We start from the raw sequence: 72,089 nt of genomic DNA on the forward strand, positions 1-72,089 counted from the left end.
CGAAAACACTTAAAACGCATATCATATATCATTAGAGAGGTAATTTGACAAGGAGAATAACTAAACGCATTTACTCAATCAAAACCAAACAAACTCATATCAAAATCAACATTAATGATCCGCAAACAATCAAGACAAGTATCTTATACCGTTGGGAAGGTAATTTGACGAGGAAAACTAATAAACACATCTCATCAATCAATCTACCTATTACAACAACCAAAACCGTATCTAATGCTTAACATTAACCGCATACAAGTTCATAAATGCAATTCAATGATTCGGGCAACCAATTTACGTGAATGATATGCCGTTTCGAAGGTAATCAAGCATACAATCCAACTAAACACTTACCAATAATAATCCATGGCATTCAATGCATCAAAAGTTCATGTAAAGCTCATCAAACCCTAATCCAAGTTCACAAAATCATTAATCATGTTCTTGGAGTTTCCTTAATCAACCTATACATCAAAACGAAGCTAATGATACTAGTAACACTTTTAAAACATGCACTTTAACAATCTAACAACATTTGATCATCCAAAATCAAGGATTTAGCAAGTAATTTTCATATTGAACTAGTTACACCAAAAACAACGAATCGAGCATATAAATTACATACACGACATCACAATGAGCCATAGACACTAATTAACAACTTTATAACTCAAAAATCTCAAGAACACATAAAATTAGTGATTTTAGAAAGTTACCCAAATGAGATGAAGTTGGTATCAAATTGAAGAGGATGAAGAGAGGATCACGAAAATGTAATTTGTTTTGATGTTTGCTTCTCCAATCGGATTTAGATGATGATTTTATGTTTGAGGGTTTTGAGTTCAAAAAATGGGAAGTAGAGAGAAAGAGGAGGATGAAGGTGGGAGGTGGAGATGAAATGAATGGATGTGGTAAGTGGGTTGACTAGTTGACCTAGTCAACTAGTTTGCCCATTTGGCAATCTCGGTCCCTCGAGTTTCAAAGCGGGTGCGGGAATTAACCCAACGAATATTTTAAAAACGTTCGAGTAACGGATGACTTTATAATTAAATAACGAGGATATTATGAACGATAGTTAACGAAGGATACAAATTTAAATGACGAAAGATATTATATATATATATATATATAAAAAAAAAAGACGGTGTTAAAATAAATTTAACGGAAAAACGCGGGATGTTACAACATTTATTATAGCGGGTGAGGTTTTCAACCTAACGGATCCGTCCATGTAAATTGTGCTTACACCGATGGTATTAAAAGTATTCAAGCTAGAGGCTTTGTGAACAAACTCAGTACGCATATATAGTACTCGTGTCAATACAAAAGCAATTGATAAAGTAAGTATAATAGCGTGTATTCTCATCCCTAAAAACATGTAAAAAGCGGGACTGTAGACTCACCTTTGAATAAGCTTGGATGACAGACAAAACTTGTACGGTTTACAGCTGAATAAGACAACCTAAGTATACATATATAGGTTGGTCAATATATGTATCTTAAATAAGGGTGGTTTCATAGTATAAGTTGTCTTATTGCTTGACTCGACGCGTTTCAAAGTAAAAGTCAACATATAGTCAAGTAATTCATGCAAGTCAAACAAAGTCAACCGAAGTCAAACCGAAAGTCAAACTTGGTCAATGTGGTCAACTAAAGTCAACATCAGTAGGTTCATGTCAAATGTTGGTCAACATGTCAAATCTAAGTCAAACAATACGTTTCAGGTCATGAATGATCATTTTCACAATTTCCGTTTATCGTTGTGCACAAAGTTCATGAACACGTAGCATACTTAGCACAATATCTCATAGTACAAAATTCACGTAAACATGGCAAACTCCAGATCATAAATATACTTAAAATCGATTTCAAAAAGTCCGGCCAGGGACTCATACGATAATTAAAAGTCAGGAATCAGAAGGGGTACATTTGGGGCTTGCCCAATCAGTTTCTGACCGCGCACTGATTTCGTTTTGGCTATAACCGGAGTTAAGGACATGAAATTGATACAAGACCAGTATCCATAGTTCAAGGACAAGTCAAAGTAACACATATCAAAAATCTATCAAATTTTGTTTAGCCAATTTGTACAGTTTATTCATGCAAGTTGAATGTTCAGTTTTTTAGCTCAAATCAGAATCCACATAAAGTACGGCTCTATTGTGCCCAATGCATAAGGTTTCAGAGATTGACATAAACTAACAATAAGTCACATATCATGTTAAAATTCATATTCCAGAAGCTTACATGCTCATTCAATAAACACAATCCACAGAGTATAAAACAGAGAGCAATTTACAGATTAGATTCTAGTTTAGTTAGTCACATTCGCACGCGATTATCCGAAGATCTAGATACAATTAGCCTATGATATCTACATGAAAGGGGTATAGGCTTTTGTTATTACTAGCTCAATGTGAATTGCGGTTATTGGTATATGCATAATGTTTTGCATGATTGTCGAATTGCTAGCTTGTATACGGTATTGTGTAAGTGATTGCAAGTAAGTAGGTTATATATGAACATGTATAATTATTGCATTCACTAAGCATTAGCTTACCCCTCTCGTTGTTTATCTCTTTAGTTGCAGGTGCAATAAGGGCAAAGGGGTTATCGGGCACTAGGTGGCCTTTGATGATGTTTTGTTGAAGTTTGAAAGTTGGCCTAACGTTTTGGGTAGTTTAGTCCCAAACCATGCTCAAAGGGTCGTTTGGATTATAAACTATTGTTGTAGTGGGTCAAACTTGTATTGAACTTAATTAATGGTCTTCGTGCCTCTTGTAAACATTTAAATTGTTGAACGTTTAAATGGAAATTGTGGATTGGTTTACATATTTTATTGGCGCGTAAATGTGTATCATTACAAAAAAAAAATTATCGTATGGAATACGGGTTGGGTTGTTTCAATATATATATATATATATATATATATATATATATATATATATATATATATATATATATATATATATATGGGCAGGATCAATGGGGAAGTAACCAATCGGGGGGAAGCAGGGGGAAGCAAAAAATTTTATTTTTTTCATTTTTTTTGGAATTTTTTTTTTCCAGCATCAAGATCACACGAAAATATGAACATTTAGAAGAGACACTTCGTGATGAATGTTATTATTTAGGCGAGAAAACGATCGACAAAAATAACATTAAAGATAATATTGTTCGTGAAGAATATGAACGTTTTTTTTCTTCATGTTTTGTGAAGTAAAATTTAGCCCGATTTAGAGTTTAGAGTTTAGGGTTTAGGATTTGGTGTTTTGGGTTTATTCCATAAACCCAAAACACCAAACCCTAAACCATAAACCCTAAACCCTAAACTCTAAACCGTTCGTGTTAAAAACTCAATCTAAATCATAAATCTAAACCCTAAATCTAAACCCTAAACCCTAAATTTCTAAACCCTATATCTAAACCCTATAAACCCTAATATCTAAACCCCAATAGCTAAAACCTCAACATACGCTCGAAAAATACTATAATTGTTATATATTACTTCTTCGAGCGTTTTCCCGCCAAAATAAAAGCATTTATCACAAAGTGTCTCTACTAAATGTTCATATTTTCATCTCATCTATAATGTTCGTGAATAAAGTTTTTTCAAAAAACGAAAAAAAAAAAAGTTTTGCTTCCCCCCGTTTGGTTACTTCCCTCTTGATCCTACCACTATATATATATATATATATATATATATATATATATATATATATATATATATATATATATATATATATTCTGCTTGGCTTTCAAAAAAAAAAAAGTTTTTACAGTAGTATTTAATATTTTCTTTATTAATTAATTAAATTTAAGATATATTAGAAAATTTCAGAAGATTGATTAGATAGCCGCCTGCATTGTTTAACGGGTCTCCAAAAGTATTATCGAAGATTAAAAAAAAAAAAAAAAAACTACACCCGCAAAACCCTACTAGGTATATCTTATGCAAAATATCGATCCCCAAGTCTCATCACACCAGAGATACACTTAATTCGTCTCAATCGGAATCAATCCTGATAATTGATACATCGTTAATCTCATCGATCAAGACTTTATAAAATCCGGTATGTCGACTAATTTTTATTTTTCTTCTTACATATGGCGCATTAATTAATTCCTTAAATTTATATTTATATCATCACGGGGTTCTGTATATATATTTGTACTGTACTGTAGTACCTAGGTTTCGTGTTGAATTTGAGCTAATATGCCGAGAGGCGTAACCTCTGCCGTTCATACAAAGTAGTCAGCCAATACTATGCAGTTATTATTTTATTCTATCTTTTGATTTATCTGTTATATATTTTATCAAAATTCTAAGTTTAGATGACATTGTAATTTTGATTAAGAGTGTTTAGTTGTTTGATAAATTTTTTTATAGATTTAAGTTAGTTTTTGGGTTGGGTCTGAAGCCGAATGGATTAATTAATAATATTTTAATTTGTGTTTAATTTTTATTTCTTGTTCCTTAAGTTTAAGCATAATTTATTTTAGGAATTTGAATCGTTTATGGTTATCTCAGTGTATATATATATATTGGCACCTAGCTATTTGGGATTTAACTTTCGACACGTTTGTTCTGTTCTGTTATTTGTCCACATCAATTATTAGCTACTGATTTATTTCTGCATATTTTTTTGTTTCTTTTTGCAGGTTTCTGTTACAATGATTAATCGAAATCCAATTCCGTTATATAATACAGCAGAACGATTGAACTATCGGCCATCAAAAGCACATCAGTACGGTGATGGTGGAGCTTTTCCGGAGATTCATTATGCTCAATATCCTCTTGATATGGGTAGTAGGAACAAAGATTCGTCATCTGTCCCGGTTATGCATTCCCCTTCTCGACCTGGTACCGTAAAAGACCAACAAGATTTTAAGATTCCCACATGTATCTCTAACTGGAAGAATCCAAAAGGGTATACTATCGCACTTGATAAACGTTTGGCAGCCGATGGTAGAGGACTTCAAGAGGTTCAAATTAATAACGATAACTTTGCAAAGCTTTCTGAAGCGTTATATGTAGCTGAACAGAGAGCACGAGAAGCTGTTGCCATGAGGTCGAAAGTTCAAAAGGAAATGACGTTGAAAGACAAAGAACCCCGATGTGATAAGGAGCAGGACGCGCCAAGAGAATCAAAAGAGGAGAGAGAAGATTCGTGAAGAGAGAGACGTAGAGAAAGAAAGAATGAGAGAGAAGATTGGCGGCTAAATATGCATATTGTTAGAGAGAATGTTAATAGTAGAGGTCTAAAAGCTGTTTAAAAATAAACTCTTCTTAAAATCATCTTTTCACGAAGGGGTTATCATCTAGTCAAAATGAGTATTTTGATATTTTATAGCTTAGCAATCTTATCTTGTATTAATTCCTTTTAATTCTTTCTTAATCTATTTGTGTTTAGGTTATTGTTGATTTGAGGTACCAAAACAAGTGTAGTTGATCTATTGATATAAAGAAGGTTCAACATGTGTGATGTTTTATATTATACGTTTGAGAGTGAACTGCACGTAGGTCAAGATGGGTTGAAACTTCGCATAACCCATCTTGACCTTACGTCTGTTGATTGTTGCAGGTATACTCAATAAGGAGAAATCAAAATCTCTAGATATAATTTGGAATCCCCAAGATCAACTTGGTTATGCTCGTGAAGTATCGATTCAGTATACGATCAAAATTTATTTCGGTACTAATCTCATAGTAGCATGCGTTATCACCTGTATTTCTTTATTAATGTCTGTATATAAATTTATTTTTTTACTGTGTAGGTACAAAATTTGGTAGTTGCAATGAAGTACTGAACTTTCGAGTTTACAAAAACAGGTGGGACTGCAGCTTTGAAACGGTGATCTTTTCAAATTATGAATATTTGTTCATTGTTCTTTATCTGTTGACATGAAAATTTTTATTGCGTCATTTTGTAAATTTGTCAAACGATGGCCGGATTATTCTAGTGTTATACAAGAGTAACCTATTTAGGAACAGTTCTCTGCATCTTTTTTTATTGTTTTTAACATCCTTTTGTGCCAGTCATTTGGTTGTGAAGGTACGCTTTTTGTTTTATTAATCTAAATAGAATAGATCAAATGTTCTAGTTTTAGTAATTAACTTCTTCAGTAAACGTTAGGTATGTAAAAATTTATGAATATGTTTGGAAAGGGTGTTCCTTCCATCCATTTTCTCCGTTTTACTCCAAATCCCGTCATTTACATAAGATCTAAGAGATAACTCCAATCTACTTCGCATCTGCCAGATGTGGATTCGGGATCAGGCGACCCCATATTATACCATCTTCTCTTTCGGTTCTTCGGTCATCCAGATGTGTATATTCCCATTTTGCTTGGATCTGATATCATAAATCATATCGTTTCTACTTTTGTACTTAACACATGAATTTTCTATTGCTATATTTTCACAAATAATTAATTTTGTCAAGTTTGCAGTTCTGCGCTATTATGTATATGTGGGGATCTAATCTGAGTGTGTTGCATTTTTTTAAATGTCAAAATTAGTCGCCTACTTAAAGGCGCCCCTAGTAGAGAACCATGTTTTTGGATTGTGTATGTCATTCCGTTACTAGTACTTGATCTCCATGAGTGCATCCGTGATTCAATGATCTAGTTAGACAATACATAGTAGGTTAAAGAATGCATGAATATGACAAGAATGGAGGTTATTATGGGGTCCCGCCGAAATATGTTTCGAGTACTTTAGGCAATCACTTCGAGAAATTGATGAACAAACTCACAATCTGAATCACTAAATCTATCAACAAATGAAATTTAATTGTTGAGATAAAATCAAAATGATGAATGTATGAATCACACAAGCGTGAGAGAAAAAGTACTCTGTGTTATTTCTTATCAATGAAACTGAATAATGAAAAAAATACAATATAAAGAAGGAAATTACTGTGAATTTACGAGTAAACATCACACATTTTGCTACTTCAATACCAATAAGTGGATGGCGCAAATGACAGCCACCAATTATTCAGCCACTTACTAATTAATTTACCATTTGAACTATTCATCATGTTGTCAATATTAACTATTTAGCCAAGGGTTAATAATCGTTCGAATACCCAACGAGGAGAGACGACGACGACATGTATGGATGGATGAAACAACGAGGGGCACGAAGAGGGAACTACTACAGAGATCGTCCGATGGGAATTAATCTACCTACAATCACATCGTTCATGTTTTACAATTTTCCGGAAACATGGGGAATCTCAGAACTATGGAAGGTATTTAACAAGTGGGGATACGTTAAAGATGTGTACATCGCCAGGAAACGTTTGCTAAATGGGCATCGATTCGGATTCGTGAGATATGAAGATGTAAAGAACGTGGATGCAATGCTATCGCAACTTAATAGAGTACAACTATTAGGATGGGGACTTGGGGCATTCAAGGCAAGAGAAAGGAATGTGAAAACTGCTCACATTCAAACGAGTTTCAACAAATATGGTCGCAGAAACGATACAAAAACAATGAAGGATGAAGTTGTATGGAAGATGAATATCTCAAAAAACAACAAAGGAAACCCAACTGTATGGAAGGAGGTACCAAAGGTCAACAACGAAAACAACCATACCACAAAAATCAACCCTGATCCTACCCCTACAGAAGCATTCAAAACAAACCCTAACCACAATCACACAAACCCTAACCACAATCACACAAACCCTAACCAAAATCACACAAACCCTAATCAAAACCACACTCACGAAAATCACTCACACAAAACCTGTACCAACAAAGACAGAAACGAGGACCATAACAATACCACACTTTACCGATCTTTTACAATTGAAGATAATGGGGATAACAGCAGCGTTCTAACTCATTCACTGGTTGGAGAGGTAGTTAATTATAATATTCTGCAACAATTTAAAAGAATATGCGATGTGGAAGGACTCGATAATGCACACATCAAATACATTGGTGGGCTTAATGTCATTATGATGTTTGATAATGAGGCGACATGTGATAATATTTTAGGAAACGAACATCACAGTATCAGAAGATGGATCAACAATTTGAGAAAATGGGATAACTCATATGTGTACCATGGTAGACTAACGTGGATTGAGATATATGGCGTCCCTGTACCAATATGGAACGAGAATACATTTACTAGAATTAGTACACTATGGGGTAGTGTATTGGAATTAGAAAACTGCCATTTTGAGGGTGACCAAAACCTAACCCATGGGCGGGTACTTCTTAATGTTGATCAACCTGAGCCTATCAACGACTCAGTTTTAATCCATCATGGAAACTTGGATTTCTTTGTTCATGCTTTTGAAGATACACGTAATATCATCAAGTTGGAATTGGAGGAGCATAAATCAGATGAGATGGAAAACAAGTCGGTCAATTCAAGAGGCTCGGATAACATGGAAGAGGATGATCCATTCTCTTCCGATGACGAATCCCAACCCGGAAAAAATCCGGCCAATTCTCCGGTCATCTCGCCGGCAAACAAGACGGAATCATTAAGAGTGGAAACCGAGGAGTCCTTCACACAAGTTCCAAAAACCAATACGAGTCCCAAAAACCCTAGTAACGAGGCCAGTAATGGAAATAACGACTCAAATTCCTTTGTTCAAGATACGCATGAAAAAAGTAATGATCACGTGGCACCCAAAAGATCTAGGATGTCGAATTGCCTGGATAATAACACCAACAACTCAGTTTCTACCGGGCCTACATGTTCTGGGCCTACAACTCATAAAATAAACGACCCAGCAAGAGAAAAATTTTTAAAGGGTATTGAGCTTGGATTAAAATTATTTGGGCCCAAAACTCACGAACCTGAAACCAACTTATGGAACAAAGAAACTAATGGGAGCCCAGAACAAATAGCCCATCTCGTCCAAGGGTTTAAATCCTCAATCAACACCAGTAGCCAGAATAGAAAACAAATCTCGTGCAAATCACCAACGAAGGAGAACAGTGATTCAAGAGGGTGTTCCAGATGGCACAAGGTATGTAAATGGCAGGCTTCTTCTCGAATAAATTATGCCAAAAGAATCGCTAGAGAAAGAAAAACGATGTATAAAGTGAGCGGTTCTAAACGTCATCACTCACCTTCAATTTGTGAGTTGATCCAGACCAAATCAAAGAAAGTACGCTCCAAAGAAAATTCCAAGCAAGAAGAATCTGAAGCTAGCGTTAATCTATGCGATTTTGCTAGGCTCCTTGGGTTCAAAATTAATCAGGAGGCCTAACTTAATTCACCTAGATGTCGTGTTTCGTGATATTACTATTGTGTATAATGAAGATTCTTTCGGTAAATATTCGCGGATTCAATCAGGATGGTAAACAAGCGTGGTTCAAAAGAATAATTCGTGAATCCAATCCAATTGTAGTGACAGTACAGGAGACTAAACGCAAGACCTTCAGTGATCGATGGGTTGAAAATATTTGGGGCTCTCAACATGTCAAATATGCTGTTAAGGAATGTGTTGGTAGATCTGGGGGACTATTAACGATTTGGGATGCAAGTATCTTCCATGTTGATCAAGCTGTAGCTGGTGACTTCTACGTAGCCGTCAAAGGTACACTTGTCAATTATGATTCTGAAGTAGTTATTGTTAACGTGTATGGACCCCATAGTGATGCGAAAAAAAAGAAGTTTTGGGAGAGTTTAAACGAACTTTTGTTATTCGATATGGATAATTGGGTTATTTGTGGGGATTTTAACGAAGTTAGGAGCGCGAATGAACGAGAAAACACCAACTTTATTTCTAGACGAGCCTCCAAGTTCAACAAATTTATTAACGATAATGGGCTAATTGAAATCCCTTTAACGGGTCGCAAGTTCACAAGAATCAGCGACGATGGTCTTCGATTCAGTAAGTTAGATCGATTTCTAGTATCGAATAATTTTGCGTTACTATGGAATGATCTTTCTGTTACTGCACTTGATAGACAGTTATCTGATCACACACCTATTTTGCTTAAACACGGGTCAGTGGACTTCGGGCCCAAACCCACGAAAATTTTTGATTGCTGGTTCGAATTAGATGGCGTGACAGATATTATCAAAGAAGCATGGTCTGTTCCGGTTGGCCCTTGTAGGCCCGACACTCTATTCAGGTTAAAACTCAAAAACGTTAAGTGTAAACTCAAAGACTGGGCCTTCAATACATACGGTAATATTGACAAAGAAATTAAAGAGCTTAATGAATTGTGCAATTATTGGGATAATGAAGCAGAAAACAGGAGCCTTACGGATATTGAAAGAGTTGAATGGCTTAATAATAGAAACAAGTGGGTCGAGAAAGATCGGGTAAAACGAAACATGCTAAAACAAAAATCACGAGTCAAATGGGCGATGGATGGTGATGAAAATACAAAATACTTTCATGCGGTAATTAAAAGGAAAAATAACAAAAACAATATTCGGGGTCTACACATAAATGGATTATGGCAGGAGAATCCGGGTGACGTAAAGGAAGAAGTGTTTAGACACTTTAAATCATTTTATGAAGATTCGAATTCGAGTAATTTTGATTTTGGTGGTTTTGAGACTTCAAAGATTCCACAAGATGAGGCTACATCATTGGAAATTCCCTTTAGTGAAGAAGAAGTGTGGTTAGCCGTTAAAGAATGTGATGGTTCGAAAGCGCCCGGGCCCGATGGTTTTAATTTTGTTTTTTATCACAAATTTTGGGAATTGATTAAAGGTGATTTAATGAAGGCAATTCATTGGTTTTGGAGTAGTGGTGAAATCACTCTAGGGTGTAATGCTTCGTTTATCACCTTAATACCAAAGAAAAATGATCCGGTTAACTTGCGTGACTATAGGCCAATAAGCCTCATCGGAAGTTACTACAAAATCATCTCAAAGTTACTTGCCAATAGAATTCGAAACGTGATTGACAAGTTGATTGGGAACGAACAAAGTGCATTCATACGTGGAAGATCTATCCTTGATAGTATCTTAATCGCAAACGAGTCAGTGGGGGATGTCAAAAGTAGGAAATCTAAATGCTTTATCTTCAAAGCCGACTTTGAAAAAGCATTCGATAGTGTACGATGGAATTTCTTATTGGATATTATGAGAAAAATGGGTTTTGGTCCAAAGTGGCTCAAATGGATGGAATCATGTTTCAAATCCGCATCCATATCGGTTCTAGTTAATGGGTCACCCACTAGAGAGTTTCGTTTACAACGAGGAATTCGCCAAGGCGACCCACTTTCACCGTATCTTTTCATTATCGCAAGCGAAGGGCTTAACATTCTAACAAAAATCGCGGTAAGAAACAAGATTATTCGGGGAGTCGAAATCGGGCGGGATAAAGTTAATGTTTCACATCTTCAATTTGCGGATGACACGATATTTTTTGGTGATTGGGCTAAAAGAAATATTTTGAATGTCCACAAAACCTTAGAATGTTATGAGAAAGTATCGGGCCTTAAAATTAACATGCAAAAGAGCCACATTTACGGAATTGGTGTAACCCGGGGAGAAATTGAACACATTGCTAATAGATTGGGTTGTATTACGGGCTCCTTCCCTTTCACCTATTTAGGGATGCCGATTGGTGAAAAAATTCACAAAAAAGAAACATGGAAACCCGTCATTGAGAAATTCTCTAAACGCTTGTCGGATTGGAAAGCAAGATCGATGTCGTTTGGTGGTAGATTAACACTTGTTAAGGCGGTCCTTAGTAGTCTCCCTCTATACTTCTTCTCGTTGTTTCGTGCCCCATCTTGCGTCATCAATCACCTCGAAGGTATGCGTCGTAAATTCTTTTGGGGCGGGTCGGGGGATGAAACAAAACTTTCTTGGGTCAAATGGGAAACCATACTTTTACCTTATAATGAGGGCGGGTTAAATATCGGGTCGTTAAAAGCAAAAAATTATTCGTTACTTTCCAAGTGGTGGTGGCGTTTTCGTACCGAAAACAAGTCACTTTGGGTTAAAATAATCAAAAGCATTTATGGGCGGGACGGGGGGTTGGGTTCTAACGATGAGAATGTTTATTTGAAGCAGAATTCCATACGGAGGAATATCATTCGATTGCGGATCGAGCTGATCAAAGTAAATATCAACATAAATGACTTATTCGAAAGGCAGATCGGTAGAGGCGATGATGTCGCCTTTTGGCTCGAACAGTGGGCTGATCACAGCCCCTTTAACGTCAGATTCCAGCGACTTTTTCGACTAGAAAGACAGCCTAACACAAATGTTCGGGACAGAATTCAGGTCGACAACAATATATGGCGGTTTAATTGGGAATGGACACGAGAACTTACGGGTAGACTACACGGGGAGTTAGACAATATGATTGAAATCATCAAAACAAGTTCAATCTCGGGTAATGGTGAAAGCTCATGGAAATTTTTGGGTCATAAAAGTGGATTATTTGTTACAAAAGCAATGGCGAAATTGATTGATGACAAGATTATTCCAAGAGAATCCAATTCTATAGCTACGTTAAAAAACAACCTCGTTCCTCTAAAAATCGGGATCTTCATTTGGAGAGTGCTAAGAAGGAGAATCGCGGTTAAAGTGGAGCTTGATAGGAGGGGTATCGACTTGGACACGTTGTTATGTCCAATATGTGACAACGTGGTTGAATCGGTAGATCATGCCATTTATTCTTGCAAATCCGCCCAAGACATTTGGATTGGCATTTTTAAATGGTGGGATCTTTCCCTTCCTTCGGGCTACACTTTAGAAGACTTAATCAAATGTTCAAACTCGTTCGGGATGGAACCATTCAAAAAGAAGGTTTGGCAAGCGGTTATATGGTCTACATGCTACATGATTTGGAAAAATAGAAACCTCAAGGTGTTCAAGAATGATGCGGACTCATCTCCAAAAATAGTTAGTGACATTCAAGTGAAGTCTTTTGAATGGATCAAAAATCGTTCAAGAAAATCACTCATCACGTGGCAACAATGGCTCATATCCCCGGCATCCACAAACATACTATGCGTGAACATGGACCCGGGTTGAATCTCATCGTGTATTTTGTTTTTTTCATCGTGTTGTTTAGCTCTCGTGTATTATACTTGTAATTATCGTGCGTGTTGGTAGCTAATTCGGCTTCCTCACATCTCTGTACATTCTATTTAGTAATATAATTTGCCTTTCAAAAAAAAAAAAAAAACTATTTAGCCAATTACTAATTAATTTTCTAAAACTAGAGGAAATTGCGTTAACCAAAACTGATGAATTTGCGACTACAAAAATAAAATGACATCTTGCTTACACTCGCCTTCCGTTTGAACAGGTTCCCCACAAGTGACTTCAAACTTGAAGGCTTATGACAAGAAGACTCCCTATTGCCCCATCTCCTTATTTATTCTTAGTTGCGGGTGAAGGCTTAATCTGCTATGTAAATCCGCTTCAAGTAGCAATCTATTTAAGGGGTAGAGATCGGAAAAGATAAGGTTCATTTAACCCACCTCTAATACGCGGACGACACCTAATATTAGGCGAGTGAAAGAATAGGAACTTTGATAATATGTTAAAAGACAAAATTAAGTTATTAATCCCTAATGTTTGCTCAAACTTTCATGGATGGACATAAATATTTTATTGACTTGGATGACCCTAACGTTTGAGATTGTTGCGCGGTTGGTATCAAACTCTAATGCACGTTAGTCAAGCTCCGTTAAGTGAACTCATGTCCGCGTGGTAAATTTGTCCGTTATATTTTATTCTTACCTCATACCTTCTCCCTCCCATACCTTAACCCACTGTTGCAAAACACCCCGTCTCGAGCCGTTGCGTCGTCCGTTGCGACGGTTTAGTGACTTGCCCGTCCCGTCTCGAAGAAAACCGTCTAATATGACAGTCAACGGTCAAAATTCGGAAAAGCCAGAAAGTCGGTAAAATTGGTCAAATTTGTCGTATTTTAGTTTGAATTTTCTGTATTATATTAACGGTGATAACGATTATGGTACAAATTAGTTAATTAAAGTTTTTGACTTTAAATTAGTCAACTTTGGTCAACGTACGTCTCGACCCTCGTCTCGAACGTCTCGACATTTTTAGGACCCGACCGTCTCGACCCCGTCTCACGTCTTTTGCAACCTTGCCTTAACCACAAACCTCTGAAGATATTTTAATCTAGATAAAAAAAATTAATAAAAGAAGCCATCAAAATCAAATCAGAATTAAAATTAAAATCACAACTAAAATCAAAATGAATTTCAAACTAAACCTTTCACGATTTTAAAACACAACAACAAACTAAAACATGTGATTACGGAGCAATAAAAACACAAGATGACTGCTCACAGCCGCCACAAAATCAATAAAACCTAGCAACAAATTTTTTTTAAAATTCATAATCGAAAAAAATGTACTTGTTGATCTTCCTGTAGGTTATTGTTTTTTTTTTTTTTTTTTTTTTTCACAAAATAAAATAATAAATAAATAAATTAGTAAAGATACTCGGTATATAGATACCCGCCCGTATTGCTTAATGGGTCTCCAAAAGTAATATCGAAGGTAAAACTAGACCGACGAAACCCTAGATATTTTCGTATACAGAAACACGATCCCCAAATCTCATCTCACCACGGATATACGTAATTCGTCTCAACTGGATATCAATATCAAGCCTGTTCATTGATTTATCGTTATCGATCAAGAGTTACTAAATCTCCGGTAATTCGACTATCCTAATTTGAATTTTTATTTTTCTTAATAAATATTACATATGGTTTATTAATTGTTTATAAATTATATTTATCATCACAGGGTTCTGTGTATATATTTTTTCTGTAGTGCCTAGGTTTTGATTTGAGTTTGAGCTAGCATGCCGAAAGACGTAACCCCTGCCGCTCATATAAAATATTATAGAATTAGAGATTAGCCAATAATTTGCAGTTATTATCTTATTCTAACTTTGATTTAGTTGTTATAGATATATTCAACTTTAGATGAAATTGTAATTGTAATTTCGATTAAGAGTGTTAGTTATTTGATAATTTTCCTTATGAATTTAGCAGCTTATTTTGGCTGTGTATATGTATTATCACGAATTAGGCTTAAAGTAATCGAACATTTTAGGCTGGATCTTTTGACATGTAAATGTGTTCGTTTTTGTTCAAAAATTGCCGTAAAAATTGTTTCTTTGGTTGCTTTTTATGTTTAGACAAACGAGACTTGTTAGCTGTAAGGACTGATTTGTTTCTGCATTTTTTTTGTTTTTATTTTGCAGGTTTTTGTAACCATGGCTGCTTTGAAGGAGATTCTACCACCTGCAAAATCATCTGCTGCTACTTTCTATGATCACTCGAGTGATCCATGGTTCAAACAAAGATACAGTACTCCGACAGAGGATGAACGAGCTGATATTATCAAAACTAATCCCATTCCGTTGTATAATACAGCAGAACGATTCAAATATCGGCCATCAAAAGCACAAGACTATGGTGATGGTGGAGCATTTCCCGAGATTCATTATGCTCAATATCCTCTTGATATGGGTAGGAAGAAAGATTCTTCTTCTGGCCCAAAGACGTTACCTGTCACAGTTGATAACCGTGGAAACTTAACGTTTGATGCTATTGTGAAGCAAAACGAAAATGCTAAGAAGATAGTTCATTCTCAGCACAGAGATCTCGTCCCAAAGATTCTTAAAGATGATGAAGAAAATGAAGATGATGAAGATGATGAGAAGCAGAAAGAGATTGAAGAAACAACTCTGCAGACAAAAGCAGCACTTGAGAAGATTGTGAACGTTAGATTAAGTGCAGCACAACCAAAAAATGTGCAGACTCAGTCTCAAGATTCAAAGTTCATCAAGTACAAGCCTTCTCAACAGTCAGCTGCATTTAATTCGGGTGCGAAGGAGAGGATTATTCGAATGGTTGAGATGCCTGTGGACCCTTTAGAGCCGCCAAAGTTTAAACATAAGCGAGTACCGAAAGCTAACGGTTCGCCACCTGTCCCGGTTATGCACTCACCTCCTCGGCCTGTTACTGTAAAAGACCAACAAGATTGGAAGATTCCTCCATGTATCTCTAACTGGAAGAATCCAAAAGGGTACACTATCCCACTTGATAAACGTTTGGCAGCCGATGGTAGAGGACTTCAAGAAGTTCAAATTAACGATAACTTTGCAAAGCTTTCTGAAGCGTTATATGTAGCAGAACAGAGAGCTCGAGAAGCTGTTGCAATGAGGTCCAAAGTTCAAAAAGAAATGATGTTAAAAGACAAAGAAAGAAAAGAGCAAGAGTTGCGTGCACTGGCTCAAAAAGCAAGATCCGAAAGAACCGGTACTGGTACCGGAACTAATGTTGGTGCTGGCTCTTTTGTACCTTCTGACAAGAATATGATGGAACTCGATGAGCCCGTTGAACATGAACCTAGACGTGTTAGGGAGCGGGACGCACCAAGAGAATCAAAAGAGGAGAGAGAAGAGCGTATCCAGAGAGAGAAGATCCGTGAAGAGAGACGTAGAGAGAGAGAACGAGAGAGAAGATTGGAGGCTAAAGATGCTGCCATGGGGAAGAAGAGTAAAATCACTAGAGACCGAGATCGTGACATCAGCGAAAAAGTTGCACTCGGTATGGCATCGGGCGGATCACGTGGGGGTGAAGTTATGTACGATCAACGTTTATTCAATCAAGAAAAGGGGATGGATTCTGGTTTTGCAACTGATGATCAATACAATGTGTATGATAAAGGCTTGTTCACTGCACAACCGACTTTATCTACTTTGTATAGGCCGAAGAAGGATGCGGATGATGAGATGTATGGTGGGGCCGATGAGCAGCTTGAGAAGATCAGGAAGACTGAGCGGTTTAAACCCGATAAGGGTTTCTCTGGTGCTGGTGAAAAGAGTGGACCAAGAGGTGGACCAGTTGAGTTTGAGAAGGAAGTGGAAGAAGCTGATCCGTTTGGTTTGGACCAGTTTTTGACTGAGGTCAAGGGTGGGAAGAAACCGTTGGATAAAGTTGGAAGTGGAGGAACCATGAGAGCTAGTGGTGGGGCGTCTACACGAGATGGGTATGAAGGGTCTGGTAGGTCCCGTATCGGGTTCCAAAAGGGGCGCTAAATTAAATACAAGTGTTCATTGGAGACTTGCTTTCATTAGATGCATCACTTTCATGATTTCATCTAAGTATTTGGATGGCTGTTTACAATTATGGATATTAGTTTATGTTGTTTGGGCAGAATTTGGTTAAGTAATGATTCGAACTTGTCACCTTTTGTTATTTTCTAAAACCAGTTAAACATATAAAGCTCAGTGCTTAATACTTTATGAGGAGAGCTTTGAGTTTCAAATACTTGGTTACCGCTTGTAAGAAACTTTTTGTAATACTATCTTGTATCTGTAGCGTTCTATATACTTAATTTATTTCGGTTATCTTTTAAAAATATACTTAATTTATTTCGGTTATCTTTTAAAAGTCTACATCTTGATGTAAATTTAAGTTTTGAAACAGCTACATGAGTGACTAATTTCTTTTTGCTTGATTCCAACTTAAAATTTAACAGCCTAAATATTCATAGTTACTGTATGAACTGCATACGAATATATCAAGAAAAAGTGCAGAAACGCCTTGTAGTGGTTTTAATGCAGCGTATTTAATAACTTGACTTGATCAACCAACGCAAGCTACCTTGAATGCATAAAAATGTGAATACTTTTTGCACGAGTGCGAAAACACTTGAAGATGACAGATCCACGATGCAAGTGTAAGTTGATTTTGGAGGGATAATGCTAGTATATGGTTTCCAAATGAAGCCTCAATTGTCTCGTGTCCTAACCAGATTGCTCTTAACGTAAACAGTATTGTCTCTTTAAGTACTTGTTTAGCTTTATTCTTCCTTGCTCTACAACCTTGTATTTCTTTCTTCCTTGATACACAGTAATAAGTATCTTCTTTACAATGAAATGTTCTCACATTTTGGTCTAATTTTGCAGCAAAATGAGAAAATCCACTCACTGCGTAGCGTATGCAAAGGATTTTACAAAGCATTAAAAGTACGTGAACGGTTATTTACATTACACATTTGAAAAGTATTAATCAATCATACAGACCACAATCTTCGCTAATTCTTCAAACGAACTCCAATATGCAGCAAAAAAGAACAAGAAACAAGTGGTCAGAAATCCATCATCGTTTATATCAATCTTGAAGTTCTTTTGGTTTATAAAAAGGATTAACATCATTGTAAGCCAATGTATGATTCCACAGAAATTTTACAAACTGATAATAAGAATCATCTCAAGCAAACCAATTTCAGATAATTATGTGATATTCATGAAACTTCCAGCATCCAAACTTGTTCTTGAAATCGGAAACAAAATGCTTCAGAGGTCTAAGCAAACACTTCCGAATCGATTTGCTCAATATTCGGGAAGATTTTTCTCAGAGTAGTCAGATAGTCTGAAGCTTTCACCTGCGTGATGTAAAGGAAACGTCAACGTTTTATACCATATACCAAATAATAATAATAATAATAATAATAATAATACAGGCTTTTTATACCAATAAAGGAGACTTTGCTAGCTACTAGCATATCTGTATTCCCCCCATATGGGTCACATTTTTAGGACATTTCATGCCTGAACATTAGCATTTAAAATAGCGTTTGACCAATAAAATACTCCACTTGTTAGCCACTACACCATTTTAGTATACGTTTCATAATATTAAGCAATAAAATTGTTACATATAAATGTATATAGTAGCATGGCTGCAAGGGTTGTCCTCTACCAAAAAGAGTACTAGTACTCTTTACTATAAAGAGCACAATTATAATAGTTTGATAGTTATAGTTATTTTAGATCTCTCGACACTCGTGCTTAAGCCATAACATTGAGCTTTAAAGTACATAAATAACGCTTACACATGGATTGTGCTCAAGATAGATAGTGGTGAGCTTCTCTCTAGAACCAGAAACTGCCTCCTCAATGCCATCTAATGACGCTAGCTGGTTGTTATTAAACCATAAATCTTCTAAGCTGCAATGAGAGAACAAAAAACCGATGAATACAACTTAAATTTAATAAAATTATTAGATATGATAAGAATAAAGCCATATATTCATGTATACATACCATGTAAGTTTCTCAATGTCCTCAATTGCAGTAAGCTTATTTGAAGAAACATCCAAGACCCGTAGGTTTGCCAAAGTTGATAAGCCTTCCATTTTCGCAATACCATTATGGCTTAAGTATAGTTCTTCTAAAGCAGTACATTCCTGGATATGGTACATAACCATAAACATAGTTACATTGGTCATAAAAAAGTCTATTAAAAATAAAAATAAAAATAATAATAATAATAATAAAAAAAGATACCTCTAATCCTTTCATAGAAGTTAGTCGATTGCTTTGCAAACTGAGCTTCTTAATGCATTTTAACCCACATAAGTTGATGGATTTTATACGATTGCGACCTAACCATAGCTCTTGTAATTTTGTCATGTTATGTATATTCTCCATCACCTACAAGAACAAAGTGCAGAAAATTTGATTTTTTTACATTTAAATCAAAAAAATATCTAAATTGTATGTGTGAATATAAAATATAAACATAAACAAAAACATCATTGTCTAGAAATGTAAACATAACCATTGCACTTGTTAAATGAACTAAAACCCTAATATTGAATCACAGTATAAAATTAGCCAACTTCAACTGATCTTCACAAACTCTGACCGTGTGATCCCGAGTAATCCTGAATTTTTACTGTTCACCATGTTTGACCATTTTTAATAGAGACTTAGACTTAGTTTCCACGCCACCACCCGACTCCCGATTACACCTCGAGTAATCGGTTGACTAAGCCATTTTTACAACCCTGCAATTACCCTTAACTAGCATGCAACTATTTCTCTTTATTGAGTACATGAATTCATGTAATGTGTCTTTAGTGCTTTCATAAGAAACAATCAACGTAAGAAGCATGGACTCACTCGTAATCGGTTAGAACCAAGTTCGAGAATTTCAAGTTCATTGAGGTGCTCAATCTCCTCAATTTTTGTAACTTCATTTTTTGAGACATAAAGTTCCTTTAGTGTGCTTGATGCCTTGGACAGTCCACTCATTGACAAAATTTCATTGAAAGACACATCAAATACCAAAAGGGTTTTAAATATGCTAACATCTGGAATATTCTTCAGCCGGTTATCCCTGAGAACTAATTCCTGAACAAACATCAAAGGTAAAAAAAAATAAAGACACAAAAATTTGAATCAACCAAAATGAAACATAAACCTAAAAACATGAGATATATTATATGTTATGGTGGTTGATTCGAACTTTTATCCAAAGATATATATTGTCTAAACACAATCTAAATAACTCTGCAATTCCTTGTAGTTCTTATCTTCCTGTTAATGCAAGGCTAATATAAAAAAAAAAAAAAAAAAAAAAAAAAAAAAAAACAGTACTGTAACTAAAGGTGTTCGGTAAATTTTTTTGCCTTCATATAGAAATTTCTAATAAAACTATCATCTCATAGTAAGTGTAATGGATTGCTTGACTTATGTATCTTGAGTTTTTCATATCATAAACATTTAAATAATACAAATCTTGATCAAGTATGACAGGCAGACAGGACCAGATTTGGCGCTTAATCTTTACTAATATTGGATGAGTGGATGACACATGTACCATTTCATCATCTTATCAATTTCCCGATAACATACCTATTTCACATGATACAGGTCGAACTAATTAGCAATTACTTCATTTTTTTAGGCGAAAAAACAAGGAGGATACCATAAATGGGAATCGTTCATAAATAGATGAAAAAGTCAAGAAGATACAAACCCGGCCCAACCACAAACAACAACCTACTCAAAACCAAACATGAAGCTCGAAACCACAAATGGGCATGCCAGTGCATAACCTATTCTAATAAGTGCCAATTCAAGGTTGCAAAAGACGTGAGACGGGGTCGAGACGGTCGGGTCCTAAAAAGGTCGAGACGTTCGAGACGGGGTCGAGACGGGGGGTCGAGACGGACGTTGACCAATGTTGATTTTTAAATATATAAGTACAAAAATGCATATATGTATACATATTTTAAAGCTAAAAACTTTAATTAATTAATTTGTACCCATAATTGCTATCATCGTTAATTTAATACAAAAAATTCAAACTAAAATATGATATATTTTACCGATTTTCTGACTTTTCTGAATTTTGACCGACTTTGACCCCAGTTTTTTCAACTTTGACCCGAATTTTGACCGTTGACTGTCATATTAGACGGTTTTCTTCGAGACGGGACGGACTAGTCACCAAACCGTCGAGACGGCTCGAGACGGGGTGTTTTGCAACAGTGAGTGCCATAGACTAAAACAATCGAGACGTAAAGTTGGTTTGGTATAAATGTAAATCTCCTGATATAGTGAAGTAATGTATTAAGTAGTGAATTATATATAAGCATTCACAAAATCTTCACATAATTGAATATGCAAATTTAGTTGAGTTATGTCAATCCACTTTTTACAAACTCTATAAGAGCTTGTTATTTTGTTAACATTATTTGTGCGCGCGCACATTTTTGACATCAGAACACATTATACTACCTTATGTCCTAGTCCCAAACTAAAATGTAGTCACAAAAAAATTACATAGCTTATTGGAGGTTAACCTAAAATCATCATAATTCTCATAAGCTAACGAACTGTCATTACAATGAACCTGAACAAAACTAATCAAAATAAATAAATAAAAAATAGAAAACTAAACATACATAGACATATATACAGCAACTGAAAAGTATACCTCGAGGCCGGAAATGGAGTTCCACTGAGAAATCGGCTCAACACCGGCATCATCGAAGAGATTTTGACGAAGAGATAATTTTTTGAGATTTGATAGATTAGATATACGTGAATCTAACTTATTTAATCGATTTGCGGTCAAATCGATTTCGATTAGGCTCTGTGGGAAGTCGATTGAGTCTAGATCATGAAGATGATAGCTGCTGGCATCGAGGACAGTTAGCGGTGTTGATTCTTCGGGATTGTTTATTGGATTGTTTCCTGTAATTTGTTCCATTGAAACTGCATTTAAGAAACCCTAGAAAATGATGTGCGAAACGGAAGATGATTTTAGTAACTCGTGTTTTCGACTTGCTTCTCTTTTAAAAAGTTGAAAAAAAAAAAAAAAAAAAAAGGAAAATTAGAAAGAAAAATGACAACTTTAAAAGTATCAACCTAAAAGTATAACATAAGATGTACAGTATTATACACGAAATATTGGTTGTGTATGTGTAAATATTGATTATGTACATATCACTATCCATTTGTTAGCAAGGAGTATGGAACTATGGACTATGAAGTATTACAATATTAGTTTTTGTTTTATTTCCTTCATACAAATACAACAAGTATACAACTATACAAGTATCCGAAAAGTATAACATAAGATGTACAGTATTATACACGAAACCCACTTCTGGATCCTTAGTTTGGCGTTGGATCGTTAAGGCCCATCTCATTTAAGCCTTTTTAATCAAGACTTTTTAATTAATGTTTCGTATTCTTTTACGTCTCAAAAGAGTATAAATTTTCGTATTGATAAAGAGGATGGAGTGACCATTTGACCGGATGAAAGGAATAGTAAAGTATCGTCAAATGCTTGATAATTCGGTTTTTCCAGTTTGTTATACTTGGTCATGTTTTGTTGCTTATTATTTCATATCCGAATGTATTGTTTGGAACTCGATTAGATTCTTGTGCTTTTAGGTTTTGTTGTTGTTGTTTTGTCTTTTGATTCTGGTTTAAGCTCGATTTGATATTTGATATAGTTTTATTTGTAGGTTGCTCATGTTAGCTTTCTCTTTTCGAGCCTTTACGCGTTTCGTTTGTTGTGATTTCGGTATTCAGATAAATTATTGGTCGTTCATAAATTCAAATTGCACATTAAGAGAAATCTAAAAGCATTGGGAGTTAGAGTCCGTCTTTGAGCTCGTTTCGCTTGGGGTGGCGTTACCCACTCAGGGTGTCCGTCGCTACACCTCGTCACAGCTGGGTTGCCGAGAGGATTTGGGTATTAGGTCGTTAATCATATGGGTTTGATATTTGCAAAATGAAAATATCAAAGGGATATCGTGAAGTACGGGTATCTAAGGAACTTTATCATTAGTCTCTCACATATTCGCCAATATTAAGATGATGGTGAAATGGATGGTTAGATGGAGGACTGGAGGAGTAATTGTTCCTAATTTGTTGAACTAATGGTTTTAATTTGGTTTGAAAATAAAGTTTACACGATAATGGTTTCATTTTGATGTAATATATATATATATATATATATATATATATATATATATATATATATATATATATATATATATATATATATATATATATATATATATATATATATTAGTGAAATGACCCGTGAAATCACGTGTTTGTTTAAACGAAACAATTTAATGACATGTTTTCGGTATTAACTGAATATAAATGCTAAAGTCATTTATTTTAATGACCCGTTCGACTAAGAAACGTGTCGTTATTTTTACAAATATATAGAGACATGTATTTTCGCATACATATGTAACGTAATTAATATCGTAAATAGAATCCATATTTGAATATTAATAATATAATAATTATAATTATTATAATAAAAATAAATTATACTCCGTAATAATAAAGTTTGCTCAAAGTTGAGTATTTATAGTTTTAATAATAATTATTAGTAAGAATAAATGCTTTTTGAAATTTGTTTAGAAAATTAAAAAACAACTATTATATAAAGGTTATACAATATGCTTTAAAATTTGTAATTGTGTTGGTGTTATGTTAAAGATTAGTATTTTCTTTTATAAATGATTTCATATTATTTTTTTAATTAAACTTAATATAAAATAAGGACATCATTAATGATGTCTTAAAAATTTTCTTTTTTATTTTGAATTATATTTATGCTTAGAAATTGTTTATTTATGACATCATTTTTTTAGAGATTTAATATATATATATATATATATATATATATATATATATATATATATATATATATATATATATATATATAACGACCCTCATTTTTCCATTCTATACTTTTTCTTATTAAATTGCCCAACAATATAGTTAAACTTAATAATTAAACTTTATTCGATAATTGTTAAGTGTTAAGAATTATAAAATATACTAATTAACTTTGTACATTAATTGACAAGTTAATAAAAATAATGAGTTATTAATCTTTGTGAACAAACAAATAACTTTAAAACTTGTGTATTAAAAATAATTAAACTTAGATAATTAAGAAATTATTTAAGCTAAATTAAAGTACAAGGACTTAAGTGAAAAAGTTAACCCTAATCCCCTAAGTGAAAAAGTTAAACCCTAGCCGATTTTTAGAGGGCAAAATTACCCTCTTACTCTCCTAATTTTCGGCTCCCATGACCAACCTTAACCCCTTTTCTAAGCCAACTTGTTCCCTAAGTAATTCCTAATTAAACCCTAATTCTAGAATAATCCTAACACTCCTATAAATAGAGGCCTAACCTAAACCTAATTCTTGTACCAAATCACAACAACAATTCTCTCCCAAAAATCTCTCTCCCTCCCTCTTGTTTTCGGCCAAAACCGAAACCCCAACACTATCATCACCATCGAAATCTTCAAGGATTTCCAAGTGATCTTCCAGTGTTCTTCGCGTTCTTCGTGTTCTTCAAGAATCTTCAAGGTGTTCTTCAAGTTTTTCAAGGCTTTGATCTTCAATCTTCATCGTGTTCATCACTTCTTTGTTAGTCATCTTAAATCTTCAAAGGTATACCATAAACCCTAAACTATTTACATAAACTTTGATTCGTTTAATTCATATTCATGTTATAACACATTCATAAACATACACACACCTAGATCTACACATGAAAGAAAAAAAATATATATTTGTATGTATATGTATGTCGACCAAAAAAAGAAAAAGAAAAAAAGAGAAAAGGAAAGTTTGATCTTAAAACCTTAGGTTACTACATGAAAGATTTGTTTATGGTTAATTTAGGAAACAAAATAAATAAATAAATAAATAATATATATATATATATATATATATATATATATATATATATATATATATATAAAAAATATTTTTATTATATATATATATACACGAAAATATACATATATATATACTAAACCCTAATTACTTAAACCCTAAACCTAATTAATTATTAAACCCTAAATAATTAAACCTAAACCCTGGACATTTATGAAACCCTAGGAAATTAATTACTAAACCCTAGTTATTAATTACTACTTTAATTAACTAACTCTAACTAATGAAACCCTAATACTACTTATACTATTAATTAACATGTATACACTATTACTATTACTAGCACCTATAACCTACTACTTATATTATAACACATAAAAACATTTTGGGATATGTATTAGAGATGTATAGATCTTCGAACTTTCTTGACGAATGGTTTCTACGAAACTCTAGGCGGAAGGGTTTGGATTTCCGATTTAAAGGATCCTATAGCTCAAGCCCCTAGACCTAAAATGGCCATTCGAAGGGAAATGGGTGATTGGAAGCTTATCTAATACGGCAAGTATCCTAAAATGGAAAACACTCTATAACTAGAAATTTTCTAGTTATAGAAACTTACTAAGATAAGAAACCTACTAAAAGTGAAAACTTTCTAAAAATAGAAACTTACTAGGAAAGAAAAAACTTAGCAAAACGAACTATACTTACAACACTATCATACTTAAACATCTACTTAAACTTGGGCAAAACACTTACTACTCTTAAATGTCAATAGGTTGACTTTCTGTTCGTTCCAACTTTCTATTTCTAGGAATAATCGCCATCTCTCTCTGCTTACTAAGGTGAATTCATATCCCCACTTTACTTTGTGCACAACTTATTTACTTTATGGGGTGAGACACATGTTGCTTTTAATATTTACAATTTAGACACAAGTGCCAAACTGTTAAACTATGTTATACCCGGCTATGTCCGACTAAGTCCCTACAGTGATATTTTTAATTGCTCGTTGATTGCATGCTTAATTATTGGGGGTAGGCTTATCGGGAGTAACGTCCCCGATACATTTGACTAAGTCTTTGTATTACTTAATAATGAAATTAAACCGACAAGGACAGAAACAACTTGTTATTGGGGCGAACTTGAACGTTTAGTCTAAATATCACGCACTGGCATAACTTTTTGATCTGCGAGATCAACTTTATAAACTAAATCTTGTGGTCTAAAACAACGGTCAAACTTATTTGTTAAACCTATGATTTCACTCAACCTTTTTGGTTGACACTTTAGCATGTTTTGTCTCAGGTGCTGTTTGATTCAAGCTTTCTTTCTTACTGCTTATGTGATGCTACTTGGACATAGGATCAAGAGATATCGCATTATTTACTTTTGCATTTGAACATTTACATTATTGTTACTTCCATCATTGTAACGACATTTCATTTTCTGCTGCGTACTCTCAATAAAGATAATTTTATCATTTAGTATTGTTCTCGTTTATTATAATATGTTGGTTTGTTTGGTATTAAGTCACATTTCGCCCAGGCCCTAACTGGGGGTGTGATAGATTGGTATCAGAGCAAACCAAGCTGTTATAGAGAACCAGGATTGCATCTTTATGTGTGCCTTACTTGTTAGCTAGGGTGCCTTAGCAATCTAGGAAACTATAACCTTTCCTGCCTTAAACTTTAAAACACTTAGGATTGCCCTATAATCTTAACAATTATGCTTTCATAAACTTGACTTAAAGATTCTAATCGAAGTCTCTTTTCTAATGTTAGGATGTCAAGCTCAAGCGTTAACAAGCCTAACAAAGTAACTCACAACCCTACCACCGAAGTAGGTGTTGGACACTCTGCAACTTCGAGACCTGTTCGAAGTCCTTCCTACAGTCCTGCCTCACCATCACCAAACTATAGCCCAAATACTATTCGAGATTCACAAAGGTCTCCTCAATACTACCCAACTCCAAGAATCGAAGATAAAGGAAGACGTCATGAAGAAGTCGGTCCATCAAGGAAGAGAGCCCGAACTCCTTCTTATAATGATGCTGCTAAGTATGAGATCTCGAGCCTACGAAAGGATACCGAGAGAAACTTGGAAGGTTTGCTTCGCCACGTGGCGAGAGTGGAGGTCCGTATGGATGAGAAAGATCGTGAAATTAAGAAGTTGGTGGAGGAAAATGTTGAACTAAGAAAAGAATTGAGGCTGCTTAAATATGAGGAAGAACGTAACACCCGTTGGGGGAAGCAATCCCTTGCTTGTCTCAAGGAGGATGTTGACTTTCGAATGAGAATGGAGAGAAGTTGAGTCGATAAACAGCTTGCTTTAAGAGAATACGACACCAATACCGTCAACAGTCGTGTTACCAACCTTTACGACAGCCTCGAGTACCTCTACGAAAAGCAAAAAAAAAGAACGAGCGATATGAGAAGTTTATGAAAGAGTCCCTCGATTGTAGTGACCCGAACTTTTCCATGTTTATATATATTAAATGAAATTTTTATTTACATGATTAAGTGTTTTTAACATGTTAAGCAATCAAACTTGTTAAAATTTGATTAATTGAAATAGGTTTCATATATACAATTGACCACCCAAGTTGACCGGCGTTTCACGAACGTTAAAACTTGTAAAAACTATATGATGATATATATATGGATATATATATATATATATATATATATATATATATATATATATATATAGTTAACATGATATTATGATAAGTAAGTATCTCATTAGGTATTTTAACAATGAGTTATATACATAAAAATGAGTCTATTGAATTAAGAAACTCGAAAATGATATATATAACGATTATCGTTATAAAAACGTCTTACTAAGTACATATGAATCATATTAAGATATTGATACACTTGGTTAAATATATTAAATGATAGGTAAATATATCATTAAGTGTATTAACAATGAACTACATATGTAAAAACAAGACTACTAACTTAAGAATTTTGAAACGAGACATATATGTAACGATTATCGTTGTAACGACATTTAACTGTATATATATCATACTAAGATATATTAATATATCATAATATCATGATAATGTAATAATTTAACATCTCTTTAGATATAATAAACAATGGGTTAACAACATTTAACAAGATCGTTAACCTAAAGGTTTCAAAACAACATTTAATGTAACGACTAACGATGACTTAACGACTCAGTTAAAATGTATTTACATGTAGTGTTTTAATATGTATACATACACTTTTTAAATACTTCAAGATACTTATCAAAATACTTCTACTTAACAAAAATGCTTACAATTACATCCTCGTTCAGTTTCATCAACAATTCTACTCGTATGCACCCGTATTCGTACTCGTACAATACACAGATTTTAGATGTATGTACTATTGGTATATACACTCCAATGATCAGCTCTTAGCAGCCCATGTGAGTCACTTAACACATGTGGGAACCATCATTTGGCAACTAGCATGAAATATCTCATAAAATTACAAAAATATGAGTAATCATTCATGACTTATTTACATGTAAACAAAATTACACATCCTTTATATCTAATCCATATACCAACGACCAAAAATACCTATAAAAACTTTCATTCTTCAAATTTATTCATCTAATTGATCTCTCTCAATTTCTATCTTCAAGTTCTAAGTGTTCTTCATAAATTCTATAAGTTCTAGTTTTATAAAATCAAGAATAATTCCAAGTTTGCTAGCTTACTTCCAATCTTGTAAAGTGATCATCCAACCTTAAGAAATATTTCTTATTTATAGTAATATATCTTTCTAATACAAGGTAATACTCATATTCAAACTTTGATTCAATTTCTATAACTATAACAATCTTATTTCGAGTGGAAATCTTACTTGAACTTGTTTTCGTGTCATGATTCTGCTTCAAGAACTTTCAAGCCATCCAAGGATCCTTTGAAGCTAGATCTATTTTTTCTCATTTCCAGTAGGTTTACCTACTAAAATTAAGGTATTAATGATGTTCATAACATCATTCGATTCGTACATATAAAACTATCTTATTCGAAGATTTAAACTTGTAATCACTAGAACATAGTTTAGTTAATTCTAAACTTGTTCGCAAATAAAGTTAATCCTTCTAACTTGATTTTTAAAATCAACTAAACACATGTTCTATATCTGTATGATATGCTAACTTAATGATTTAAAACCTGGAAACACGAAAAACACCGTAAAACGTGACATACGCCGTCGTAGTAACACCGCGGGCTGTTTTGGGTTTGATAATTAAAAACTATGATAAACTTTGATTTAAAAGTTGTTCTTCTGGGAAAATAATTTTTCTTATGAACATGAAACTATATCCAAAAATCATGGTTAAACTCAAAGTGAAAGTATGTTTTTCAAAATGGTCATCTAGACGTCGTTCTTTCGACTGAAATGACTACCTTTACAAAAACTACTTCTAACCTGTATTTCCGACTATAAACTTATAATTTTTATGTTTATATTCATAAACTTAAGTTCAATATGAAACCATAGCAACTTGAAACACTCAAAACGGATTTAAAACGAAGAAGTTATGGGTAAAACAAGATTGGATCAATTTTCTTGTTGTAGCTACGTGAAAATTGATAACAAATCTATATTAATCATATCCTAGCTAACTCATATTGTATTATACATGTATTCTAATATATTATGTAAACTTGGGATACCATAGAGACGTATGCAAATGTTTTGACATATCATATCGACCCATCTATATATATTATTTGGAACAACCATAGACACTCTATATGCAGTAATGTTGGAGTTAGCTATACAGGGTTGAGGTTGATTCAAAAAATATATATACTTTGAGTTGTGATCTAGCCTGAGACGTGTATACACTGGGTCGTGGATTGTGTCAAGATAATATATATCAATTTATTTCTGTACATCTAACTATGGACAACCAGTTGTAGGTTACTAACGAGGACAGCTGACTTAATAATCTTAAAACATCAAAATGTATTAAAAGTGTTGTAAATATATTTTGAACATACTTTGATATATATGTACATATTTGTTATAGGTTCGTGAATCGACCAGTGGCCAAGTCTTACTTCCCGACGAAGTAAAAATCTGTGAAAGTGAGTTATAGTCCCACTTTTAAAATCTAATATTTTTAGGATGAGAATACATGTAGCTTTATAAATGTTTTAAAAAATAGACACAAGTACATGAAACTACTTTCTATGGTTGAACGATCGAAGCCGAATATGCCCTTTTTACTTGGTAACCTAAGAATTAGTAAACCAGTCTACTAATTGACGCGAATCCTAAAGATAGATCTATTGGGCTCAACAAACCCCATCCGTTGTAGCGGATGCTTTAGTACTTCGATGTTGTTTTATATCATGTTTGAAGGATTTTCCGGAATGATATGGGATATTCTTATATGCATCTTGTTAATGTCGGTTACCAGGTGTTCAATCCATATGAATGATTTTTATCTCTATGTATGGGATGTATATTGAAATATGAAATCTTGTGGTCTATTATCATGATTTGATAAATATATAGGTTAAACCTAACTCACCAACATTTTTGTTGACGTTTAAAGCATGTTTATTCTTAGGTGATTATTAAGAGCTTCCGCTGTTGCATGCTAATACATGGACAAGATTTGGAGTCAGCATGCTTGTATAATATTGTTTAAAACTGCATTCAAAATTTACTTTGTTGTAACATATTAATATTGTAAACCAATATGTATTGGTAGTGTGTAAGTGTGATATTTTTAGATTATCATTTCTGATAATCTAGGTGGTGTCCTTTTAATCTTGTCGATAAAATAAAGGTTTTGGTTTGTTTTAAAAACGAATGGAGTATTTGAAAAACGTCTCATATAGAGGTTAAAACCTCGCAACGAAATCAATTAATATGGAACGTTTATAATCAATATGAATGGGACATTTCATCGATTCTCAAACTGAAAGGCTAGAGAAATTTGTGAAGGATAACATGGAGAAAGTGATGAAGCAGTTTGAGGATGAGAAGAAGAGATATGAAGACTACTTCAATCTTGACATTTCCTAGTTTATTTTCCTATTTTTCCATCTATGTAAAGGCTATGCCTTAAACTATTCCTATTTCCGAATCGTGTATTAAAAGGCTTATTTAACGTCTCGTTCCTTAATAATATAAAGTGTTTTATTAATATCATGTGATATCAATACTTTATCTTACTTGTAATTGCTCAACCCTATAACTTGTTAACTTATCCGACTTATGTTCACTTATGTAGCGACATCATAGTTCGTTCAGCTGCACCTACTGTTAACAATATCGTATTGACTACCGAGCAATTCCAACAATTGCTTACTGCCGCCCAAGGCAATGCTCAAGCTAATAATGCTAATCCTCAACCGAAACCTTGTTCATACAAGGACTTCGCAAACTGTCACCCTCCCGCATTCAAGGGAAATGAAGAAGCTGTCGAACTAGTTCGTTGGTTCGAGAAGATGGAGTCTATTTTCCGTATTTGCAACTGTGGTGATAACTATCGAGTAAAGTATGCCACTAGCTCATTGGGTGGTAATGCTTTAACTTGGTGGTCTGCTCATGCCAAGTCCGTAGGAATTGAAAATGCTAATGCAATTCCATGGGACGAACTCAAAAGCATGATGGTCAAAAAATTCTGCCCAAGGAGTCAAGTTCAGAAACTTGAAGCTGAGTTCTGGGAACTCAAGGTGAAGGGTACTGATATTGAGAACTACACCAACCGATTTCTTGAACTCTCTACTCTGTGTCCTGAGATGTTTCCTACCGAAGCTAGAAGGATTGAACGATATATTGAAGGTCTTCCCGAAGATGTTCAGGGGAATGTTATTGCTGCCGAGAAGGTTACTCTGGATGCTGTGATTCTCATGTCACAAAATCTAATGTTGGCCAAGAGAAGAAGAGCGTCGGCCATTAAGCATGTTGACACTAAGGGTAATGAAGGAAAAAAGAAGTTTGAGCCGTCTTAAGGTTCGACTCAGAATGACAGTAAGAAGCTTGCGGATAATACGAGGACGAATTATAAGGGTACCTATCCTTTTTGTATTCGTTGTGAGAGACATCACCCGGGGAGGTGCACTGCTACATGTGTGTTGTGTAAGAATGTTGACACGTAGCTAAGACGTGTAAGACTCCTCCAAAGGATAAGGTGATTGTTCCTGCTAAAGCTCCTCCAACTTGCTATACTTATGGAGAAAAGGGACACATTAGTCCAAATTGTCCTAAGAAAAAGGATAATCCTGCTACTGGAGCTAATGCTACTGCTGTGAAGGGTCGTGTATTTGTTATTACTGCTGCTGAAGTCCGAGATAAGGATGAGGTCATCACGGGTACGTATCTTGTCAATAATTGTTATGCAACTATTTTATTCGATATTGGTGCCAACCGAAGTTATGTGTCTAGTGATTTTTGTACCCTATTTACTAAAAAGCCTCAACCCTTAGAAACCAAAAGATTAGTAGAAGTAGCTAATGGAAAGATCATGTAAGTCGATAAAATCTATAAAAACTGCAACCTAATCTTAGCCAATAAAGAATTTAAGATATACCTTTTGCCGGTCGAGCTCGGAAGTTTTGACGTCGTAGTTGGAATGGACTGGTTACATCCATTACATGCTGTCATCCTGTGTTATGATAAAACTGTTCATATTCCATTGAGAAATGGAGAGACTCTCATCATCCAAGGTGAAAAGAGTGGTTCCAATCTCAACATTATCTCCTGTATTAAAACTCGCAAGTACCTTATGAAAGGTTATCCAGCTATTCTAGTCCACGTTAAGATGATTGAATCGAAAGAGAAGCGTATTGAAGATGTACCAGTGGTTAAAGACTTTCCCAATGTGTTTCCCGAAGATCTTCCTGGTCTTCCACCTCCTCGACAAGTTGAATTTCAAATTGAATTAACTCCCGGTGCTGCTCCTATTGCTAAAGCTCCATATCATTTAGGACCCTCTGAGATGAAGGCATTATCCAACCAACTCCAAGAACTATTGGATAAAGATTTCATTCGTCCAAACTCGTCCCCATGGGGAGCTTCTATTCTGTTTGTTAAGAAGAAGGATGGTACGTTAAGGATGTGTATTGATTATCGCGAACTTAACAATCTTACTATCAAGAATCGTTATCCGTTGCCACGTATTGATGATCTATTCGATCAACTTCAAGGGTCAAGCGTTTATTCAAAGATTGATTTAAGACCCGGTTATCACCAACTCCAAGTCAAGGAATCCGATATTCCTAAGACTGCTTTTCGCACTCGCTATGGGCACTATGAATTTTGTGTCATGCCTTTTGGTTTGACCAACGCATCTGCAGTATTCATGGATCTTATGAACCGTGTTTGCAAACCCTATCTCGACAAATTCGTCATTGTTTTCATTGATGACATTTTGATCTATTCCAAGAGTGAGGAAGAACATGAGCAACATCTGCGCATGATTCTTGAACTCTTATGAAAGGAACAACTCTACGCTAAATTTTCTAAGTGCGAGTTTTGGCTCAAAACCGTACAATTCCTTGGACATGTTGTTGATAGTGAAGGAATACATGTCGACCCAGCTAAGATTAATGCTATTCAAAACTGGGAGATACCAAAGACTGCGAAGCATATTCGTCAATTTTTGGGACTTGCCGGTTATTATCGAAGATTCATAAAAGATTTTTCTCTCCTTGCTAAACCTCTTACCAAGCTAACTCACAAAGGGAAGAAATTTGAGTGGTCCGAAGAACAGGAATCTGCTTTCAAGATTTTGAAGGATAAATTGACCACAGCTCCGATTCTCTCTTTACCTGAAGGTTCAGACAACTTTGTTGTTTACTGTGATGCCTCGAAGCAAGGCTTTGGTTGTGTGTTAATGCAACAAGAAAAGGTTATTGCCTACACATCTAGGCAGTTAAAGAAACACAAAGAGAACTATACCACACATGACCTTGAGTTAGGTGTCGTGGTATTTGCATTAAAGATATGGAGACATTATTGGCATGGTACCCATTTTACGGTGTACACTGACCATAAAAGTCTTCGACACATCTTTGATCAAAAACAGCTGAACATGAGGCAAAGCCGATGGGTCGAGACATTGAACGATTATCACTGTGAGCTGAAATATCACCCTGGCAAGGCGAATGTAGTTGCCGATGCCCTTAGTCAAAAAAACGATGTTAAACGTGTTCATGCTCTAAACCTGAAGATTAAATCAAATCTTATCTCGCGAATCTGTGAAGCTCAATTGGAAGCTATTAAACCGACACTTATCGAAGGTGAAGGACCTATTGGTTTTGAGAACCAACTCCAAGTGAAAGCTAATGGTATACGATACTTTGGTAACAGAATTTGGGTTCCTCGGTTCGGTAATCTCCGTGAACTAGTCTTGGATGAAGCATATAAGACTAGATACTCTATTCATTCTGGTTCCAGTAAGATGTATCACGATGTGAACCAATTCTACTGGTGGCCTAACATGAAAGCCGACATTGCTACTTATGTTAGTAAGTGTCTCACTTGTTTAAAAGTCAAGGCCGAACATCAAAAGCCTTCTGGTCTGTTGACACAACCCGATATTCCGCAGTAGAAGTGGGAGTGCATCACTATGGACTTCGTTACTAAGTTGCCTAAGACTTCAAACGGTAACGATACCATTTGGGTCATAGTTGATTGTCTTACTAAATCTGCACATTTCATACCGATCAAGGAAACCGACAAGATGGAGAAATTATCACAGCTTTATATTAAAGAAATTGTCTCACGTCATGGTGTTCCTATCTCGATTATTTCTGATCGCGACAGTCGATTCGTTTCCAGATTTTGGAAAACTTTACAATCTACTCTTGGAACTCAACTCGACATGAGTACAGCCTATCATCCGCAAACTGATGGTCAAAGTGAACGAACTATTCAAACCATGGAAGATATGCTACGTGCTTGTGCAATCGATTTCGGCAAAGGTTGGGATAGATATCTACCTTTAGTTGAATTTTCTTACAACAACAGTTATCACTCCAGCATTAAAGATGCACCTTTTGAAGCTTTGTATGGCCAGAAGTGTAGATCTCCTTTGTGTTGGGACGAACTCGAGGACAGACATTTAACTGGTCCTGAAATCATTCACGAAACTACCGAAAAGATCGCTCAGATTAAGCAACGATTAGAAACTGCCCGTAGCCGACATAAGAGCTATGCCGATAAGAAACTGTGATGACCCGAAAAATTTCGACTAATTTAAACCAATTCTCTTTATGATTTAATATTATGTAAATATACATATATGTATGTATATATATATATATATATATATATATATATATATATATATATATATATATATATATATATATATATATATATATATATATATATATATATTATAAGATGTACAAGTAAAAACGACTTTCCTACAGTAAAACATTAATTGCTACAGTAAAAATGACTTTGCTACAGTAAAACACTATTTGCTACAGTGAAACCGTATTTTGCTACAGTGCTACAGTGAAAACGACTTTGCTACAGCGATTTGCTACAGTAAAACACTATTTGCTACAGTAAACACTATTTGCTACAGTAAAACACTATTTGCTACAGTAAAATACTATTTGATGTCGACGAACTAACAAACAAAAACAGAAAAGGCGGCCATGCGATCGCATGGCAAAAACACTGAAAACTCATGCGATCGCATGAGCTACAGTAAATCGAAAAGTAATATAAATACGCAGTTTGTTCGACGAAGTTTTTCACATTTCTCTTAATATTTATATTTATATTATAATTATAATTTTAAATTTAAGTTTAATAATAATAAGGTATATACGAGGGTGTTTTTAATTCGGGTTTCAAACCGCTTTAAGCTAAGGAAATATTAGGTATTATTCGGGGTATTGTTCTTGAATCCAAGGCCAACCATACAGTCAACTACCATCATTACGTCTACGCAATTTGCCTACAATATTGAATCGCAATATTGAACTGTGAGTTATAGTCTCCCTTTTTAAATGCTTTAAATATTTTTGGGCTGAGAATACATGCAATTTATTTTAAACGCAATAAGACACAAGTACATACAAAATTCTACACTGAGTTAAACCGAAAATCCCTTAGCTTTGGTAACTAGTAGCTGCCAGTACATAGGATATGGACTGGTGGGCGCGAATAATTGTATATGGATCCATAGGGCTTGACATCCCCGTCCGAGCTAGAGCGCTAGCCTTTTAACGGACGTATGTTATTTGAGTTTAAGACACGTTGGTTTGCGCGTATTAAAACGAATGGGGTAATTATCACTATAGCGTTAAGTTTAGTTACCAGGGTGCTCTGTTACGTAGAATCTATTGATAAACTTTTGATGAAATCTTGTGGTCTATCTTTATATATGTTTATGACTCGAGCAATTAAACCTATAACTCACCAACATTCGTGTTGACTTTTTAGCATGTTTTATTCTCAGGTCCTTAGAATGCTTCCGCTGTGATGTGCTTGTTGCCTGCATGGAGTCTCTCATGCTTTGTACAAAGTTTATTGCATTCAAAATAAAACTGCGTTGTGTAATAAATAATTGGACTGTGATGTCAACCTGTAAATTAAAGACTTATGTATTTTGGGGTTTTGCTTATACCTAAGCACTCGCCCACATGTTTATAACTTTCTATGTTTAGAAAGTCACTTATTTTAATGAATGCAATATTTTATCAAAACGTATCATATAGAGGTCAAAACCTCACTGTGGAATCAATGATTAACGTGCCGCGTCAATAGCGATTTTGACGGGTCGTTACAGAAACGAAAAGACATCGAATACCAAGTTGGAGATAAAGTCATGTTGAAAGTATCCCCTTGGAAAGGTGTTGTCCGCTTCGGTAAAAGAAGTAAACTCAGTCCACGATATGTTGGACCTTTCACAGTCACTCAAAGAGTCGGTCCCGTGGAATACCGATTAGAACTACCAACTGAACTTAGCCAAGTACATGATGTGTTTCATATCTCAAATCTTAAACGGTGTCTTGCTGATGACACACTGGTTATTCCTCTGGATGATGTCCGCTTTGATGAGCAAATGCACTTCGTTAAAGAACCTATAGAAATCATAGAAGGAGAGGTCAAACAAACGCGTAAAAGCAACATACCTATCGTTAAAGTCCGTTGGAATTCGCGTAGAGGCCCCGAATATACCTGGGAACGCAAAGACCACATGATACGGAAATATCCCCATCTCTTCTCAACTGCTGATGCAAACGAGGAAACTACCTAAAAACTTCGGGACGAAGTTTTCAATAACGGAGAGGTACTATAACGACCCTCATTTTTCTATTCTATACTTTTCCTTATTAAATTGCCCAACAATATAATTAAACCTAATAATTAAACTTTATTCGATAATTGTTAAGTGTTAAGAATTATAAAATATACTAATTAACTTTGTACATTAATTGACAAGTTAATAAAAATAATGAGTTATTAATCTTTGTGAACAAATAAATAACTTTAAAACTTGTGTATTAAAAATAATTAAACTTGGATAATTAAGGAATTATTTAAGCTAAATTAAAGTACAAGGACTTAAGTGAAAAAGTTAACCCTAATCCCCCTAAACCCTAGCCGATTTTTAGAGGGCAAAATTGAAGGTTTTTCGTATGCCCGAGAGACATATTGAATTAACGTGGCTAATATGTTTTGATCCAAGTCGGGTCATACCCAATAACAAGCTTACCAACACATTATTCGTATTTGATCTTAACGATTGGATCATTGATCAAATACGCGACGCTTGAATTTTAAAGAAAATCGTTTTCTGAAAGATTACTTGATGTGTATATATAAATTATGGAATAATTTATATAACAAGAGTTTAAATTATTTATGGGTTAAATAATTGATTTTGTTATGTTACATTTTATAAAGTTTGGTTTTATAAAATAAATGTACATAACATATATATACATATGGAAGTATTATGTAGAGTTTTATAAAATGTATTTTTTTTAAAACTTATTTAATAATACTTGAAAGAGAAGTGGCATAGGGAATGAGATACACATGCTTTAGACTTGGAATCTTTCACCCATACTTTCTCAATTCCATATGTAAGCATCTTGACTCTTGTAGACACACACACATGCAATTATACTTGAAAAAAACTGCACAAAACACTCCCATTCAGCTGCTGTGAGCCGTGGGGTTTGGAGAGGGAGAAAAGGTTCTTCATTTGGTTTTTGCAAGCTCATTCAAGTGTCAAACAAAATCCTAACTAATAGCAAGGGTGTTGGTGCATAGTTTGGGGTATAACTACTTGAGGTTTCATTGTTTTGGAGCTCCATTCATCATCATCTTCATCATCATCTATCAACAAGCTAGGAGAAGGTATAAACACTTTTCTTACTTGTAGTTTGTAAGTATGTTTCACAACTTGATCCTAATTGGGATTTAACTTTAATTGGTTAAAGGTATACAAGTTCTAAAATGGTAATTAACATGCTTCCGCTTTGATTTGAATCTAAATATAGTTTAAGTGTTTTGAACTTGTTAAATCCCAACAATGGTATCTAGAGCCGAGGTTGTTGAAATATGCTTCGAGATGGTTATTAAACTCACTATATATTTTGCATTTTATGTACATGCATGATTGTAAAATGCAAAAATTATATGTTTAGGGTGGGTGGTTTGTTTTGGCCGAATTGTTTGGGACCCAAAATGGGTTTTTGGGTCTTCCATTTTGGTCATATTTGGTTGCATGTTGTTGTTCACAATCTTAGTCTTGACCTTGTGTTTGGTTGCATGCTTGTTTGGTTGATTATTCATTCATTTGGTATGTAATAATAATTATTCTTTTGGCATGTAATTTATTTATTCATTTGGTTATGTAATTTATTTTATATTTGGTATGTAAAATAGATTAGGTTGTATTTCATTTTCTAGATAAAAATGTATTAGGATACATATTTTGTAAAATGAAGATACAAGATGATGAAGACTTGAAGAACACAAGGAACATATGGATGCAAGGTTAAGTGGGAGATTTGAAATCTCCTACTTTGTATTATTACCCCTTAACCCGGTGACATTTGTTTTCGGCTAAACAAATGTCCACCAAAATGGCTAGATTGTGAACATACTTGTTTTGCATGTGTGGTTGTTTGTTTGTTTATTGTATTGTATGTTTGGTTGATACAATTAATCACAAGATAACAACAAGCAAAACGACAATTTAATTGGTTAAATTAGACGTATTAATAACATGCAAGACGACAATTTAATTGGTTAAATTAAAAGCAACTAAAGACCTTAATAAATGGTTATTAAAAACAAGAAAAGGATCACATATATATAAAATGGTTTATATCAAGTAATTGGCAAATTACAAGACTTGAAAATGGATTTCAAATGAACCATACACTAAATGCATGTTGGTGTATGGCATAAATGTTTTCTTAAACTAGAATTAACGAAAACTTAAAATCCCTTAATCGACAAGGTAAACAAGTTTAACGCCATCCTTTTGTGGGACACTTAAACATAGTAGGGAACTCATAATGGGATAAAGGTCACCTAACCGTTATGAGCTAACTAATATGGTTAAGGTAAAATTCGCATGCTTGTGGGATAAAGGTCACCTAACCACTTGTATGTTGATTTTACATGTTTACACAAGTAGGACGACTTGATTTGGGAATCATGAACTTAGGGTCACCGAAGCATGAGAAACAAATAGGCGTTGATGGGATAAATATGCCATGCTAAAGGATTGTATGATCCCATAATTTAGAAGTTGCAAAAGGATTGCAATTGTCATATAAATGACTACCTAGCTAAATCAAATAACGGGATAAAGGTGTAGCGACCCCGACAAATCGTCAAGTGACGGCGTCGACTACGTGGGTCCCATTACCTGGTCATAAGTCTTTATGACAATGTTTGACCAAAATATGTCGCATCCATTCAAGTGTAAAGATTGTTTCAAAGTTTACAAAGATAATTGACCACAAGTTAAATTACAACGTTATAAGTACAAATGAAAACTATGCGACACAGTTTAAATAAGTTCAAAAGATGCTCCAAAATGCATGTATACTCGACATCCAAGCAAGTATCAAAAGAGTGCGGAAGCATGTATCACTAAGCATTCAAAACCTGAGAAAACATAGAAGAATCTGTCAACGAAAAACGTTGGTGAAATCATAGGTTTAGTAAGTATTAAACGTTGTTTTTGAACCACAAGATTTTGTATGTCCATAACGTAGATTATCCAAATCATTTGCATTCCAAAAGTGTTGTTATACGCGAGCACTCAATTATCAAAACTTAACCAACGTTACCCCATCACACAGTGCTAGAACCCGCACTAAAACACAAAAATATATTTCATCCGCATAACGGTAGCGAACCGTCCGAATGAGGGTTTGTTAAACCCGTATGGCCACACAATATAAGTTCTCGCTTACACCCTGCAAGTGTAACTAATGATAATCGAATTGAGGCATTTTTGTTCTAACTCGCACGTGGAATGTTTGTTTTCACACTTGTGTTCAAAACATAAAAGTAAGTAGTACAAGATGTAACAAAGTATATGTTTTCTCAGCCCACGATTTAAAAGTATAAAAGTTGTTGAAAAGGTGGGACTATGATCTCACCTTGAGCGCGAGAGTTAATAAAGTACTTCAACAAGTAAACGCGTGCAAAGACAAAGCTAGTCTTGACCTAAACATATAGGTTATATCAATATCGGTAAGCACAAACGGTCAAAGATGTTCAATTAGTCCTATGGCTCGTTACGACTCGATTAATATAGCATGTGAATCAATTTGTCAAGTTTCATGCACGATACAAGTAGTTAAGTATGTTAGAACGATTGTATAATCGTTTGGTTAAGTTTGACTAAAAGTCAAACTTGGTCAAAGTCAAAGTCAACGGGGTCGGGTCGGGTATCCGACAATTTTCCCAAGACGAGAAGTCATATAAGAGCCTAATAGTCAAGTTTCATGTTAAACGGAGTTTTAGTTAAGCGGAAACATTTTTGTGACATTTAAAAACAAAAGAGAGTGGCCTGGGGCTTTTGCGCGGCGCGCACTGGGTTGCGCGGCGCGCACCCAAGTGCAATTTCTGGTCAGAACTCAACCAAGAAGGCAAACATCTGGGATCTCTGATTCTGCGCGGCGCGCGGGTAAATGCGCGGCGCGCAATACCTGGGAATCATGCAGTTTGCAGAAAAATGGTCCAAGTCACGAACCAAAATACAATATAACACATTTCATGCACCGAAAACACTTAAAACGCATAACCTATATCATTAGAAAGGTAATTTGACAAGGCAAACAACTAAGCACATTTCATCAAGCAATTCATCACTAACAACAACCAAAAACCGCATTAAACGTTCATAATCAAAGTTTCAAGTTCTAAAACGCATTTTATGATTCGGGCAACCAATTTACATGTATGTTATGCCGTTTCGAAGGTAATCAAACACACATTGCAACAAAACACTTAACAACAATATCTCATAGCATTTGACGCATCAAAAGTTCATGTAAAGCTCATCAAACCCTAATCCAAGTTCACAAAATCATTAATCATGTTCTTGGAGTTTCCTTAATCAACCTATACATCAAAACGAAGCTAATGATACTAGTAACACTTTTAAAACATGCACTTTAACAATCTAACAACATTTGATCATCCAAAATCAAGGATTTAGCAAGTAATTTTCATATTGAACTAGTTACACCAAAAACAACGAATCGAGCATACAAATTACATACACGACATCACAATGAGCCATAGACACTAATTAACAACATTTCAAGTCAAAAACACGAATTTAGAGAAATCTAGAGTTTTAGAAATGTTACCCAAACTTGATGATATTGGTATCAAAATGTAGAGGATGAAGAGAGGATCACGAAAATGTAATTTGTTTTGATGTTTGCTTCTCCAATCGGATTTAGATGATGATTTTATGTTTGAGGGTTTTGAGTTCAAAAATGGGAAGTAGAGAGAAGGAGGAGGATGAAGGTGGGAGGTGGAGATGAAATGAATGGATGTGGTAAGTGGGTTGACTAGTTGACCTAGTCAACTAGTTTGCCCATTTGGCAATCTCGGTCCCTCGAGTTTCAAAGCGGGTGCGGGAATTAACCCAACGAATATTTTAAAAACGTTCGAGTAACGGATGACTTTATAATTAGATAACGAGAATATTATGAACGTTAGTTAACGAAAGATACAAATTTGTATAACGAAAGATATTATAAAAAAAAAAGACGGTGTTAAAATAAATTTAACGGAAAATCACAGGATGTTACATTATCCACACCTCAAAAGAAATTTCGTCCCGAAATTTAGTTGGAAGTAGTAGTCGATGTCTCTTACTCGAGACCTAGAGTTGTTCAACCTACGGAGCAGTGAAGATACATCCTTAGGCATTTCCACGAATCTGAATAGTCGGGGTGTTACGTAGTAGTAAGGTTTGGTTTTACGATCCACAAGTTCAGCCGGTTTTCCTATGAAGAGTAGTTTGTCATCAATAGTTGGTGCATCTAGAAGGATTGCAAGTTCCTGTTCTGCAGGACACGTTTCTAAGTTTGTTACACGAAATGTAAGGTAAACGGAAACTTAATTGAGTCGGCAGTTCTAAATGGTAGGAAGCGGCTCCAATACGCCCCAAGGTTTCAAAAGGTTCAATATTGCGGCTATAGCCTTTCTCGATTTCCCAAAATGGATTACACCTTTCCAAGGTGCGGTTTCTCAATATTACGCGGTTACACACTGGGATTTGTGAGGTTTTCATCTAAGTTTGGTATAACTCTTTTGGCGACTACGGATCGTCTCGAGCCCTCCTCGGATTTGAATGATTTCAATTGTTGTTTCTTGATGGAGTTCAGATTTCGGTGGTTGATGCTTTGGTTAAATGAACAGGGGTATGACATTAGCGGTCATATAGGGTTTCGGAAAGTACGTGTGAACACACGAGTGGTAACTACTGTTGTAAGAGTGATCTACTAAAGGTGACAATACGAGTTTGTGACATGTCTTTCCAAGACGTAAATCGTTCGTTTGCTCGGTTCGTCAGTTTGTGGGTGGTATGCGGTACTCATGTCTAAGCGGGTCTCCAAGGCTTCTTGTAAAACTAGAAGTGAAACGAGTATTTCGATACGGGATAATTGACAAGGATACACCGTGTTGGAATAGAATCTCTTAAGATATGTTTGAACAAGTCAGTTAGGGTTCGAAAAGAAAAAAAATGTTCGTTAGGACTATTCACCCTCGTGGCGAACACTAATGTAATATGAGGAGTTTCTCTATCCATGGGGAAATGTTACAAGGAGTTTCCTTAAACGGAAGTGCGAGCGATAACGATAGGAGTGAAATGAGGACTTAGAATAGGATGATCTTACATCTCGAGGTTGCTATAACGTGCCTCTAGTTGTCAAAAGTTGAAGTCTGAAAGTGAAACGAGGCAGTACACGTAGTTGTATAGCTCGGGGTTGAATAATAGTTGACCGATTATCAGAAACACAAGGGCGTTAAGTCAAAGAAGAGTGAAGTATCGTTGGATTGTGTGTTATCTTAATTTCCAGTAATATCAGACGGTAACGGTGAAATAACAGAGGTATGTAGTGTGGTACGTGATGACGAGAATATTGATCGGATCCACAATTTAGTATTTGAATTCTTCGTGCAAAATAACGAATTTTAGTTATGTTGATTTTTGAGTCGAGAGAGTATGCCTTTCGGCGTTCAAGTAGAAATATTTCCATGTTTGAGTTCCATCTAGTGCTATACGAATTTAGCTAGGAAGGTTGGTGTGAAGAATCACGTTCAAGGCTCAGACATGAAGAGGTTTAAAGTTGTGTAACACGAGAAAAGTCAGAAATGAATCTTCGGTAACAACCGGTGAGATCTAAGATTTTTACGAATACAAGTCTGAGTTGGGAGAGTTTCCTGATTACATGTGGCTTGATTTCGAGATTGATTGTAATGCCTTGACCATTAACATCATGGTCTAGAAAATTTGACTTCGTTTAACAGAAATTCTCACTCGGAGAATTTGGTATAGAGTTGCTCTTTTCTCAAAGTTCGAGCGTAAGATGATGATGTTGTTCGTTTGCCTTCTTTACTTGAATAAGTTAAGATGTCATCTATAAATATGATAACAGATTTGTCTAGATAAGTTGCATACGTGGTTTAGGAGGTTCATGAATACTAACGTTGCGAGCTCGGAAAATGGCTTAGGAGACATCGTCTCCCTTAACCCCCAATTGATGATAACCAGAACGGAGGTCGATTTGGAATACACGGGATCCACGCAAATAATCATGAGGTAATGGATACGAGGAAGAGAGTATTGGTTTCCAACCGAAAGTTACTCAGTTCACAATAATCTATACAAGATGATGGGGAAACATTTTCTTTTTAACGAATAGGTTCCGAGCTCCCTAGTTCTATAGGTGTCAAGTCAAAAGTTTTAACGTATATCCTCCAATAAAATTTATAGGCACACAATATTTTCCGTTGGTCACTTAAATTGCCTAAATAGTATCTAGGGGAAAAGATGGAAGGTAATGAGTACAAGTCAAAGTCTTGGTTGTAAAACGTCTAGCGGTAATCGAATCGAACAAGTATGAAATATACGGTTTGTTGTGAAGAAACGTACCCGTGACTAGTCCATCATCGTCTCGGGCATCCTAGGTGTCGATGTTGTAAGTTCAACGGCGCGCGTTGGTTTTTGCATTATTCTTTGGGCATTCATTCCTAAAATGACCCGATTGGCCACATTTGTAGCAAATACTCGGCTTTGGTGCGTCGGGCCCCTTTTGAGTGACGGGGGCGGTACTTCCACAATACTTTGCAATATGACCACTACCTTGGCACCGATGGCAAATTAGCTTGCCACATTCACCAAAATGATGCTTGTGGCATTTGTTGCAAAAAGGTCGTGTCCCGGCATAACTTTTCTTGCCGACGGGGGTGAGAGGTTCCTTGGAAAAGTTGTTGTTGTAGTTACTCGATTGGGGGGCTTCCCATTTTCTTTTGTTGTCACCCGACTCATCCTCGGCTTTAGGTGCCGGCACTTCAATCTCGTCTACCGTTTCGATCAATTGACGGGCCATATTCAGGGCCTCTTGGTGATTACTGGGTTTGGATGACATTACTCCTTGTTTGATGCTCTTGGGAAGACCATCCATGTAAAGTTCAACCCTTAGAGGTTCGGGGGTCACGAGGTTTGGGCACATCAAGGATAGCTCAGAAAATCGTTGATTATATGCCTTTAGGTCATTCCTGACTGCTTTTAAAGTTCTTAGTTCGTGTTCAAGCTTACGGGTCTCTTCGCGCGGGAAGTATTCGGTGATCATCTTTTTCTTTAAGTCGGCCCATGAGAGTGTGTGGGCTTCATCGATACCCACCGACAGCACATACGTATTCCACCATGTGAGGGCGATACCGGCAAAAGTGTGGGTGGAATATTTGACTTTGTCTTGGTCCCGACAACCGCTTATGCTAAAAACGGCTTCTGTTTGCTCAAACCATCGGGTGAGCACAACCGGTCCTCCGGTCCCATCGAAGGTGTGAGGTTTGCACCCCATGAAAGTTTTGTAGGAGCAACCCTCGTTTGAATTACCGGCTCCATGGTTGTTGTGGTTGTGGTTGTTATTGATGTCGGAGGAGATACTAGCCATAGCCGCACCTATGGCGGTGGCTATCATGTGTTGAAAAGCTTGTTCGGAAGTTTCATTACGTGGTCCGCGACGGGGAGGCATTGTTCCTTCAAGACACAAGAATATCGTTGATTAGTATTCTCAATAATACTAATCATGATAGGGAATGATGATGTAGAGAAAATTTTCCTTGACTCGCCTTAAATTCTTTATGTCATAATGTCGGAATGTCCATATGAATCACCGTAATATAATCCCGGAAATTATATTACCCTGATTCTCATGTGCATTTAACATTACTTCATAAAGTCAAGGTGGCGCGTCAACAAAATTTATCAACGTAAGATCAAGATCGAATACGAGTTAGATATGATAGAAGAGTTCGAGTATAAATGCACAAACAGTCAAGTAATTCCTACTTCAGTCTATATGCCGGTTGTAGTCTAGATTCACCTATGTACCCTATGACTCGGGGTGGACACAAATGAACTCTAAATCCCTACAACCAAGGCTCTGATACCACTTGTAGCGACCCCGACAAATCGTCAAGTGACGGCGTCGACTACGTGGGTCCCATTACCTGGTCATAAGTCTTTATGACAATGTTTGACCAAAATATGTCGCATCCATTCAAGTGTAAAGATTGTTTCAAAGTTTACAAAGATAATTGACCACAAGTTAAATTACAACGTTATAAGTACAAATGAAAACTATGCGACACAGTTTAAATAAGTTCAAAAGATGCTCCAAAATGCATGTATACTCGACATCCAAGCAAGTATCAAAAGAGTGCGGAAGCATGTATCACTAAGCATTCAAAACCTGAGAAAACATAGAAGAATCTGTCAACGAAAAACGTTGGTGAAATCATAGGTTTAGTAAGTATTAAACGTTGTTTTTGAACCACAAGATTTTGTATGTCCATAACGTAGATTATCCAAATCATTTGCATTCCAAAAGTGTTGTTATACGCGAGCACTCAATTATCAAAACTTAACCAACGTTACCCCATCACACAGTGCTAGAACCCGCACTAAAACACAAAAATATATTTCATCCGCATAACGGTAGCGAACCGTCCGAATGAGGGTTTGTTAAACCCGTATGGCCACACAATATAAGTTCTCGCTTACACCCTGCAAGTGTAACTAATGATAATCGAATTGAGGCATTTTTGTTCTAACTCGCACGTGGAATGTTTGTTTTCACACTTGTGTTCAAAACATAAAAGTAAGTAGTACAAGATGTAACAAAGTATATGTTTTCTCAGCCCACGATTTAAAAGTATAAAAGTTGTTGAAAAGGTGGGACTATGATCTCACCTTGAGCGCGAGAGTTAATAAAGTACTTCAACAAGTAAACGCGTGCAAAGACAAAGCTAGTCTTGACCTAAACATATAGGTTATATCAATATCGGTAAGCACAAACGGTCAAAGATGTTCAATTAGTCCTATGGCTCGTTACGACTCGATTAATATAGCATGTGAATCAATTTGTCAAGTTTCATGCACGATACAAGTAGTTAAGTATGTTAGAACGATTGTATAATCGTTTGGTTAAGTTTGACTAAAAGTCAAACTTGGTCAAAGTCAAAGTCAACGGGGTCGGGTCGGGTATCCGACAATTTTCCCAAGACGAGAAGTCATATAAGAGCCTAATAGTCAAGTTTCATGTTAAACGGAGTTTTAGTTAAGCGGAAACATTTTTGTGACATTTAAAAACAAAAGAGAGTGGCCTGGGGCTTTTGCGCGGCGCGCACTGGGTTGCGCGGCGCGCACCCAAGTGCAATTTCTGGTCAGAACTCAACCAAGAAGGCAAACATCTGGGATCTCTGATTCTGCGCGGCGCGCGGGTAAATGCGCGGCGCGCAATACCTGGGAATCATGCAGTTTGCAGAAAAATGGTCCAAGTCACGAACCAAAATACAATATAACACATTTCATGCACCGAAAACACTTAAAACGCATAACCTATATCATTAGAAAGGTAATTTGACAAGGCAAACAACTAAGCACATTTCATCAAGCAATTCATCACTAACAACAACCAAAAACCGCATTAAACGTTCATAATCAAAGTTTCAAGTTCTAAAACGCATTTTATGATTCGGGCAACCAATTTACATGTATGTTATGCCGTTTCGAAGGTAATCAAACACACATTGCAACAAAACACTTAACAACAATATCTCATAGCATTTGACGCATCAAAAGTTCATGTAAAGCTCATCAAACCCTAATCCAAGTTCACAAAATCATTAATCATGTTCTTGGAGTTTCCTTAATCAACCTATACATCAAAACGAAGCTAATGATACTAGTAACACTTTTAAAACATGCACTTTAACAATCTAACAACATTTGATCATCCAAAATCAAGGATTTAGCAAGTAATTTTCATATTGAACTAGTTACACCAAAAACAACGAATCGAGCATACAAATTACATACACGACATCACAATGAGCCATAGACACTAATTAACAACATTTCAAGTCAAAAACACGAATTTAGAGAAATCTAGAGTTTTAGAAATGTTACCCAAACTTGATGATATTGGTATCAAAATGTAGAGGATGAAGAGAGGATCACAAAAATGTAATTTGTTTTGATGTTTGCTTCTCCAATCGGATTTAGATGATGATTTTATGTTTGAGGGTTTTGAGTTCAAAAATGGGAAGTAGAGAGAAGGAGGAGGATGAAGGTGGGAGGTGGAGATGAAATGAATGGATGTGGTAAGTGGGTTGACTAGTTGACCTAGTCAACTAGTTTGCCCATTTGGCAATCTCGGTCCCTCGAGTTTCAAAGCGGGTGCGGGAATTAACCCAACGAATATTTTAAAAACGTTCGAGTAACGGATGACTTTATAATTAGATAACGAGAATATTATGAACGTTAGTTAACGAAAGATACAAATTTGTATAACGAAAGATATTATAAAAAAAAAAAGACGGTGTTAAAATAAATTTAACGGAAAATCACAGGATGTTACAAAAGGTCACCTAACCGAAATTTGATTTACCGTTGGATTCTAATATTTAATAAGTCAATTAAAATTTAAAAGGGTATTATTTATTAAATTTAAAATCGATACTTAAATGAACTTTGTTAAATTTTGTAGATGGCCGCCAATAACAACAACATGCAAAATGCACCTATTAACTTGAACAACCTATCGTTAAGGTCTCTCCTCGAGAAAGACAAACTCAACCATACAAACTTTATGGATTGGTTCCGCAATCTTAGAATTGTCCTCAAACTTGAGGATAAAGCGTATGTGTTGGAGGACCCTATTCCCGACCAACCGGATGAGGAAGATCTAGAGGGCATGGCTTATTATGACAAGTATTGCGCCGATTCGGTGCAAGTCGCTTGCCTAATGCTTGGGACTATGATACCCGAACTCCAAAAGGATTTCGAACATCATAGTGCATATGACATGATTACGCAATTGAAGGAGATGTTCCTTCAACAAGCACGTGTCGAGCGCTTCGAAACGGTTCGAGCGCTATATGCATGTCGTATGGATGACACCCAATCCGTATCCTCTTATGTCCTCAAAATGAAAAGCCTTATTGATCGCGCAAACCGTCTTAATCTCAACATATCTAATGAGCTAGCCACTGATCTTATCCTAAACTCCCTGTCAAAGAGGTTTGACCAATTTGTAATTAATTACAATATGAATGGGATGGATAAGACCATTGGTGAACTTCATGGCATGTTAAGGACGGCCGAAACTAGCATGGGTAAGAGGGCTTCACCCGTGCTAATGATCAATGATAGTGGGTCCAAAGGTAACAACACCTCTAAGCCAAAGGCGGCTAAGAGGAAAGGACCCGCCCATCAAGGCAAGGGAAAGGGGAGGATGGTTACCCCAACCAAAAACAAGAACAAGAAGCAAAAGGTTGCCGGACAAGCAAACCCCAAGGAAGACCCGTGCTTCGGTTGCGGTGAAGTGGGTCACTGGAAACGCAATTGCCCGGTCTACCTTAAGGAGTTGAAGGAAAAGAGGGATGCGGGGCAATCCTCAGGTAACATATATATGGTATATATAGAGCTTAGTATTACTTCTTCTAATACATGGGTATTAGACACTGGATGTGGAACTCACATTTGCAATTCTTTGTAGGGGTTCAAAAGAAGTAGCAAGCAAACGGGAACATCAAGTCTCTTTATGGGTAATGGAGCCAAAGTGCAAGTGAAGGCTCAAGGAGACTTTGTATTAAAGCTTCCAAGTGGTTTGGAACTTATTTTGAACAATGTTTTGTATGCACCGGATTTATGTCGAAACATTATTTCAGTTTCCCGTTTAAAACAATGTGGTTTTTATCTTAATTTTGTTAATGATGATATCCACGTTTATTTAGATAATGTATTTTATTTTAAGGCTTCGCCTTCAAATGGAATTTATGAATTGGTTCATGATGACACATCATCTAGTAGCTCAATATACCATACTAGTACCAAGAAACTCAAAAGGGATTTGAGTGATTCCTACTTATGGCATTGTCGCCTTGGTCACATAAACAAGAATCGAATGCATACACTCCAAAAGAATGGCATTTTGAAATCAAATGAACTAGACTCGTTTGATGTATGTGAATCTTGTTTACAAGGCAAAATGACTAAAACACCTTTCAAAGGGACCTACGAAAGGGCTAAGGACTTATTGGGATTAATACATTCGGATGTATGTGGACCCTTTAAGCCCATAGCTAGGAATGGTGAAAGATACTTCGTTACTTTCATTGATGACTTCAGTCGTTTCAGATATGTCTACTTGTTAAGACATAAGGACGAAACTTTTGAAGCATTCAAAGAGTATCAAAACGAAGTACAAAATCAACTCAATAAGACAATTAAGGTACTTCGAACCGATAGAGGAGGTGAATACCTAAGCGATGCCTTCCAAGATCATCTTAGAAGTTGTGGGATTATCTCGCAACTTACTCCACCCGGGACACCACAGCTTAATGGTGTGTCCGAAAGGAGGAACCGAACCCTAATGGATATGGTTCGATCTATGATGGCTAGAAGCTCGTTACCTCTATCGTTCTGGGGTTATTGTCTATGCTCAGCGGCTCGTATTTTAAACATGGCCCCAACCAAGAAAGTGGAACGAACACCTCATGAGATGTGGTTTGGAAAACCTCCATCTCTATCATACTTAAAGGTATGGGGATGTGAAGCTTACCCTAAGCGTTACGTCCCTAATAAGTTGAATGCTCGATCCACGAAGTGTATCTTCATAGGATATCCCAAGGATGATATGGGATACTATTTCTATGATCCTTCCGAGCAGAATGTATTTGTTGCTCGGAAGGCTGAATTCCTTGAAACTAAGTTCCTAATGGAAGGCAAAAGTGAAAGGAAGATAGATCTTGAAGAGGTTCAAGATCAAGTAGATGATACACAATTGGCTGACACTAGCACTCAACATGAAAATGTTGAGAGTGATCAGATGGATGATCAAAATACACAAGACGTTCGCAGATCTGGTAGGATTAGTAATCCTCCTGAGAGATATGGGTTTCTCATGGATGGTTGCTATATGGTTGATTTGGATGAACCAATAAACTACCAAGATGCTTTATCAAGGATTGATAAAGATAAATGGCAGGAAGCCATGAACGCTGAGATGCAATCCATGTATGACAACCAAGTTTGGGAACTTGTTGCGTAACCTCCTGGCTCTAGGCTAGTTGATTGTAAATGGCTGTTCAAAATGAAAACCGACATACATGGAAACTTGGATACATATAAAGCTAGACTTGTAACAAAAGGTTTCACTCAAACTCAAGGGGTTGACTATGATGAAACTTTTTCGCCTGTGGCGATGCTAAAGTCTATTAGGATATTACTTGCCATTGCTGCTCATTATGATTATGAAATATGGCAGATGGATGTCAAGACCGCTTTCCTAAACGGACATCTTGAGGAAGATGTCTATATGGTTCAGCCTGAGGGTTTTGTTGATCCAAAATATCCTAAAAAGGTATGCAAGTTAAAGAAGTCAATCTACGGATTGAAACAAGCATCTAGAATGTGGAATCATCGTTTTAATGAGGAGGCCAAGAAATTTGGCTTCATTAAAAATGGTGATGAAGCTTGTGTATACAAGAAAGTTAGTGGGAGCACTATCATGTTCCTTGTACTATATGTGGATGATATATTGTTATTTGGAAATGATATTCCGGCAATGCAAGGTGTTAAAACTTGGCTAAGTAAATGTTTCTCCATTAAGGATCTTGGAGAAGCACAATACGTTTTGGGGATTAGGATCTACAGGAATAGATCCAAGAAACTGATAGGTTTGAATCAAAGTGCATACATTGAAAAGGTCTTGAAAAGGTTCAAGATGGAGAACTCTAAGAAAGGTTTGGTGCCTATTCAAAGAGGAACGCCTCTCAGTTCATCTCAGTGTCCTACCACGAAAGATGAACAAGAGAGAATGAAGAAGGTCCCTTATGCATCTGCTATTGGGTCAATCATGTATGCAATGATATGCACTAGACCGGATGTGTCATGCGCTCTTAGCCTGACAAGTAGATACCAGAATAACCCTGGAAGCAGTCATTGGATTGCTGTTAAAAGTATATTGAAATACCTTAGGAGGACTAAGGATATGTTTCTTATATACGGGTCTGGTGAGGAGGAACTCGCTGTAAAGGGTTACGTAGATGCGAGTTTCCAAACTGATCGAGATGATTCTCGATCACAATCCGGTTATGTCTTCACGTTAAATGGAGGTGCAGTCTCTTGGAAGAGTTCAAAACAGGATGTTGTTGCATTATCCACTACAGAGTCGGAGTACATCGCCGCATCATTGGCAGCTCAGGAAGCTGCATGGATGAAGAAATTCATCGACGACTTAGGAGTAGTCCCTTCCATTCAGGACCCTCTTGAGATCTTTTGTGACAACGAGGGTGCGATTGCTCAAATCAAAGAACCTCGTGCTCACCAAAAGACCCGTCACATTGAGCGGAGATTCAACTACATAAGGGATGAAGTTGAAAAGGGAAAGATATGTATTCGCAAAGTTCACACAGATCTTAATATAGCGGATCCTCTCACGAAGCTCTTACATGGACCAAAACATGCAGGACATGTTTGTGCATTAGGGCTTCGATATTCTAGTGATTGGTCATGATCTGTTTTAAGTATTGTAATGGAACGAAATTGTTCAAACTCATTAATATAATTATGGTATTAATTTATTTTGAGTTATGTTCTTATTTTGCATATTTTATCCATGAATAAGTAATTATTCTAAATTCCGTAGTCGATCACATTTGTGGGAACAAGTGTGAGGTTTAGACTATTATGAACTTGGATTGGTGTACATTCACGGGATGAATGTAGGGCAAGGTTGCAACCAAGGTTCATAGATATTTGTGGGATACAAATATTGGAAGACCCGCTGTCAAGATTTACTAAATGGAGCCTTTGTGGTTGATCACATGTAATCTTGAGTAAAGGCGAATATCATTGTATCCTCTGACCTGAGATACATATTGGGTTCGGATATTTACCAAGTATTGTGCCTTGAATCTTTCCTTCGCTATTCTGAAACATGGTAGTTCATAAGGAAGAGCTCAGGTATAATGCAAGGTATATATCTAGGACGTATGTAGTCAAGATGGAATTTGTCCCTCTTATTCGTTGAGAGTCAGATGTTTAAGGCCTGAAAAGTTAAATCTAGAAGAGAGTGATCACTCTATATCTCTTGGATTTAACATGACATCTAGGATGAAAGGATATAATGTAAAGATTCACCTATTCATATTCGAGATGGGAACTCGAAAGGGATGATGTTATTGAATGGCACAAAGTCATAACATATTGGGGGTGATGGACGGTCGTTAGGTGGTATCCATCACTTGCATTAATTTCTTATGTTTCTCGTGTAAGTGGGAGATTGAAGGTTTTTCGTATGCCCGAGAGACATATTGAATTAACGTGGCTAATATGTTTTGATCCAAGTCGGGTCATACCCAATAACAAGCTTACCAACACATTATTCGTATTTGATCTTAACGATTGGATCATTGATCAAATACGCGACGCTTGAATTTTAAAGAAAATCGTTTTCTGAAAGATTACTTGATGTGTATATATAAATTATGGAATAATTTATATAACAAGAGTTTAAATTATTTATGGGTTAAATAATTGATTTTGTTATGTTACATTTTATAAAGTTTGGTTTTATAAAATAAATGTACATAACATATATATACATATGGAAGTATTATGTAGAGTTTTATAAAATGTATTTTTTTTTAAAACTTATTTAATAATACTTGAAAGAGAAGTGGCATAGGGAATGAGATACACATGCTTTAGACTTGGAATCTTTCACCCATACTTTCTCAATTCCATATGTAAGCATCTTGACTCTTGTAGACACACACACATGCAATTATACTTGAAAAAAAATGCACAAAACACTCCCATTCAGCTGCTGTGAGTCGTGGGGTTTGGAGAGGGAGAAAAGGTTCTTCATTTGGTTTTTGCAAGCTCATTCAAGTGTCAAACAAAATCCTAACTAATAGCAAGGGTGTTGGTGCATAGTTTGGGGTATAACTACTTGAGGTTTCATTGTTTTGGAGCTCCATTCATCATCATCTTCATCATCATCTATCAACAAGCTAGGAGAAGGTATAAACACTTTTCTTACTTGTAGTTTGTAAGTATGTTTCACAACTTGATCCTAATTGGGATTTAACTTTAATTGGTTAAAGGTATACAAGTTCTAAAATGGTAATTAACATGCTTCCGCTTTGATTTGAATCTAAATATAGTTTAAGTGTTTTGAACTTGTTAAATCCCAACAAAAATTACCCTCTTACCCTCCTAATTTTCGGCTCCCATGACCAACCTTAACCCCTTTTCCAAGCCAACTTGTTCCCTAAGTAATTCCTAATTAAACCCTAATTCTAGAATAATCCTAACACTCCTATAAATAGAGGCCTAACCTAAACCTAATTCTTGTACCAAATCACAACAACAATTCTCTCCCAAAAATCTCTTTCCCTCCCTCTTGTTTTTGGCCAAAACCGAAACCCCAACACCATCATCACCATCGAAATCTTAAAGGATTTCTAAGTGATCTTCAAGTGTTCTTCGTGTTCTTCAAGAATATTCAAGGAGTTCTTCAAGTTTTTCAAGGCTTTGATCTTCAATCTTCATCGTGTTCTTCACTTCTTTGTTAGTCATCTTGAATCTTCAAAGGTATAACATAAACCCTAAACTATCTACATAAACTTTGATTCGTTTAATTCATATTCATGTTATAACACATTCATAAACATACATACACCTAGATCTACACATGAAAGAAAAAAAATAAATATATTTGTATGTATATGTATGTCGACCAAAAAAAAAAAAGAAAAAAAAGGGAAAAGGAAAGTTTGATCTTAAAACCCTAGGTTATTACATGAAAGATTTGTTTATGGTTAATTTAGGAAACAAAATAAATATATATACATATATATATATATATCGACATATACATATATATACATGTAAAAAAAATATTTTTATTATATATATATATATATACACGAAAATATACATATATATATATACTAAAACCTAATTACTTAAACCCTAAACCTAATTAATTATTAAACCCTAATTAATTAAACCTAAACCCTAGACATTTATGAAACCCTAGGACATTAATTACGAAACCCTAGTTATTAATTACTACTTTAATTAACTAACCCTAATTAATGAAACCCTAATACTACTTATACTATTAATTAACATGTATACACTATTACTATTACTAGCACCTATAACCTACTACTTATATTATAACACATAAAAACATTTTGGGATATGTATTAGAGATGTATAGATCTTCGAACTTTCTTGACGAATGGTTTCTACGAAACTCTAGGCGGAAGGGTTTGGATTTCCGATTTAAAGGATCCTATAGCTCAAGCCCCTAGACCTGAAATGGCCATTCGAAGGGAAAGGGCTGATTGGAAGCTTATCTAATACGGCAAGTATCCTAAAATGGAAAACACTCTTAAAGTAGAAATTTTCTAGTTATAGAAACTTACTAAGATAAGAAACCTACTAAAAGTGGAAATTTTCTAAAAATAGAAACTTACTAGGAAAGGAAACTTAGTAAAACGAACTATACTTACAACACTATCATACTTAAACATCTACTTAAACCTGGACAAAAACACTTACTACTCTTAAATGTCAATAGGTTGACTTTCTGTTCGTTCCAACTTTCTATTTCGAGGAATAATCGTCATCTCTCTCTGCTTACTAAGGTGAATTCATAGCCCCACTTTACTTTGTGCACAACTTATTTACTTTATGGGGTGAGACACATGCTGCTTTCAATATTTACAATTTAGACACAAGTGCCAAACTGTTAAACTATGCTATACCCGGCTATGTCCGACTAAGTCCCTACAGTGATATTTTTAATTGCTCGTTGATTGCATGCTTAATTATTGGGGTTAGGCCTATCGGGAGTAACGTCCCCGATACATTTGACTAAGTCTTTGTATTACTTAATAATGAAATTAAACCTACAAGGACATACACAACTTGTCATTGGGGCAAACTTGAACGTTTAGTCTAAATATCACGCACTGGCATAACTTTTTGATCTGCGAGATCAACTTTATAAACTAAATCTTGTGGTCTAAAACAACGGTCAAACTTATTTGTTAAACCTATGATTTCACTCAACCTTTTTGGTTGACACTTTAGCATGTTTTGTCTCGGGTGCTGTTTGATTCAAGCTTTCTTTCTTACTACTTATGTGATGCTACTTGGACATAGGATCAAGAGATATCGCATTATTTACTTTTGCATTTGAACATTTACATTATTGTTACTTCCATCATTGTAACAGCATTTCATTTTCCGCTGCGTACTCTCAATAAAGATAATTTTATCATTTAGTATTATTCTCATTTATTATAATATGTTGGTTTGTTTGGTATTAAGTCACATTTCGCCCAAGCCCTAACTGGGTGTGTGATAATATATATATATATATATATATATATATATATATATATATATATATATATATATATATATATATATATATATATATATATATATATATATATTATATAGGAGATGGGGATGGAGAATAAGAATGAAGAATGGAGAATAGAGGCGGAGATAACTTATATATTTTGATATACTTAAAAAGTATTCCAACAGTTACAAATGTAACTTTTATGTTGTATTCTCGAGTTCTTTTTTCATCTAAAATAAGTGAAAAAGAAAGGAAATGAGAGTATTTTACTATCCTTCCTAATCCGTTCAAATATGAACGGAGAGTGTTGTTAACAAAATATAATTATACTATCATTTCTAATCCTCCACTCTCTTCTACTTTTCGCTTAAAATAAAAACTCGAGAATCACTATTATTTTTTAATCTGTCTGTTTCATTTCCTTTCTGTTAAAAGAAAAACTCGAAAATGCTGCGTTAGTTTAATATTTTTAAATCTACATAACACACTATATATATATACACACATTTTTTACAAAATAATTCTATATATAATATAAATATAACCGTATAATTTTTTATTTCAATAATTGTAATATTTTATTTTTATTATTAATGAAGTTATTTTAATTTTAATTTAATTAATACAGTTATAATTATTTTTAATTTATTGAATTGTTCGAATCATTAAAAATATTAAAATGAAAACTTATCAACATTCTAATTGATCTACCTCTCACTCTCAACTATTTCTAACTTTGTAAGTCACCAGTGACATGCAACTGATATAGGTCACAACTTCATGTGCTTTAAGCACCCGACCTAAGACAATTATGTTTGTATTTGTTTCCAATTTTACCGTGCATTTGATGACTTTTTAATTAAATAGTTCAACTAAATAATGAACCGCTTAACATTCAATGTGTGAGTTAGTAATATTTGAATGACAAATTATGTTGAACCAGTTATCAATATGTGTTGAATCATCGAGGGTTGAAAAACGTTATACTATTATATTATACTATATACAAGAGGAAATAGAGGCTTCTCATTGGCCGGCGCTACTATTCGCAAGTTTATTTTTACTGTTCACCTTTTTTTAATCTACATTTATTTATCTAGTATGTCTTTATCATTTGAAAAAAGTTTGTGGGATAACATACACAAACACATACAGCAATTATGACTTATCCATCTCATATTGATAGTGTACTATTTTATTTTGAGTTGTATTTTGATTTTGATAAAAAAAAAAAAAAAAAGATTCCATCACTTTTCACAACTTCCACTCTTTTTTTTCTTCCTTTTATTAACTGTTAAATATTCATTTCAGGGAGCTTACTAATTATAGTAAGGTTTATAAGACTTGATTAATTTACTTAATTTAAAATATAAAAAGCAAAATAAAATATGGAGCTTAGGAACTGTTTGTAGTAGCTTGTAAACTTCAACTAAGAAAATCTACAAGTCAAATATTCAGACACAACATAATCATGATGGATGAAATGGTGTACATGGTCACATACACCTTACCTCTACTTTCCTGATTTCTTTTACATGTTATCAAATAACGAAGTCAAAATGAAGAAGGTTACATAATAGTTTTATTACATATGCCATCTCTATTTTTTTTTTTTTTTTGAAAGATCAACAATTATATTATTAAAATCAACACGATACAATGAGAAAGTATTAAACTTATATGGCCCTATACATGATATAGCACTAAAATGAATCTAGACAACCCGAGATACTGACTCGACAAATTATACAAGGAAAGACTCAAAAATTTGTAGAAAAAACCCCCATATTCTACATCCTAAACAATGTTGGAACAACTTGAAAATCAAGCCGAATGCAAGCGAGAATTACAGTACCGAGAATAATCGGCGACAAAGCAATTCAGCTCCCATCCACTTAGCCCATGACAAAGCTTCGGATATAAAATACGGGAGAGAAAAACCTACAATTTAGCCTATTCCATCTTTAGGTTTGAAATTAAGCGCGCAAGCAGAAGGGTTGTTAACCCACGAATGCCAATCAAGATCAATATTACTACCGCGATCATTAATCCACTCGAAGCTCTTGGATTGAATATCTGAAAGTAACTTTGGAATGCTTGAAGCGTTGTTTCCGAAAACTTTAGCATTTCGATTTTTCCAAATAAAATAGGCTGTTATCCAGACCACCGCTTGCCAAATTTGCGTACCCGTTTTAGAATTAATATGTGACATCGAGCAATCTATTAGATCCGAATACACTTCAAAAGGCAGCTTATCTAGGTTCCACCATCGACGTAATTTGTCCCAAACACTTGCAGCCGATTTGCAGGAAATCATGGCGTGTTGAATGCATTCGACACAATCATCGCATACCGGGCATAAAACCGAGTGGAGGTCAATACCCTTGTTATCTAATTCGATCCTAACCGGGAGTTTATTTTTATGCATTCGCCACATAAAGATGCCTATTTTTTGCAGGATTAGAGCATTGATCACAGTAGGTTCGGGTAGTGGTTTGTTTGCCACGAAGGCATTTACTAACAGGTTTGAGAGTGAGGAGGAAGTGTATTTACCACACTTCTCGTGTTTCCAGGTCCAAGTGTCCGGCTTGTTTGAGAATTGGTTTAAATCGAGCATGTCCTTTTCTAGATTTGAGAGTTCAGCAGCAGCCCTCCACCGTGGATTCGAGGCCCAATTCCAGGTCATAACAGGCCCGTTATCAGTCCAGAATATACGGTCGGCAACACGAGTAGTTTTGATGGATTCTAGTCTATGTAATCTCGGATATTTGAATTTGAAAGCTACGGTTCCACACCAAATTTCGTCCCAAAAAGCTTGTGTCAGTCCCTGTACCTACAATCTTAATAAACCCGTTAACGATATCAAACCCTAACGAGTTTAGGGTGTGTTTTATTGAGATAATGGAATGCCAAGTACGTCCCGAGAATTTCTTAAGGTCCAAACCCGAAGAAGAACTAAAACAACCCATCCCACCATGTGTTCCGTAGATGCTTTTAATTACGTTTACCCAAAGAGAGTTTTTTAAAGTTAAGAATCTCCACCACCATTTAGTTAGTAGGGTTAGATTTTTAAATTTAAGAAAACCGACATTTAAACCACCGGAGTCGTAAGGTAAAGAAATTAAATCCCAATTTACCCAAGCCATTTTTTTGTCATCTAAAGACCCTCCCCAAAAGAAATTTCGGAGCAAACCTTCGAGTTCCTTTATGACACGTGTGGGGGCCTTGAATAGAGAAAAATAGTATAAAGGCATGCTATTTAAAACCGCTTTAATGAGTGTTAAACGGCCACTATAAGATAAAGATTTAGCTTTCCAAGTCGAGAGCCTTTTCTTGAATTTGTCAACAACGGGGAGCCAATTCTTATAAAGCTTGAGGTTTGCACCTATAGGTAGCCCAAGGTAATTGAAAGGGAAAGCTCCCTCCATACACCGGAACCAAGATGCAAGGGCCTTTGATTCCTATTTTGAAGTCCCAATTCCATACACACAACTCTTACCCAAATTGATTTTAAGACCCGAAAGGTTTCCGAAGCATTTTAAGATTTTCAAGATGTTTCTTACTTCAACCTTATTCCATTTGCCAAAAATGATAGTATCATCGGCGTATTGTAAATGAGACACGGTTACCTTATCATTACCGATTTCTACACCTTTTATGACATTTTTATTAATGGCAAGTTTAAGTAGAAAATTTAGACCCTCGATTCTCAGTCTGGGCGCTCCGCATGGAATTATTTATCCTCCGGGGGGAATTTGTGAAGTGTTTTCGGGGGTCTAGCTAGCTGGGGTAAAAATTGCTCTTGCCGCCACTGTGGGTACTGGGAGGAGGTACTTTTCCGGCACAGGTCTCTTTCGGGGTGGGATTGGTGGGTGCTACGGCACACAGGGTTAGCGTGTCCCTGCCATATATACACGTTTTGACACAAGAGGAAGGGAGAGAGTGGATCGCCTTGCCTAACACCTCTCTTAGGAAAAAATTGGTTAGTCGGGGAACCATTTATTAGGACCGAGATAGAGGTGGAAGATAGGCAAGCGCGAATCCAATTTATTCATTTCGACCCAAAGCCCATGAAACCCATTAATTTAAAGAGGAAATCCCAATCTAAACAATCAAAGGCTTTTTCGAAGTCCACTTTAAAAATAAAGCTTTTTTGTTTTTTTGCTTTAAGCTCCTCCACGGTTTCAAGAGCAATCAGTACGCCATCTAGAATGTACCTATCACTTATGAAAGCACTTTGCTCATAACCAATTAACCTCGGAATTACTTCCCTAATCCTATTGGCCAGTAATTTAGGTAAAACCTTGTAATAGCTACCATCTCTATCATACTATATGAATATGTGATCCATATTTCTACTCTCATTCACCTCAGAATGACATAGAAATCAAAAGCTCACTTTATAAAAATATCACCACCTACACCTCGTTGTATATCATTCGTTACGCCATGTCATTCGGTCCCAACTCAGAAAAATCATTATAGAAACTAGAAAACATAAGGTAGCATACAGAGGTCGTGGCCACAAAACTTACGATAACTTTCGATTGTAGTTTCGGTACAAACACAATTTCAACTAAGAGGTATAACTTATCCTCACTTTATTTTTTATTCATCTATAGCGATTACTAATCATGATTGTATTACTGAATATCTATTATTATTACAATATTTTTGTCTTAACATATATATAATCTTTCACCTTTTAGGTATTTTTCTTTATAAAGTTACTAGCTAAATTATTTAAATTTAATGATACCGCAACCCGCATGCGCACCTCATATGCATGCGGGCGCTTAATAGTGTGCGTAGGCGTGTGCTTGTGTGCGCTATGCGGTATGCGGATTGTATCTGATTCATTTGTTCTCGGTACAGCGGTTGCTTAGCTGTCAAGTAAATATCTTTTCCATAATTATATCCGTGATTCGGGGGAGTCAGTTATGGATGAGGTTATTATGATCTGGGACGGTTCTAGAATTAGGGTTTGCCTATAAATACAAACCCTAATCATCACCTACGAGACACGGCACATTACGTAACCATCACATACGATACACATTACGTAAAACAGCATCATTCAGCATCTTTTCAAGGTTAACATGTTAGTCTTTCGTAAGCTAGTACCTACGACCTTATTTGGGGCCTCTTGATCGACGACCGTTATCGAAGGTGGACTTAATCACTTGGCCACCCCGCCGACATCATCATGTTGGCCAGGGTTATTCACGGTAGCCGGACCGGAGAGCCACGTTCTAAGATCCTTAAACCCCTCTTTATATATTGAGCAGGCATATTAAACCCTACGGTTAAAATATGCATGATCAAGCGGTGCTTTCATTGAGAGTCGAATTAATTCAAGACTGTTTAATTGCTTTTTCTTTTAAGGTTTTGAATTGTATGACTCGTTATTTACAAAATTTTTGAATTTTTTTTCTTTAACAGTGTCATGACTTCCGAGGAATCATCGGAACATACCCAAACAGATATTCAAAACGCACCGTCTGGTAGTCAACAGACACCGGTTATGACTACGGAGGCGGCTATTCAGGCGGGGTACACGATGTACCCTCCACCTATATCCGGCGAACCCTTTCAGAGGTACAAGCCGATATATTCAGACGGGATTACACCGCCAAGAGCAAATTCACCAGTCACAACCACGCGGCTGGACTTTTCGTCAGTGGATTCAAGGGTCATCTTGGCAAGCACTAGCGGTGGAACAACGAGGCCGCATGTGGTTTGCTGCGACCAGGTACCTATTTACAGTACCACTGTTTCAATACCTCTGCATACGCAGAGCATTCAGCAGAATTCGTCATTTACACCGTTGCAATCTTGGCAACCACCCCGCCCAGTTTCACAATTTTTAACTCCTGCGGATGCGCATGCGTTACTTAATAGTTGGGGGTTTGGTGTCATCCCAGATGCAAACTCTCATTGGGCGCCGATAACAGCACAGCAGCAAAGCACAGCGCATACAGTTGGGCTTTTAAGTGTGTATCCTCAGGTTTCGTAGATATCCGCGTCACAGGTTTCGCTTCCTTTACAACCACCTGTGTACTCTGCGTCTTCAAGTTATCCCTCTTTTCCAACGCAGCAGCCTTGGTTATATCCGCAGACGCAGGTTCAACCTTGGCAAAATGTTCAAGGGCAGGCAAATCTTGCAAGTCAATTCATGCAGGCCGCACCTCCTGATATGGTTCACTTATTTTCACAACCTGACTTTGTTCAGGACATGATGAAGCGTTTCTTTGCAAACTTGAAAGGGGATCCTGTTAAACCACCCTTCGAGCTACCGACTACCTTTGACAAGTTTCCTCCGCATATATCCGCATACCCGTTTCCATCAGCACCAAAGATACCTAGCACGTTGGGTACTTACAATGGCCTGACCGATCCAGATGATTTTTTACAGCGTTTCGAAGGCGCAATGCGCACTCAAGGCTGGGTGGATCCAGTTGCGTGTCAGATATTTCCTATGACACTACAGGGTATTGCTCGTTAGTGATTTAATAAGTTGCCGGCGGGTAGTATTGCCGGGTTTATGGATCTGCGGACAAAGTTTTTACTGCAATATCAGAATCAGAGACCACGCAAGCGCACTCACATTGAATGCCATGACACCGTGCAGAAGTCCAAGGAATCTTTGGGTGAATTTCTCACAAGATATACTAATGAGTGTCTGCGCATACCAGATCTCAAACCAGAGCAACAGATTTCTGGACTCATACATGGTATAAACTCAGAACGTCATCCAACACTGGTAAGGCGTCTGCGCCATACAGTCCCAACAACTTATACTGAGGCGCTTAATGAATGCCACGACTATATGCGGAGTGGCGAAGATAATGACATCCCAACAGCTAGCTCACGCAACGAGAGGAAGGACGACGATGATCGTTCGCGCGATCAAAATCGCGGTAACAACTCTCGCGGAAGGTATCCTAGCGGTGGTCCTATCAGGAATGATAAAGGGAAATCAAATGGCAATTATCGAAACAATAATCAGCGCGGCATCAATAATCAGAACTATGCGCTACTCAAAAGTTTGTCTAAAACGCCAAAAGAAATTTTGGCAACCGAACCGGTATGCGCAACCTTTGCGGTTCCAACTCCGCTTACAGAATTTGGTAAGTGGGATAAAATAAAGTATTGTGAATTTCATGACGATTATGGTCACGACACCAATCGGTGTAAAAACTTGATGGAACGTGTTCTGGAAGCGCTTCGCGCGGGCAAATTGGATCATCTAAAACCACCTAAAAAGGACAAGGGAAAGGCCGCAGAAGAGGCTTCGAAGTCTAAGACTTTCGCGTGGCAGAAAGTTGACAAAGCGAAAAATGCTGACTTAACCATTAACATGGTTGACGCAGAGAAAATCAGCCAGCGGAGAAAGTACAATGATCACCAGGATTGGGAGCTTCTCCCAATCACTTTCCCTCCTGTAATGTCAATTGATTCTATTAATGAGCCCATTATCATCAAGTGTCGCATCCCTGATTGCGGAATCCAGATTAAGCGCATGCATGTTGACACTGGCAGCGGTGTCGATATTATGTATGAGCATTGTTATCGTTTCCTTCCGGCAGAAGTCAAAGCGCAGTTACGCCAGCCTGATATTACGCTATCAGGGTTTTTCGGAGAAAACTCGTGGCCGCTAGGCCGGATAGAATTAATGATAGAGCTTGCGGATGACAGGAACCCGCAGATGATCAGGCATGAATTGGTCAATTTTTATGTGGTTCGTTCAACTTCACGATATAACGCACTGCTAGGGAGAAACTTCATACGGCGTTTCAACATCATCCCATCGGTAGTGCATGGTTTGATTAAGTTTCCCACAGTAGGAGGCGTTGCCACAGTTGCGTCACATCAAGCAACCGAGCTGTGTGGCTCTGTCGCGTCTATAAGCGCTCCTAGCGTAGGAGAGCAACTTGCAAACTGTGCAGTAATAGCAAATCGCTTACATCCGGATAAGCGAATTAAAATCGGCGCAGGCTTGTCAGCCGAAACGAAGGGCAAGTTGCATGGAATACTGTCAGCTAACGCAGATATTTTCGCATGGCGCGAGTCAGACATGACCGGGGTTCCGCGGGATATTGCGTAACATAAGTTAAATGTTAATCCATCATTGACACCCGTTAGGCAAAAGAAGCGGCATATGTCCCTAGACCGCAGTGATTGGTTGTGCGCAGAGGTAGACAACCTTGTCAAAGCAAACATTCTGCGGGAAGTGCGTTATCAGACGTGGGTTGCAAATCCTGTGTTGGTAAAAAAGGCTGACGGTAAATGGCGAATGTGCGTTGATTTCAAGGACATTAATAAGGCATGTCCTAAGGACAACTACCCTCTCCCGGAGATAGACTGGAAGGTAGAATCACTATCGGGATTTAGGTACAAGTGTTTTCTGGACGCATACAAGGGTTATCACCAAATCTTAATGGCTGCAGAAGATGAGGACAAGACTGCTTTTCATACGCCGCAGGGTATTTATTGTTACACGAAGATGCCTTTCGGTTTAAAGAATGCTGGCGCGACCTATCAGCGTGTAATTGACGCAGCATTCAAGCACCAAATCGGTAGAAATCTTGAAGCGTACGTCGACGACTTGGTAATTAAAATTAACACCGAAGAAGACATGCTCGCGGACATCCTGGAAACGTTTGCATCTCTGCGCAGGATCAACATGAAGCTTAACCCGCTTAAATGTAGTTTTGGGGAAGAGGAAGGCAAGTTTTTAGGTCATGTGGTGACAGCGCGGGGTATCAAGGCCAATCCCAAAAAGATTGAAGCCATTGATAATTTGCCATCTCCGAAGACAAAGAAAGATGTGCAGAGTCTAACTGGGAAGCTTGCGGCTATCACACGATTTTTGTCGAAAGCCGCAGAGCGACAGTTACCATTCTTCAACACTTTGAAAAATTGTTTGAAGAAAAAAGACTTCGTATGGACTCAGGAAGCAGAATCAGCCTTTCAGGAGATGAAAAAGGTGCTTGCAGAATTACCAACACTTACTGCGCCAGTATCAGGAGAAACGCTAACGCTGTACCTCGCGGCATCGAAGGAAGCTGTCAGCTCAGTCCTCATCACGGATCGCGGAAAGGTAATCCATTAATTTACATGCTTTATTTATATCGCAGAAACTTAACGACTGAGGTTTTTCTCAGACGCAAATGCCGGTCTACTTCGTAAGCAAGACGCTGACATCAAGCGAAGTAAACTACTCACCGATAGAAAAGCTTGTATATGCGCTGGTCCATACGGCGCGGCGTTTGCGCCAATATTTTCAAGCACATCCAATCGTGGTTCTAACTGATCAACCAATCAAACAGGTTGGTAAATGCCTACTTTGCGGCAATGACCGGGGTTACCGCATTGACTAACGCAATCATTTTTCTTTCAGGTGTTATACAAGCCTGAGATTTCTGGCCGAATGGCTAAGTGGGCAGTTGAATTAGGTGAACATGAAATAAATTTTTCTTCGCGCAGTACGGTTAAGGGTCAAATACTTGCTGATTACCTAGCAGAATTACCTGCGAATGTCGAGGCATCAGCAGAACATCAGGATCCACCTGCACCAACTTTGTCACCATGAGAATTGTACACCGATGGTGCGTGCAGCGCATCTGGTGCAGGTGCGGGTGTAATTTTAACAGGCCCAGATGGCGAAGAGCATACATACGCACTGCGGTTTAATTTTGCTGTTACGAACAACGAAGCAGAGTATGAGGCTCTGTTAGCAGGTATGCGCATTGCGCATAAGTTAAATGTTAAAATTTTGCACGCATATGTGGATTCAAAGCTAGTATGCAGTCAGGTCAGCGGAGATTTCGAAGCGCATGACATAGCCATGCAGCAATATCTATCGCTTGTTCACAACCTCGCTGACCAGTTTGAAGCTTTTCAAATCTCCCACGTAATGCGGGGGCAAAATAAGAAAGCGGATGCGCTAAGCAAACTGGCTGCCTTGGCTTTTGATCATATGGGGAAGAAAGTTCTAATAGAAGAACTCAATGCGAAATCCATTGTTATGATGTCTTTAGTGGCACCAGTTGAGGAATCAAGCTCAACATGGATGACGCTCATCGTGGCTTTTCTGCGGGATGACACTTCTCCTGCGGATTCCGCTGATGCAAAGAAAGTCCGCGTTAAGGCACCGCTGTATGCCCTTGAGGGTGACGTCCTATATCGAAAGAATTATTTGGGACCGCACTTAAGGTGCATTGGCCCGAAAGAGGCGGAGGAAGTTGTACACGAGGTGCATGAGGGTGCATGCGCACTCCATTCAGGGCACAGGTCCATTGTGTCAAAAATAATGCGGCTAGGATATTATTGGCCCATCATGTACGCGGATACTGCGCGCATAGTTAAGCAATGCGAATCATGCCAAATACATGCACCTATTAGCAGAGCACCTGCGCATCCAATGATACCAGTCTCCTCACCGTGGCCATTCTGCAAATGGGCAATCGACATAGTCAGACCATTCCCAAAAGGCCGAGGTAATTTTATCATTTATTTTCTGAACATGCTACTCACATCAGTATCTTACGCACATTCTGCACACGCAGGAAACATCAAATTCTTGATTGTTGCAATTGACTATTTCACAAAGTGGGTCGAAGCGAGACCGCAGGCAGCAATCTCAGGAAAAAGGGTGCCAAATTTTGTATGGGAAGACATCGTCTGTCGATTTGGTATACCAAACGAAATTGTTAGTGATAACGGTACGCAGTTCGCGGGTGACCCTTTTCGCAGCTGGTGCGCAGAGCTTAATATTAAGCAAACTTTTACATCTGTTGCGCATCCGCAGGCGAATGGCCAGTGCGAAGTCACCAACCGGGATATAGTAGCTGGAATCAAAGCTAGGTTGGGTCATTGTCGCATTGGTTGGGTGGATGAACTACCGAAGGTTTTATGGGCGCATAGAACAACACCCAAAGCAAGCACCGGTGAGACCCCGGTCAGTTTGTTCTATGGATCAGAAGCTGTTGTACCCACAGAAATTGGGGTACCAACGTTCCGCATACAAAATTTTGATGAGCAAAATAACTCTGAAGCTTTGCGGGAAAATCTTAATTTGCTGGAAGAGCGCAGACTCTCTGCGGCTGTCAACGAAGCAAATAACAAGCAAAAAATTGCAAAGTACTATAATCAGCGTGTGCGTTCGCGCTCTTACAAGTGCGGTGACTTGGTTTGGCGTCAGAACGACGCAAGTCATGCGGAGGATACTGGGAAACTGGGCCCCCATTGGGAAGGTCCATAAAGGGTAGCGAAGGCAAACAATACCGGGGCGTACCATCTCGAGACATTAGATGGAAAACCTGTGAAACGCACTTGGCATGCGACGTTATTGAAAAAATGTTATATGTAGCTAGGTGGACATGATCACTCCAGTTTATTGTAGCACATTATTTTTTCTATGTAATTTCCGTCCGTTTGGATGTGTCGCGGTTGTAATTGTGATTAATGCCAATTAAATATTTACTCGCGCATACTTTTGTTGTTTAAATCTTTTTTATATGCGGTTCCTGCCTACTTAAGGGGTGTCCTCTAGCCCCCGTGCGGCAGAAGCCTGTTTGGTTACAAGGCTAGACGCTAACGGCAGGAAAAGGGAATTGGTTTTCCCCTAGCCAAGCGCCACGCAAATTAGATGGCTGCAAAGTCGACTTAAAAAATTACAAGCATTGGTTTGCTTGTGTGTAATTACTCTCGCATTGGTTTGCTTGAGGAACTCTTAAGCATAAAGACATTGGCTTGTTTTTAGTTGCGTTGCTTACCATACAGCTACCGTGCACCTCTAGTACATGACAAAGCAAAAACGCAGTAGCTTCTGAGTCTAAATTGTTAAAGGTAAATTGTTAAAGTATTGGTTTATTTTACGCAGTACCATCCGCATACGCATGAGTTTTGGTTAACTATGCGCATGGGCATGCGGTTCACCTTTTGTTTTGATTCGCGATATATAAACAAATAAACACACTACGCATGCATAACAGAAATATATATACATCAAATTAAGTTGTTACACAAATGGTAATTGTTTTAAACGCCTGCCCATTACGGGACCTATGGCTCAAAAATTGTATTTACAATTGCCTGCCTAAGCATAGGACTTAAGGCGCAAACTATTACAACAAACTAAAACTCCTCTTTGAGGAACCCATCAATCGACATATTAGGGTCCGTGGCAAACGCATTAATTAGGGGGATCGGGATGGCAGTGATGGCTTCTTCCGCTTCCATGAGCACCGCAGCCGTACCCTCCTTCAATTTTTTCTACACGACGTCGGGGTACGGCGGTGTGAGCCCGCAGGCTTGGATCACCTCTAGCACTGCTTTGTTGATTTCGTGGTCTTTAACCGCGTCAACATAAGCGTTGAACTTGTCGGACACAGGCTCGGAATCCATTACCTTGTGCGCAATGGTAGGAAGAGCAGTGCGGAGTTTTGTCAAGTCCGCCTCTGCTAGCTCGCTACCTGTAACTGCGTCATCCTTTTCCCTCGTCACCCTTTCCAGCTCCACCCGCAGGCGCTTCGCCTCCCCCTTGGACTGGTCAACCGCCCCAACCAGCTCGCGGTTTTTCTTTCTCTCTTCAATCAGTGCAGTTTTGGTTTCCGCCGCGGTTAACTCCACCGCCTTGCGCGCTTCTTCTGCGGCGTCCCTGTCTTTCTTCACCTGATCAACCCCCGCTTGCAGCAGCCCTAGCTCTGTTTCTTTCCGCACGACCACTTGATACAAGTTAGTGGAACGGCGGGCTTGATCTTCAACCATGCCAAAAAAGACGAGGCCGTTTTGGACGAAGGCGTTGAGCGCCTGATTAAAAGGCAGTACGGCTAGTTGGTTGCGGAACTCAGCAGGGAAGATTTGTTGGAGGAAGGCGGATTGCTCTGCGGCGTTTTTTGCAGATGACTGGGTGAGTTGCGCCAGGTTCGCCAATCGAAAGCTACCGTGTGGCGGGGTTGGTGTAGACTCGGAGTCCAGATGTATCGTCTTGTCCTTTGACTCGGCGGTAGCTTCGAGGTCCGGATTGACCCGCGGTGGGGTGTGATGAGTCTCTTCAGCATGCCCTGCGTATTCATAAATGGTTAAATAAATGCAAACTTAAATGTACGGTATGCGCGCAAGCAGAACTCTTACCAGAAGATGGGGGAGGTAGATCCGAGAACGGGGTTCGATGGGAACGAAGTTGTCGTTCCGCTTGTCCTCCCTCTATTTGGGAGTGAGTTTCTTCTTCTTCTGTTGGGATTGGGAGGCTTCGGCGGCCTTGCGCTTATTGCCAGAGGTGGCAGGTGCATTCTCGCCAGTCTTCTCCTGCTCTAACGGCTGGTTCACATTCTGTTTGCGGAAGGCGATGCCCGCAATCTCCTCCGCAGTCAGTACTCTCTTCATCTTCATCTCTGCAAACATGCACGCATGCGTTAGAACACATAAATAGCAAACTGTTGTCAGTACGTGATTATACTATTCCTACCCTTTCCATCCGGTCCGACTATGGCTGGACGCACATCCTCCCATGGCCAGTGTGCGGATATCTTCCCTAGCCGCAACATCACGTTCCCGTATGACCGGTGAACCAGCTGTGCGTTAGCGCACTCCGCTAACAGCTTTGTTTCCTCGTCATCAAGGACCGGGGTTTTGTTCACATCCTTTTCCACCTTCTCGCACCATATAAGCGTTTGCGGAAAAGCGGTACCAACTACAGTTTGGTCAATGAAAAAGAAAGTTTCTTTCCAGTTACCCGCATTCGACTTTGGGGTTTTGGTGAAATTTTGTCGGGCAAAGAAGGTGAACCAGGATTTGTGGTGATTGGCTAAGCGGTATAGATGACAGAAAACTTTAACCAATGGAACCCTATCGAGTGCGGCGCACCACATTTCAAACAGAACTATTTTGCCTATGGCATAAGGGTGTAGTTGTCCTAATCCCACTCTGAAGTGATCTAATACGCCTAGGAAGAAGTCGGATGGGGGAACCCTAAAGTTACCATGCTTGAACGCATGTTCGTAGATGGCCACCTTTTTCTCTGGTGGCTCGTGAGCACGCTGATTGGGCAAGGGTGGCACCGGATTTTATTTTGCTAATGGCGGGTATTGTTTAACTAAGTGGTCAATATGTTTCTGCTCTATAATCGATCTGACACTATCTACATAGGTTTCGTTAGCCTTAGTCATTTTCTATAGAATGGTTGGAGAATCACTAACCTTTAGACGGTGGCCGGAGTATTTAGGATTTGATCGAAATTGAATATAGCAGCGTATTGAGGAAGCTTGGAGCAGAAAAATGGAAATGTGTGTGATTTGGGGCTATTTATAGAGACGATTTGGAGCCATGGGTTGGAATGGGTTTATCGTGGCTGCACACGTGTTCAGCGATCAACGGTTAGCATTTTGATTGCGCGTGAGGATGTCAGATGGGTATGGTTACCTATGAGCGCGTGGCTGACACGCGCCTGCCAACTGCCACTTTATGTCTTGTCAGCCGAATGGTCTTCTGCGACAGTGACAGGCATTAAATGACCTCGAAACGTACGCGGAACATTGAATGCTAGCCGTTTTCTTGTTTTTTTCGCTTAATAGTTTGATGTCATGTGTCTTGCATCATATAACATCAAACTGGGGGGACATAATGATACCGCAACCAGCATGCGCACCTCATATGCATGCGGGCGCTTAATAGTGTGTGTAGGCGTGTGCTTGTGTGCGCTATGCGGTATGCAGATTGTATCTGATTCCTTTGTTCTCGGTACAACGGTTGCTTAGCTGTCAAGTAAATATCTTTTCCATAATTATATCCGTGATTCGGGGGAGTCAGTTATGGATGAGGTTATTATGATCTGGGACGGTTCTAAAATTAGGGTTTGCCTATAAATACAAACCCTAATCATCACCTACGAGACACGGCACATTACGTAACCATCACATACGATACACATTACGTAAAACAGCATCATTCAGCATCTTTTCAAGGTTAACAGGTTAGTCTTTCGTAAGCTAGTACCACGACCTTATTTGGGGCCTCTTGATCGAAGACCGTTATCGGAGGTAGACTTAATCACTTGGCCACCCCGCCGACATCATCATGTCGGCCAGGGTTATTCACGGTAGCCGGACCGGAGAGCCACGTTCTAAGATCCTTAAACCCCTCTTTATGTATTGAGCAGGCATATTAAACCCTACGGTTAAAATATGCATGATCAAAATTAATAATAATTATTATTTCATCTATTACGAGTAGTATAAATTTAAAATAATCATTGCGAAGCCCGATTAAACCTCAGTTCTTGTTATTAATCACTTGACAACTTCATTTCCTTTAATATACTTCTTATTTATCTCTAAACAATTATATTATTTTATTTATTCATTTAAAATGTTATTACATCAATTTTACATAGGTTTCATCTAAAATAATTATCAAG

General features: G+C 37.0%; 4 protein-coding genes across 5 annotated transcripts; 2 read left to right on the forward strand and 2 right to left on the reverse strand.

Moving 5' to 3' along the window:
• The first annotated feature begins 3,874 nt into the window (after positions 1 to 3,874).
• On the forward strand, positions 3,875 to 5,868 carry LOC139873273 (SNW/SKI-interacting protein-like). 2 transcript variants are annotated; one of them, XR_011767294.1, is made up of 4 exons: positions 3,875 to 4,073; positions 4,663 to 5,260; positions 5,415 to 5,696; positions 5,779 to 5,868. XR_011767294.1 is itself a non-coding variant. In XM_071861203.1 (2 exons), exon 2 carries the CDS (start codon positions 4,675 to 4,677, stop codon positions 5,173 to 5,175), a length of 501 nt encoding a protein of 166 aa, XP_071717304.1. In that variant the 5' UTR covers positions 3,875 to 4,073; positions 4,663 to 4,674; the 3' UTR covers positions 5,176 to 5,271. The 2 variants fall into 2 exon arrangements, 1 of the variants encoding a protein (XP_071717304.1); XM_071861203.1 differs by lacking the exons at positions 5,415 to 5,696; positions 5,779 to 5,868 and having other exon boundaries at positions 4,663 to 5,271.
• An 8,733-nt stretch (positions 5,869 to 14,601) lies between these two features.
• On the forward strand, positions 14,602 to 17,341 carry LOC139869947 (SNW/SKI-interacting protein A-like). The gene is made up of 2 exons (XM_071857795.1): positions 14,602 to 14,653; positions 15,210 to 17,341. The coding sequence occupies exon 2, from the start codon at positions 15,222 to 15,224 to the stop codon at positions 17,049 to 17,051; it is 1,830 nt and encodes a 609-aa protein (XP_071713896.1). The 5' UTR covers positions 14,602 to 14,653; positions 15,210 to 15,221; the 3' UTR covers positions 17,052 to 17,341.
• A 762-nt stretch (positions 17,342 to 18,103) lies between these two features.
• Positions 18,104 to 22,109, reverse strand: LOC139872876 (protein phosphatase 1 regulatory inhibitor subunit PPP1R7 homolog). The gene is made up of 6 exons (XM_071860805.1): positions 21,748 to 22,109; positions 19,926 to 20,156; positions 19,308 to 19,454; positions 19,065 to 19,207; positions 18,854 to 18,968; positions 18,104 to 18,403 (listed from the first exon to the last, which is right to left on the reverse strand). Exons 1-6 carry the CDS (start codon positions 22,021 to 22,023, stop codon positions 18,323 to 18,325), a joined length of 993 nt encoding a protein of 330 aa, XP_071716906.1. The 5' UTR covers positions 22,024 to 22,109; the 3' UTR covers positions 18,104 to 18,322.
• Positions 22,110 to 58,616: 36,507 nt separating this feature from the next.
• On the reverse strand, positions 58,617 to 59,354 carry LOC139871481 (uncharacterized). Its single transcript, XM_071859188.1, has one exon. It carries the CDS (start codon positions 59,352 to 59,354, stop codon positions 58,617 to 58,619), a length of 738 nt encoding a protein of 245 aa, XP_071715289.1.
• Between the last annotated feature and the right edge of the window lie 12,735 nt (positions 59,355 to 72,089).

Source organism: Rutidosis leptorrhynchoides, chromosome 10 (genome assembly GCF_046630445.1).
Source record: "Rutidosis leptorrhynchoides isolate AG116_Rl617_1_P2 chromosome 10, CSIRO_AGI_Rlap_v1, whole genome shotgun sequence".
In the NCBI taxonomy this organism is placed as follows: Eukaryota; Viridiplantae; Streptophyta; class Magnoliopsida; order Asterales; family Asteraceae; genus Rutidosis; species Rutidosis leptorrhynchoides.

What these genes read in the sequence shown, in the direction of transcription:
- LOC139873273 (XM_071861203.1), top strand. Translation starts at nt 4,675, where the DNA reads ATGATTAATCGAAATCCAATTCCGTTATATAATACAGCAGAACGATTG.
- LOC139869947 (XM_071857795.1), top strand. Translation starts at nt 15,222, where the DNA reads ATGGCTGCTTTGAAGGAGATTCTACCACCTGCAAAATCATCTGCTGCT.
- LOC139872876 (XM_071860805.1), bottom strand. Translation starts at nt 22,023, where the DNA reads ATGGAACAAATTACAGGAAACAATCCAATAAACAATCCCGAAGAATCA. An exon ending in ACTCCATTTCCGGCCTCGAG is followed by an intron (nt 20,157 to 21,747) that starts GTATACTTTTCA and finishes ATGTTTGTTCAG; the next exon opens with GAATTAGTTCTCAGGGATAA. An exon ending in GACATTGAGAAACTTACATG is followed by an intron (nt 18,969 to 19,064) that starts GTATGTATACAT and finishes CTCTCATTGCAG; the next exon opens with CTTAGAAGATTTATGGTTTA.
- LOC139871481 (XM_071859188.1), bottom strand. Translation starts at nt 59,354, where the DNA reads ATGACCTGGAATTGGGCCTCGAATCCACGGTGGAGGGCTGCTGCTGAA.